Consider the following 72,089-nt stretch of genomic DNA (forward strand, 5'->3'; position numbering starts at 1 on the left):
ATAAAAATCCAGAAGCGCATGCCTTGGTTGAGAGCTTAATCCTTTGCTTGGCTTGTAATGCAAGGATGCAAAATGAAATAATTTTATTCAAAGAGTATATCTGTGCCACACTACTTGATCCACAGTCCAAAAAACCTGTGCCCACTTTCATTTCTTTTTCTAAAGGGGATGTTTCAAAATACAAGAGATGGATAGTTAAGCAAACTGGAGACCTCGAAGAAGAATGACTGGAGATGGGAGTCCCACTCCGCAGTTCTGGGGTTCCCTCTTCAACTTCCAGAGAGGGTAGTCTTTTCACAGAGTAGCCAACGCCATGAACAAGAAGACCTTCAACAACAGCAACAGAAGAATCAGACCCAACCTCTCCATTGGCTTGGTTTTGAGTGGTAGGTCTTAATTACAGTGCAGAGGCACAGGCAAAAGAGGTAGAGCAACTGGCAGCACCAATGACCATTCAGACAATGTTTCAGGAGTAACTGGATGACCCAAAGGAGGTCTATGTGGATGAAAACCCATTGGTGTACTGGTATGGGAAGATGTGCCAATGGGCAAAACTCAGAAGGCTGGTAATAAAGTATCTGGCCTGTCCTGTAACCAGTGTGTCTGCTAAGCATCTGTTCAGTGCAGGTGGCACAGTTGTCACAATGAGAAGGATCAGTCTTTCACCTCAAAGCATGAAGAGGTTGACCAGGATCAAAATTAACTAACATTTCATACCACACTATTACACCGTTCCTGAAACAGCACAGGAGGAGGAAGAGGCTGATTGTCAGAATCAAGTGAGTTAGCTGATCAACTTCTGGGCGAATCACCTGAGTTTGAGGACAAACTTTACTTCCCTGACTGAGTATGCTACTGTCACCATAGAACATTTAAATTATTTATGTTGAACTTCTTTTTTAGCACAAAAAAGTAGCTAGTGGAACACTATTTTTGTCTCTGATTTATGTGCCCGCCATTTTGTAGTGACATGTATGGCCGGATTGGAGTTGGACCAGTGTGCAGTGAAGAAGCCTTCACAATTCCTTCAGGACATTGGAGTCAATACCTGCCTCCCTAATATGCCAATCCTCTTAGCAGGGCAGCCCTAGAAGATCATTGATTTACAGGACTGCTTGCAACAAAGATTCAGTTGTGTACCTTCCACCGTGCTTGGATTGGAAGAGGTAACTGCAACGATTGCACCAATGACTGATGATATATTATTGAGTGATTGTGAGTGATGATTGATATATTTAAAGAGAGTGAGAGAGGGTGTTCGATTAATATCTTAATTGCAATGAACTGCAATGTTTAGTGCCTGATGGATGATGATTTTTCCTGAAGATGAATGGCCCTTTCAAACTTAGCAAAAATGTACGTGCATGGTCCATTCTTTTTTAGTCTGGTTCTTCAGAGGCCAGAACTGTCACTTTAGTCAACAAACACAAATGTATACAAAATACTATAGTTCTGTTACTCTACTTGTTCTTTAACAGCAGTGTACTACAGGTCTATCTCACTCGGGTTGGGACTCGGACAGAGTTACTCAGCTAGAAGAAGGAAGTTATATGATGAAGAGGAATCTGAGGCCGACTACTTAGCTCTGTGAAAAGGAGAGAGGTGTGTTGATTAGAGAAATGCTGCTGAGTGTGTGTGCTGCACTGCTTTCAAACATGAAACTCCTCTTGTTTTTGCCCTGCCTCTGAGTCTTCTTGGTACATTCCTCATAAACCGTACCATCCTTCTGTCCTTCTCCGTGATTCTACAAAACAGTTTCTGTTTGACAATCCACAGGCCTTCTCCTCTCCTTCATGAATGAAAGCTGAGCTCAACACTTCATCTTACCTACCAGACTGGTTCAGACAGACACTCAACATTGACAGACATCCCAGAGGAGAATGCAGATGCCCCACCCAATGTTGCAATACATTATCATTTTTCTTTTAACAATCATATTTTGTAGAACAGGCTGGGTTCAGTTCACTGCTCAATAATCTGATTATGTCCAACCTAGATGACATAACATTTAGATATCTAATATTTTGGGTCTTTGGTGCAGAATTACCATTTGCAATGCATTTAGTTGAAAAGTGTCCTGTTCATTCCTTTGTTTCCTTTCACTACATATTGATGATGATGTGCTGCACACTGCCCTGATTCATTTTGTTCTGGTGTTTTGTTTGTCTTTTTCACACCTTTCCCCAAATCCCCTTTCCCATCTATTCGTCAAACCCCTCACTCTCTTCCCTGCGGTGTGAGATTTTTTTAGGTGTCATTTAACCCCTTCCCCGCCACGGACGTAATGGTTACGTCCATGGCAGCGCCCATGTGGCGCCATGGACGTAACCATTACGTCCTGAATGCTGCCCTCGGGAGAAGCGCTAGCGCTCCTCCCGAGGGCCGCCCCCCCACCCCCCTAGGTCAGGGCTGACAGGGGAATCCCTTCCACTTCAACCCCCGACCCCCCCCACCCCCCCTGTGACGTCAGCGCGCGAGCGCACGCTGACAATCACACAACCTCCCCCATCGCGCTGGAAGCAGAGCTTCCAGCACGATCGAAAGAGAAATGCTCAGCATTTCTCTTTCGATCACGTGGGGGAGGCCCGGAGGGGCTTCAAAGGGAAGGAAATGTATTTCCTTCCCTTTGAAGTCTCTCCGAGGGTTTCAAAAGCCGGATTGCTTGCAATCCGGCTTTTGAAACCCCACTAGACACCAGGGATTTTTTTTTTTTTAGATGTAATTGACAGAAGGGAGCGACCCCTTGGACAAGGGTCGCTCCCAGGGGGTCATTTTTTTTTAAGGCCTTTTCTGCCCCCCCGGGGGCAGATCGGCCTAATAATAGGCCGATCTGCCCCCAGGGGGGGCAGAAACCTCTAGACACCAGGGATACTTTTTATTTTTTATTTTTTTTATTTGTTTTCTTTTGTGTTTTAGGTGTGGGATGCGACCCCTTAGGCAAGGGTCGCTCCCATAGGGGGGAAATTATATTTAGGCCATTTCTGCCTCCTTTGGGGGCAGATTGGCTTATTTTTATGAGGCCAATCTGCCCCCAAGGGGGGCAGAAACCACTAGACACCAGGGAGTTTTTTTTGTTTGTTTGTTTTTCACGTAAGGGGAGCGACCCCTTAGGCAAGGGTCGTTCCCATGGGGGGCAAATTTATTTTAGGCCATTTCTGCCCCCCATGGGGGCAGATCAGCCTATTTTTATTAGGCTGATCTGCCCCCACGGGGGGCAGAAACCACTAGGCACCAGGGATTTTTGCTGTTGTTGTGTTTTACAGATGGGGAGCGTCCCCTTAGGCAAGGGTCGCTCCCCTGGAGGGGCAAATTGTATTTAGGCCATTTCTGCCCGCTTTGGGGGCAGATCGGCCGATTTTAGGTCAATCTGCCCCCAAGGGGGGCAGAAACCACTAGGCACCAGGGATCTTTTTTTTGCGCCGTCACGCAAGGGGAGCGACCTTGTAGGCAAGGGTCGCTCCCCGGGGGGGGGGGTGAGGGGGGCAAATTTATTTTAGGCCATTTCTGCCCCCCCTGGGGGCAGATCGGCCTATTGGTATTAGGCCGATCTGCCCACAGGGGGGGCAGAAACCTCTAGGCGCCTGGGCAAATAGTTTTTTTGTGTTTTTTTTTTTGTTTGTTTGTTTTTTTAGAGATGGGGAGCGACGCATTAGGCAAGGGTCGCTCCCCTGGGGGGCAAATTGTATTTAGACCATTTCTGCCCCCTTTGGGGGCAGATTGGCCGATTGTAGGTCAATCTGCCCCCAATGGGGGCAGAAACCACTAGGCACCAGGGATCTTTTTTTTGTGCCGTCACGCAAGGGGAGCGACCTTGCAGGCAAGGGTCGCTCCCCGGGAGGGGTGGGGGGGCAAATTTATTTTAGGCCATTTCTGCCCCCCTGGGGGCAGATCGGCCTATTGGTATTAGGCCGATCTGCCCCCGGGGGGGGCAGAAACCTTTAGGCGCTAGGGCAAATTTTTTTTTGTGTGGGTTTTGTTTTTGTTTGTTTGTTTTTTTAGAGATGGGGAGCGACGCATTAGGCAAGGGTCGCTCCCCTGGGGGGCAAATTGTATTTAGACCATTTCTGCCCCCTTTGGGGGCAGATTGGCCGATTGTAGGTCAATCTGCCCCCAATGGGGGCAGAAACCACTAGGCACCAGGGATCTTTTTTTTGCGCCGTCACGCAAGGGGAGCGACCTTGCAGGCAAGGGTCGCTCCTCGGGGGGGTGGGGGGGCAAATTTATTTTAGGCCATTTCTGCCCCCCTGGGGGCAGATCGGCCTATTGGTATTAGGCCGATCTGCCCCCGGGGGGGCAGAAACCTTTAGGCGCCAGGGCAAATTTTTTTTTGTGGGGGTTTTGTTTTTGTTTGTTTGTTTTTTTAGAGATGGGGAGCGACGCATTAGGCAAGGGTCGCTCCCCTGGGGGGCAAATTGTATTTAGACCATTTCTGCCCCCCTTGGAGGCAGATTGGCCGATTGTAGGTCAATCTGCCCCCAAGGGGGGCAGAAACCACTAGGCACCAGGGATCTTTTTTTTGCGCCGTCACGCAAGGGGAGCGACCTTGCAGGCAAGGGTCGCTCCCCGGGGGGGTTGGGGGGGCAAATTTATTTTAGGCCATTTCTGCCCCCCCTGGGGGCAGATCGGCCTATTGGTATTAGGCCGATCTGCCCCCGGGGGGGGCAGAAACCTCTAGGCACCAGGGCAAATTGTTTTTTTTGTGGTTTTTTTTTGTTTGTTTGTTTGTTTTTGTAGAGATGGGGAGCGACCCATTAGGCAAGGGTCTCTCCCCTGGGGGGCAAATTGTATTTAGACCATTTCTGCCCCCCTTGGGTGCAGATTGGCCGATTGTAGGTCAATTTGCCCCCAAGGGGGGCAGAAACCACTAGGCACCGGGGATTTTTTTTTTGGCACCAATGTCACGCAAGGGGGGGCGACCCCATAGGCAAGGGTCGCTCCCGGGGGGGCAGGGGGGTTGGGGGTGGGGGACAAATTTATTTTAGGCCATTTCTGCCCCCCCTGGGCCCGGCTGAGCTAGAGGCCAAAATCCACAGGTAGGCACTGTTTTCTATGAAAAAATGTGATGTGTCCACGTTGTGTTTTGGGCCATTTCCTGTTGCGGGCGCTAGGCCTACCCACACCAGTGAGGTATCATTTTTATCGGGAGACTTGGGGGAACGCTAGGTGGAAGGAAATTTGTGGCTCCTCTCAGATTCCAGAACTTTCTGTCACTGAAATGTGAGGAAAACATGTTTTTTTAGCCAAAATTTGAGGTTTGCAAAGGATTCTGGGTAACAGAACCTGGTCAGAGCCCCACAATTCACCCCATCTTGGATTCCCCTGGTTTCTAGTTTTCAAAAATGCGCTGGGTTGCTAGGTTTCCCCAGGTGCCGGCTGAGCTAGAGGCCAAAATCCACAGGTAGGCCCTGTTTTCTATGAAAAAATGTGATGTGTCCAGGTTGTGTTTTGGGCCATTTCCTGTCGCGGGCGCTAGGCCTACCCACACAAGTGAGGTATCATTTTTATCGGGAGACTTGGGGGAACGCTGGGTGGAAGGAAATTTGTGGCTCCTCTTAGATTCCAGAACTTTCTGTCACCGAAATGTGAGGAACATGTGTTTTATTAGCTATATTTTGAGGTTTGCAAAGGATTCTGGGTAACAGAACCTGGTCTGAGCCCCGCAAGTCACCCCTCCTTGGATTCCCCTAGGTCTCTAGTTTTCAGAAATGCACAGGTTTGGTAGGTTTCCCTAGGTGCCGGCTGAGCTAGAGGCCAAACTCTACAGGTAGGCACTTCGCAAAAAACACCTCTGTTTTTTTCCAAAATTTAGGATGTGTCCACATTGCGCTTTGGGGTGTTTCCTGTCGCCGGCACTAGGCCTACCCACACAAGTGAGGTATCATTTTTATCGGGAGACTTGGGGGAACGCTGGGTGGAAGGAAATTTGTAGCTCCTCTCAGATTCCAGAACTTTCTGACACAGAAATGTGAGGAACATGTGTTTTTTTAGCCAAATTTTGAGGTTTGCAAAGGATTCTGGGTAACAGAACCTGGTCCGAGCCCCGCAAGTCACCCCTCCTTGGATTCCCCTAGGTCTCTAGTTTTCAGAAATGCACAGGTTTGGTAGGTTTCCCTAGGTGCCGGCTGAGCTAGAGGCCAAAATCTACAGGTAGGCACTTCGCAAAAAACACCTCTGTTTTTTTCCAAAATTTAGGATGTGTCCACGTTGCGCTTTGGGGTGTTTCCTGTCGCCGGCGCTAGGCCTACCCACGCAAGTGAGGTATCATTTCTATCGGGAGACTTGGGGGAACGCTGGGTGGAAGGAAATTTGTAGCTCCTCTCAGATTCCAGAACTTTCTGCCACAGAAATGTGAGGAACATGTGTTTTTTTAGCCAAATTTTGAGGTTTGCAAAGGATTCTGGGTAACAGAACCTGGTCCGAGCCCCGCAAGTCACCCCTCCTTGGATTCCCCTAGGTCTCTAGTTTTCAGAAATGCACAGGTTTGGTAGGTTTCCCTAGGTGCCGGCTGAGCTAGAGGCCAAAATCTACAGGTAGGCACTTCGCAAAAAACACCTCTGTTTTTTTCCAAAATTTAGGATGTGTCCACGTTGCGCTTTGGGGTGTTTCCTGTCGCCGGCGCTAGGCCTACCCACGCAAGTGAGGTATCATTTTTATCGGGAGACTTGGGGGAACGCTGGGTGGAAGGAAATTTGTAGCTCCTCTCAGATTCCAGAACTTTCTGCCACAGAAATGTGAGGAACATGTGTTTTTTTAGCCAAATTTTGAGGTTTGCAAAGGATTCTGGGTAACAGAACCTGGTCCGAGCCCCGCAAGTCACCCCTCCTTGGATTCCCCTAGGTCTCTAGTTTCAGAAATGCACAGGTTTGGTAGGTTTCCCTAGGTGCCGGCTGAGCTAGAGGCCAAAATCTACAGGTAGGCACTTCGCAAAAAACACCTCTGTTTTTTTCCAAAATTTAGGATGTGTCCACGTTGCGCTTTGGGGTGTTTCCTGTCGCCGGCGCTAGGCCTACCCACACAAGTGAGGTATCATTTTTATCGGGAGACTTGGGGGGACGCTGGGTGGAAGGAAATTTGTAGCTCCTCTCAGATTCCAGAACTTTCTGCCACAGAAATGTGATGAACATGTGTTTTTTTAGCCAAATTTTGAGGTTTGCAAAGGATTCTGGGTAACAGAACCTGGTCCGAGCCCCGCAAGTCACCCCTCCTTGGATTCCCCTAGGTCTCTAGTTTTCAGAAATGCACAGGTTTGGTAGGTTTCCCTAGGTGCCGGCTGAGCTAGAGGCCAAACTCTACAGGTAGGCACTTCGCAAAAAACACCTCTGTTTTTTTCCAAAATTTAGGATGTGTCCACATTGCGCTTTGGGGTGTTTCCTGTCGCCGGCACTAGGCCTACCCACACAAGTGAGGTATCATTTTTATCGGGAGACTTGGGGGAACGCTGGGTGGAAGGAAATTTGTAGCTCCTCTCAGATTCCAGAACTTTCTGACACAGAAATGTGAGGAACATGTGTTTTTTTAGCCAAATTTTGAGGTTTGCAAAGGATTCTGGGTAACAGAACCTGGTCCGAGCCCCGCAAGTCACCCCTCCTTGGATTCCCCTAGGTCTCTAGTTTTCAGAAATGCACAGGTTTGGTAGGTTTCCCTAGGTGCCGGCTGAGCTAGAGGCCAAAATCTACAGGTAGGCACTTCGCAAAAAACACCTCTGTTTTTTTCCAAAATTTAGGATGTGTCCACGTTGCGCTTTGGGGTGTTTCCTGTCGCCGGCGCTAGGCCTACCCACGCAAGTGAGGTATCATTTCTATCGGGAGACTTGGGGGAACGCTGGGTGGAAGGAAATTTGTAGCTCCTCTCAGATTCCAGAACTTTCTGCCACAGAAATGTGAGGAACATGTGTTTTTTTAGCCAAATTTTGAGGTTTGCAAAGGATTCTGGGTAACAGAACCTGGTCCGAGCCCCGCAAGTCACCCCTCCTTGGATTCCCCTAGGTCTCTAGTTTTCAGAAATGCACAGGTTTGGTAGGTTTCCCTAGGTGCCGGCTGAGCTAGAGGCCAAAATCTACAGGTAGGCACTTCGCAAAAAACACCTCTGTTTTTTTCCAAAATTTAGGATGTGTCCACGTTGCGCTTTGGGGTGTTTCCTGTCGCCGGCGCTAGGCCTACCCACGCAAGTGAGGTATCATTTTTATCGGGAGACTTGGGGGAACGCTGGGTGGAAGGAAATTTGTAGCTCCTCTCAGATTCCAGAACTTTCTGCCACAGAAATGTGAGGAACATGTGTTTTTTTAGCCAAATTTTGAGGTTTGCAAAGGATTCTGGGTAACAGAACCTGGTCCGAGCCCCGCAAGTCACCCCTCCTTGGATTCCCCTAGGTCTCTAGTTTCAGAAATGCACAGGTTTGGTAGGTTTCCCTAGGTGCCGGCTGAGCTAGAGGCCAAAATCTACAGGTAGGCACTTCGCAAAAAACACCTCTGTTTTTTTCCAAAATTTAGGATGTGTCCACGTTGCGCTTTGGGGTGTTTCCTGTCGCCGGCGCTAGGCCTACCCACACAAGTGAGGTATCATTTTTATCGGGAGACTTGGGGGGACGCTGGGTGGAAGGAAATTTGTAGCTCCTCTCAGATTCCAGAACTTTCTGCCACAGAAATGTGAGGAACATGTGTTTTTTTAGCCAAATTTTGAGGTTTGCAAAGGATTCTGGGTAACAGAACCTGGTCCGAGCCCCGCAAGTCACCCCTCCTTGGATTCCCCTAGGTCTCTAGTTTTCAGAAATGCACAGGTTTGGTAGGTTTCCCTAGGTGCCGGCTGAGCTAGAGGCCAAAATCTACAGGTAGGCACTTCGCAAAAAACACCTCTGTTTTTTTCCAAAATTTAGGATGTGTCCACGTTGCGCTTTGGGGTGTTTCCTGTCGCCGGCACTAGGCCTACCCACACAAGTGAGGTATCATTTTTATCGGGAGACTTGGGGCAACGCTGGGTGGAAGGAAATTTGTGGCTCCTCTCAGATTCCAGAACTTTCAGACACAGAAATGTGAGGAACATGTGTTTTTTTAGCCAAATTTTGAGGTTTGCAAAGGATTCTGGGTAACAGAACCTGGTCCGAGCCCCGCAAGTCACCCCTCCTTGGATTCCCCTAGGTCTCTAGTTTTCAGAAATGCACAGGTTTGGTAGGTTTCCCTAGGTGCCGGCTGAGCTAGAGGCCAAACTCTACAGGTAGGCACTTCGCAAAAAACACCTCTGTTTTTTTCCAAAATTTAGGATGTGTCCACATTGCGCTTTGGGGTGTTTCCTGTCGCCGGCACTAGGCCTACCCACACAAGTGAGGTATCATTTTTATCGGGAGACTTGGGGGAACGCTGGGTGGAAGGAAATTTGTAGCTCCTCTCAGATTCCAGAACTTTCTGACACAGAAATGTGAGGAACATGTGTTTTTTTAGCCAAATTTTGAGGTTTGCAAAGGATTCTGGGTAACAGAACCTGGTCCGAGCCCCGCAAGTCACCCCTCCTTGGATTCCCCTAGGTCTCTAGTTTTCAGAAATGCACAGGTTTGGTAGGTTTCCCTAGGTGCCGGCTGAGCTAGAGGCCAAAATCTACAGGTAGGCACTTCGCAAAAAACACCTCTGTTTTTTTCCAAAATTTAGGATGTGTCCACGTTGCGCTTTGGGGTGTTTCCTGTCGCCGGCGCTAGGCCTACCCACGCAAGTGAGGTATCATTTCTATCGGGAGACTTGGGGGAACGCTGGGTGGAAGGAAATTTGTAGCTCCTCTCAGATTCCAGAACTTTCTGCCACAGAAATGTGAGGAACATGTGTTTTTTTAGCCAAATTTTGAGGTTTGCAAAGGATTCTGGGTAACAGAACCTGGTCCGAGCCCCGCAAGTCACCCCTCCTTGGATTCCCCTAGGTCTCTAGTTTTCAGAAATGCACAGGTTTGGTAGGTTTCCCTAGGTGCCGGCTGAGCTAGAGGCCAAAATCTACAGGTAGGCACTTCGCAAAAAACACCTCTGTTTTTTTCCAAAATTTAGGATGTGTCCACGTTGCGCTTTGGGGTGTTTCCTGTCGCCGGCGCTAGGCCTACCCACGCAAGTGAGGTATCATTTTTATCGGGAGACTTGGGGGAACGCTGGGTGGAAGGAAATTTGTAGCTCCTCTCAGATTCCAGAACTTTCTGCCACAGAAATGTGAGGAACATGTGTTTTTTTAGCCAAATTTTGAGGTTTGCAAAGGATTCTGGGTAACAGAACCTGGTCCGAGCCCCGCAAGTCACCCCTCCTTGGATTCCCCTAGGTCTCTAGTTTCAGAAATGCACAGGTTTGGTAGGTTTCCCTAGGTGCCGGCTGAGCTAGAGGCCAAAATCTACAGGTAGGCACTTCGCAAAAAACACCTCTGTTTTTTTCCAAAATTTAGGATGTGTCCACGTTGCGCTTTGGGGTGTTTCCTGTCGCCGGCGCTAGGCCTACCCACACAAGTGAGGTATCATTTTTATCGGGAGACTTGGGGGAACGCTGGGTGGAAGGAAATTTGTAGCTCCTCTCAGATTCCAGAACTTTCTGCCACAGAAATGTGAGGAACATGTGTTTTTTTAGCCAAATTTTGAGGTTTGCAAAGGATTCTGGGTAACAGAACCTGGTCCGAGCCCCGCAAGTCACCCCTCCTTGGATTCCCCTAGGTCTCTAGTTTTCAGAAATGCACAGGTTTGGTAGGTTTCCCTAGGTGCCGGCTGAGCTAGAGGCCAAAATCTACAGGTAGGCACTTCGCAAAAAACACCTCTGTTTTTTTCCAAAATTTAGGATGTGTCCACGTTGCGCTTTGGGGTGTTTCCTGTCGCCGGCACTAGGCCTACCCACACAAGTGAGGTATCATTTTTATCGGGAGACTTGGGGCAACGCTGGGTGGAAGGAAATTTGTGGCTCCTCTCAGATTCCAGAACTTTCAGACACAGAAATGTGAGGAACATGTGTTTTTTTAGCCAAATTTTGAGGTTTGCAAAGGATTCTGGGTAACAGAACCTGGTCCGAGCCCCGCAAGTCACCCCTCCTTGGATTCCCCTAGGTCTCTAGTTTTCAGAAATGCACAGGTTTGGTAGGTTTCCCTAGGTGCCGGCTGAGCTAGAGGCCAAAATCTACAGGTAGGCACTTCGCAAAAATCACCTCTGTTGTCTTCCAAAAATTTGGATGTGTCCACGTTGCGCTTTGGGGCGTTTCCTGTTGCGGGCGCTAGGCCTACCCACACAAGTGAGGTATCATTTTTATCGGGAGACTTGGGGGAACGCTGGGTGAAAGGAAATTTGTGGCTCCTCTCAGATTCCAGATCTTTCTGCCACAGAAATGTGAGGAACATGTGTTTTTTTTAGCCAAATTTTGAGGTTTGCAAAGGATTCTGGGTAACAGAACCTGGTCCGAGCTCCGCAAGTCACCCCTCCTTGGATTCCCCTAGGTCTCTAGTTTTCAGAAATGCACAGGTTTGGTAGGTTTCCCTAGGTGCCGGCTGAGCTAGAGGCCAAAATCTACAGGTAGGCACTTCGCAAAAAACACCTCTGTTGTCTTCCAAAAATTTGGATGTGTCCACGTTGCGCTTTGGGGCGTTTCCTGTCGCGGGCGCTAGGCCTACCCACACAAGTGAGGTATCATTTTTATCGGGGGACTTGGGGTAACATAGATTAGCAAAACAAGTGTTATTGCCCCTTGTCTTTCTCTACATTTTTTCCTTCCAAATATAGGAGAGTGTGTAAAAAAGACATCTATTTGAGAAAAGCCCTGTAATTCACATGCTAGTATGGTCAGCCCGGAATTCAGAGATGTGCAAATAACCACTGCTCCTCAACACCTTATCTTGTGCCCTTTTTGGAAATACAAAGGTTTTCTTGATAGCAATTTTTTACTCTTTATATTTCAGCAAATGAATGACTGTATACCCGTTATAGAATGAAAACGCACGTCAGGATGCAGCTCATTTATTGGCTCTGGGTTCCTCGGGTTCTTGATGAACCTACAAGCCCTATATATCCCCGCAACCAGAGGAGTCCAGCAGACATAACGGTATATTGCTTTCGATAATCTGACATTGCAGGGAAAAGTTACAGAGTAAAACGTAGAGAAACATTTATGTTTTTTTCACCTAAATTTCTATATTTTTCTTTTTCAGTTGTTATTTTCTGTAGGAAACCCTTGTAGGATCTACACAAATGACCCCTTGCTGAATTCAGAATTTTGTCTAGGTTTCAGAAATGTTTAGGTTTCTGGGATCCAGCATTGGTTTCATGCCCATTTCTGTCACTGACTGGAAGGAGGCTGAAAGCACAAAAAATTGCAAAAATGGGTTATGTCCCAGAAAAATGCCAAAATTGTGTTAAAAAATTGGGTTTTCTGATTCAAGTCTGCCTGTTCCTGAAAGCTGGGAAGCTGCTGAGTTTAGCACCGCAAACCCTTTGTTGATGCCATTTTCAGGGGAAAAACCACAAGCCTTCTTCTGCAGCCACTTTTTCCAATTTTTTTGAAAAAAACAAAATTTTCCCTGTATTTTGGCCAATTTCTTGGCCTCTTTCAGGGAAACCCACAAAGTCTGGGTACCTCCAGAATCCCTAGGATGTTGGAAAAAAAGGACGCAAATTTGGCTTGGTTAGCTTATGTGGACAAAAAGTTATGCGGGCCTAAGCGCGAACTGCCCCAAATAGGCAAAAAAAGGCCTGGCACAGGAGGGGGAAAAGGCCTGGCAGCGAAGTGGTTAATTTACACCAAATAGATCACACACTTAGTGGGGAGGCTATAGTTAAACGTGTCATCAACTCACTGTGGGATCTCCTATTCCCTGTGCAATAGCCCACACTAGCCACACTTCCCCAACCATGCATAAGAACATCATACCTCAATGTCAACATCATCATATAGGCCTTTGTTATGTGTAAACGCTTCACCATGTCGTCTCCAGAGTACAGACTTTGAGTACACTCCTCCTGACTTGAGGATTTTATAATTCATTAAATTCCATGTTTACCATTGCTCAGAATACAATACTGGTGCTAGTTTTTGATATAATATGTGGTAATCTTTGCTGTAACATCGTCGTAGTTGTCTGTCCTCCATTTTTGTACAGCTATAATATAAATGTGTGTATATATATATATATATATATATATATATATATATATATATATATATATAACCCTTTCTCTCTTTGTTTTTCTTTCAATTTAGTTGCCTGTGCTAGATAATCCTTTTGATTAATCCTACAGTTGGAGATCTCCTAGGTGGGAGTGGAACCTCACTTGTTTGGATGTCTTCTCTCTTAGCACACTGCCACTATGATAAAGGAGGCACCTTGGGAAAGCCACCAGTAAGGTGTTGGAAGATTGACAGAGGGAGCAGACACCAGCCATCACTTAATCTATTCAGGTTAGATAACTATGGGGTGAAGTGAACTAGTTTAGTTAGTATATAGCTAACTTCTACTGCAGGTGAGATAAGTAATTTTTTATTTCTGTTGGCAATTTAGGGAATGGCATCATACCATCCTAATGGTGAATATTATTACAAAGGGAAGTATGACCAACTCCAAATAACTGGCATGCACATTGAGAAGTTGATTAAAAAGAAAGAATGTGTGGAAAGGCATCAGTAAAAAGTTAAAGTAAAGCACAAAAGAATTCTTCAGATGTAAAGTAGATTAGGAACATTTTCCCTGTACTAGAAAAATAAATAACCCCACCTTCTCCACCACAGTGGGCCCACCCCTCTCCCACAACAATGTCTCCCCATTCCCAACCAATGTCCAAAATAAATATAATGTCCAAAAGTCCAAAGAACTAATGTCCTGCCCAAATTCCCATCCTCTCCACACACAATAAAACTCCCTCCCACAATAACAAAAAAAAAAAAAAGGTCTAGAAGTGGGCATTCTCAATGAGGGTCCACATGTCTTGCATCTGGACCTAGAGGGCATGCCATCCCATGGCCCAAGTGCACCAGCTTGTGCAGCACTTGGCGATGGAGTAGCTGGTCTGAAGGGGACACAAATGATGGTAGAGGGAAGGGCAGCTCCAAGCTGCCAGAAGCACTGGCCCTGGCATGGCCTGGAGGCTGGAGGTGCAGACAGTTGGCTGGCAGAACTGGGGCCCGGAGCGGGGATATGTGCCTCCTCATTCACCAGCCATTGGTACTGGGTCTAATAGCCTCCAACCTCTGCTGCCAGAGCCGGGCCACTATCTCCTGCTGGGTCAGTGGTGGTGGTAGACCAGCAGGAGTAGCTATATCAAGAAACAAAACATAAAAAAAGACAGATTGTAAGGAATGATCTGTGCAAATACTTATTTAAAATTATATAGTGGCACAGTATGAGTACATTGCTGGTCACCTAGAGCTATTGGAATTTGTGATATGATTTGGAAAGTGACAGGGACACGACTTTACCAACACATGCCTCACAAAAAAGCACTGAATGGCTGAAAGGAGGCATCATAATCCCAGATGAAAAAAAATAGTGGTTTCTTTTTCTTGTAAAGGATTTCCTAAAAAAGGTAAACCACACAGACACTTTGTGTAGAAAAACGAAAAATAAATGATTAACAAGTAAGGCATCATCCACCATGGAGTACAAGTATTCTATTCTTGTTGTACTAAATGACTGGAGGCGTGCCACCTAGTGCATCTGGTGCAAATTTGCTACTCTCTGCAGTCTGCAGCTGAGGCAGCTGTCATGGACAAAAATTATCTTCGATTGCAATGGCCCTGCTTTTCTCCAAATGCCTTTAAATTCTACCATGACTCCAAAGAGGCAGATGAATAATATGTCACACATGTTCTGCATAACATGGGGATAATATATTACCTGTCTCCAGTAAGCAGACAGTGGGAAAAACGATGCCCTGCAGTATTGGGAAAGAAACAGGATATATAGATTTCATTGGACATGTTCGTCACAGAGTATTCCATCCACAAATCATGTAATCACAGACACTTAATTCTATTTTGCTGCCTAGCTTCAAACCCAAATTAATTAAATCAAACACATTTGCTTGGCAGTAAGGGAGGGAAACTTGACTTAGTCTGCTGCAGCAGGGAAAGGTACATTGTAAAAGCCAGATAGGTACAGTAGATATTTTTCTATAGAATAGTGGGGGGTGTCATTGATGATTTGGCTAAGCTTAGGCCCAGTCTGTCAGTTGAAACTGAAAGTTGATGAATGCCAAAAGGAAAAAATCTGAACAGGCATACATCCATTATGGAAGCCATATGAAACATTTGTCCAGTAATATGTGGCACAGGGCAATAATTTATTTTTCAATGTTTGTGATAGTCTGAGACAGAAATTAGGAATGTAAAAAAGGAGTGTGGTAGTAGGTGGTGACTGAGTGGGCACTGGGAGGGAAGGGAAAGACACCTTCTATTTGTTTCTGTTTGGAATGAATTGAAAACTTTGCAATTGTTGCATTAGCAGAAGCAGATGCACATTGCATCCCCCCTTCAGTTGCTGCTGCATTGTCTGATGCATTGCTGCTGGCCACGGCACTGGTGGACTGTGCAGCAAGAAAAACCATTACACATTTTAGATGCCAGATACCCCTGCCCCTTTTTATTTAAATATAAATGCAATACATGACTACAGTTCAGTTTGTAGTATCTTCTCTCTTATCTAAAATATCACTTTGCGCATTTTGTCGGTTGACAATGCTAGAAAAGCCAGTAGTCAAGCCAGCTATAATGGAGGGGCATAAGATATGATGATGACTGTGAGTTGTTTGAAGTGCAATGAAAGGGCATAACAAATTGGTTAACAAAGCTCAAATAGTTTTGGTCGACAAATGCCATGGAACCCTCCTCATACTACTTTCCTGCCATGCTGTACTGTCATAAAAGCTACTGGAATACTGAATAATACATCCAACACAACATTAGAGGATGGTCACCATAACCATGGCCACTATCTCATCATTTGAGCATGAGCAAGTCTTAAAAAGCCTTCTCAACAAGCAAGCATATAATAACTTGCTTGGGTCTCCAAACTCTGCAATCTTCACAGTAGAATACCTTATTTATTGTGTTAGTCTTATAGAAGCAGTCCATAGGTTATATAACGTATTGGAGAGGAAAAGCCTAATAACCAAGCAGAAGAAAGCTACTGATATAGAAAAAAGGATAATGCAAGGAGGGATAACACCCGCCACAGCATTGGTGGTGGCAGCTTCCTCAGCCCAGCCCTCTGGTGCCCTCTGACAGCTTGGATCCGGTGTGACATGCAGGTGTGGTACTTTGACTGGTGGGGGGCAACAGAGGACATGATCACTTTTTATACGTAAAACGTCCTTTTGTTCCTCTCACAGCCCACTGAGAGGGGGGCAGCCGATTCACATTCTAACTACCTTCAGCTTGGTATTGGCATACAGGTGAATTGGGGCAAATCCCTCCTTCTGCCCATTAAAGGGGATTGGCAGGATAAAACCTGGCACCCGGGAATTCTCACATGTCATCTTAGCTTCCTGTATTTGGGAGTACATGTATTGTGGGTGCCTGAGCTCATGTGGAGCCTCAACCTCCACCCCTTGTTGCATAAGCCCATGGAAGACTTGAATAGATGAAGCAAATTTCCTCTCAACCTCATGGGCAGAACTGCCCTATTTAAGACAATGACACTCCCAAATACTCTATGTGCTACAAAATTTCCCCCTCCAGATTCCGCAAGCCTGGTTTAACACACTAGTGTCTCTGGTCACCCGGGTTCTCTGGGCTAGTAAGCACCACAGGGTTGCTTTTACCAAGTGCATTCGGGCCACCTACGATTGGGGACTGGTCATGGCAGACATCCTAACAGTGAATGAATGGCTGCACAAGGGCTGGAAAGATCAGGTGTTTTGGGGGGAAATAGCACTGATAGGGCTGGACGGCATGACACATATTCTATACTGCCTGCCAATCCCAACACACCTGCCTTAGTTGACAAGGGTGGTCTTTCGGATTTGGAAAGCAGAACAACCCTGGATGAGATGGGACCATAAACTCACCTGGGAGACTCCCCTGTGGGTGGGCAGGTATATGGCTGGAAGGGTGGCAGGGTTCAAGGGGATTCACGGATGGGACGAGTTGTTATATCACAATTGGGGGCTGTGTGGCCAGGGACTGTATTCAATCCTTTCTAGAGATGCAGACCAAGTTCTACATGGTCAAATCCTAATTCTTCCATTACCTAGTGCTCCGGCATGCTCATTTCCACATACTAGGATGCCCCTGAGTACAGCTCTCTGGAGGCTCAGGTGCTGATGGGTCACTTGGGTAAAGAAAGGATCTACCAGATACACTCTCCCACCCAGTTAGATGCTCTGAAGGAGAGATGGGAGGAGTGGGTGGGCCCCCTGGAAGAGGCAGACTGGTGGGATGCCTGTATAGCTTGTCGCACCTTGGCAATCTTGGTATGGCTCTGCTTCATCCAATTCAAATGTCTACATCAAGAATGCCTCACACTTTCATGGTCTGCACGATGGTTCTCACCTTTGATGGAAGGGTTTGAAAGAGCAGCTGGTCTTCTGATGGTTCTGGATATATTAAGATAGGGGCGACCCTTTCTAGTAACCACAATGCTGCTTGACAGAGAAATGCCAAGACAGACCCTACCCTCCAGAAGGAGTCCCAGAGGAAAAAACCCCAAAAATCGGAAAAGCCTCTAAAACAGGAACTCCTGAAACAGAGGAAAAAACAGGAATGAATGCTGGAAAAAAGAAGAAAAATTCACAATCAGAGGAACAGGAACTGAATAACAGACGACGAACAGGAGCGAAGATCACCACCAAGAGAAAGTGTTTGCAATGCAAAGCAGATCAGGACTGAGTGACTTATATACAGGAAGACAGGAAGTGAAAACACAGGAAAAGGAAACAACACCATCATGGATTGGTAGAAGGCCCACAGAAGAGAATGGGAAAAAAAGAAGCAGTGTAAGAGAAAAAGGGCATGCTGGGAAAAAGGAACAGAACAAGACAACATAGATTCCTGCAAGAAGACAGCATGGAGACCAAAAAGAAGAAAAAGACAAGAGCACAGAAAAGACAGAAGAAAAGAAGAAAAAGAAAAAAGGAAGGAGTCCACCACCGACAGGAAAGAAACATATTACAAGGACTGGTAAGAACTACGCGACCGGAAGCAGAAAAAATGCTTTCTGGCACGCATCGCAAAAGCAGGACAAAAAAGCGGAAGACGGCGCTCCAATTATCGGAGGCGCTGTCCGACTGCGGTACTAAACAAAGAAGGCGCGGTTAAGCGGGCGTCTCACACACACCTTATCATCTCTGGAAGATCTGGGTGTGCCCCTTGCCCATGTGCCTAAGCTGCTGAAGCCCAGGGGAGACGTGTATCAGATGGTATTGACCTGCTCAGTCATACAGCACTTTAGGCCGCTCATCTCTCTCCCTTCTGTCTAGGGTGGTGGGACAACAGCTTGATCCTTGCCTTATTAGGCATCCTTGATGATATGGGTGGGCCCCTGAAGGGATGGAACACTGGTGGGATTGGGGACAATGCTGGCCAAGAAGGACATAGACAAACATAGGAGGTCCCTCATTGCACCCTCCCCCCCCACACACACAGCCTGGAGGAAAGACATAGGTTGTTGTGCAAAGCTGGAGGAGACGATTCATGTGGCATGCGGAACCCCTGCTAATATGTGAGAGTTTTGGGGGTCTATTATGGACTAGGAGAGCAGTGTTGACGAGAGTACTAATGACCATGTCAGAAATGCAACTGCGGCTGGGCTGGTGCAGGGAATCTGTTGAGAAGATTCTGTGTTCTCTTGATGAGAGCAATACTTGTGTTAAAAATCAATAAAAATGATTCTTATAAAAAATATCTTTCACTTTTGCAACAAAGCAATAGTGTATTTTTTAAAATAGATGTTATTGATTTTCAAAAACATCACAGCACAAACATCATAGGGTGGTTTGCTCGACCACCCAATAGTGCAACAGCAGTCCATTCATGTAGTATATCAGTATGGTAGAGCCCTGCCCCCATGTCCATGGGCAACACTTGGGTGTCACTAGAGGTACTGCGTTCAACAAACACAATGAAAGGAAGAGGAACAAAGCAAGAAGTTGAACAAAACAAAAACACAAAACAAGAAACAACTTCAAACCAAAAGTGTATTAAACTATTTCACAAGTTACAACCATTCGCAGGGAACCTGAAGCAGACACAATGGATCATTCAAATAAAGACATGACCCACCACCTCTAGTACTCTAAGGATGTGAGGGGCTCCGGTCATATCAGCCTGCACTGATTTATCAGGGATATAGGTAGGCAGCCTAACTGAGCCTGAGGCACTAAAGAAAAAGGGGCATCCCACAAGACCATTCTGTGGAAAATGACCAACTACTAAACACCATAACTATTGTAATGGCATGGTCTTCAGCAGAATATTTACCTTCGATAGGAGAAGTAACAATGAGGGTGGATACTCATCTCCAGCAGTAATGCGAACTTTGCTGGAAAGCAATTTCACTAAACTTATATAGTAGAATTACATATTAGCTTGGGTATAAATATTAAAATCAGGGGAACATCAAAGACCTAGTTATCTTTTGACAAAAGAAGAAGATAATGAGACAGATTTTCCCCTGCCATAAATATGCTTTCCTTTGTTCCGATCCTTAGCAGCAAGGTAAGAGGAATCTTGAAAGTATCCACGCAAGGCCTTGGCTTTATTCTATTTCAGAGTAATATGATAATTATGCTCACTCGGTACAAGATGATCTCTCAACAAGATGAACTATTCATGCAAAAAAATGAAACAGAGATCATTCAGATTAGTTTTTTTGAAGTGTCCACACTACAATCTGATCTATTTTAATACCATGCTTTCGTCCTTTCAACTCTCCAAATTTAAATTCTTTCACCTCTTTAGCCAGTTATCAAGCATGAAAAAGGAGCAGGCTTATATTATTAATTATTATTGCAATCTATTTTAAAGTTGCTTTATAAAATACCACAGGCGTTTAAATGGTTGTCAAAATCATTATTATTTTGTTTAAAGAGGTCTGGATTATAATTGAACACCTTCGATTTATTTTTATTTTTTTCAGGGGGTACTGCAGCATTTAGGGCCGGATGTACTAAAGGATTTAGCATTTCTTAATGGACCAATTCTCAATTTCGGTCCCTTGAGAAATGCTAAATTGCCTTTCCAGACCTACAAAGGCTGATAGGGAACCTCAAAATGCGATTTCTACCTAGTAGAAATCACATTTTCTGATTCTGAAATAGGAAATAGCAAATAGGGATTTCCTATTTGCTTTTTCCAAAACACATGTAGTAAGCATTTCCTAAATGCAAAATAGGCATTTAGAAAATGCTATTACCATTGGCTCAAGTCAATAGTAACCATGTGCAATTTTAAAAAAATCACTCCAAATGTACTTTTTAAAGTGCATTGTAGTGTCCCCATGCCCTTAGGGTATTTGTGCACTTTACAGGTGCTCCACTTTGTTTTGGGGTGCATCAAGGTGGGCCATAGACAGGCACTCTTGATTTAGCATTTTCTAATTTGACATTTGCTATTAGGAGATGGCAAATTTGGAAATGCAAACCTATTTGTACCTCATAGGGACGAATGGTGTAGCATTTCCTAAATAGCTATTTCCTAATTGCGATTCCTAAACTGCAGGAATCACTATTAGATAATCACTACTTTTGTGCCTTCCATTTTGCATTTCCTAAATAGCAATTTCTTAGGATTCACTATTTAGGCAATGCAAAATAGGAATACCCTACATATGGCCCTTAGTGCCCCGCTCGCTGTAAAAATGGGCCAGATGTATAAAGCTTTGTATTTGCGATTTTTTTGTGAGATTCGAAATTAAGAAATCGCAAACAGCGATGCATAAATGTGTCTAAGACACTGTTCATGATTCCTTGTGGGTCGCAAATGGACCTACTCATATTCATGCTGTAGGTTGCAATTTATGACTAATTGGTATTAGCCAAATATCAGAGGGATAGTGGCTTGCTTGGGTCTGCAGACCACAATCTCTTTGATTGCTTTTTAAATAAAAATTATAGCCCTGTTGGTGCTTACAGAGGTCCTTTGAAACCCATGTTATTTTAAAGTATCCAAACAACAACTTTATTCAAGCAATTTTTCTGATGAGTTAAACAAAATATAGTACCCGTTTAGAAGTTATTGCTCACAATATATATTATTTTTTACAAAAGTAGATACACTTATTAACAATCGTTTGCTCCAAATTTGTTCAACAAGTCTGAAAAAAGTGCTAGTGCAAGGTGACTTGTGAAAACAAGACATGACCAACGCCAAAAATTTACAAATTAGGTAAAAAAAAAGTGCAAAAGCTGCCTGCTAGCTGTCTGGCACAACAAATTAAACCCAATTCGTCCAGGGTGACTAGGAAAAGTCCTTAGAGGTCCCAGGGAGGAAAAATGAGAGTATGTATAAACTATTTAAAGAATGTCGATGTTTCGACCAAAAAAGCTGTGTGGTTACTCAAAACCATCAGAAAGGTTCTTCATCAGGATTAGGAGAAAAAGGGGGGACAACCTAAGCAATCAAAGATTAAAAAGGATTAGTAACCGGGTCTGATCTAGTTTGAAAAGAATTGCAAAAGGCGATAAGGAGGCTCACTCTTTGTCATAAATTATGAGAATCTGTATTCCATCTAAGCAGCACTCCTTTAATGATGATGACGATTGTGGCTGGGAAAGCCCTCAAACGATGGAACCAGGGATTATCACTAAACAAAAAAAGATTTTGCTTGATAGTGCTGTTAATGTGAGAGTCAAATAATTGTTAAGAAATTACCAAAGGCAAGAAAACTTACCCAGTAACTCATCTAACAAAGCCCTTCCCCTCACTTTATTAAAATGAGCTAAAGAAAAAAGAGAATATAAACTGAAGTGCATATTTATGGCATCATCAAGAAATTACCCTAAGCGTACAGAAAGAGGATAGAAATTATACACCCACAGCGGCTACAGTATGCAATTTCAAAATAAACCACAATGGAGGCTTCAGTCGACTCACTCGATGGGACCAGCAGCAGAGCACGATTCAGCCATCGCGTAGTGATAAAGCAACCAATGATGCCAGCGAGCACGCTTTACTGACTGTGTCAAAAGCATACTCCCAACATGGCTTTCATTAGAGCCAGCGGTAGAGTGCTTGTGAAGCTTTGCAAATGAAAACAACAAAGCATAGAAACATTAGCTTGCTTAATCTCCACAACGGCTTTCACAGAGCTTGGATGCCTGGATTCACCCTGGGGCTGTCCAGGAGTGGGTGCTTCACAGTGAAAAAAGCCAGGAGGGGTTACACAGCGGTATGCGTACAGTGCCTTGAGACCCTAACAGGTGAGTAGTGCGCTACACAAGTGCAAAGTTTACAAAGTTTACAGTTTATAATTTAAAACTGAATTGCAGATCCCTACCAAAAGTGGCAAGAACTAATATCAGTGTGATCAAGCAAAAAATCTATGAATTTCTGTCAAAATCCTAATCTTGGCAAGACACAAGAGTTGTGTCACTTAAACATTTCTGAGCATTTGATTGGCGACACTTAACTGCCTGCAACTGAAATCCCAACACAACTTGCAAGGCAACGCCTAATCCTAAATTCACGGTAATGACAGGACAGGGGGTATTACTGGTATACGACCTAAGAGCCGTCAATAATAATGGATAGTGCGATCACATTTAGTGAAAAACTGACAACAGACATATGCGTAAAGCAAAAACTAACCTCTATCCTAGAGGCCGTCAATGCATTCGCACAATATCAATAGTGAAGCAATATTCATTAACTCTAATGGCATCTGTTGATGTGACAATGACAATTGAGCCTGACTCCCCATCCAGAAAGCAAATATTAAGAACATTAGTATGGGGAAAACCATGGACAGAGCAACTCCCACATGCGCCCCTGGCGTCCTCTGCAAATAAATCAAAATATACTTCTTGGCAATCCATGGTGACAGAGAAATAACCATGTTATATTATCACTACTCTATTGACACAAAACCTTAGAGCCCATGGATGAAAGTTGTAAAGTTAACAAACACATTAAAACATTGCTATGCTTAGCATATCATCTCAAACTATGTCATTATGTGAGAAGTCAAGGAAATATGGGACAATAAAAGTGGTAATAAGGGGGAGTCAAATGAGTAGAGCACAAAACCAGAATATTACTCAACCATTATTTAGCATTGCAGCCTGCCTAGAAGGTTCTTCAAATTCACTGAGCCCTGTAGAGACAGTGTACATGAGGTGTATCCACTTGCATTCAGGCTTGTTAAGTATGTTTATATCTACACCTCTAGAGTTAACAGTCACTTTCTCTGTCACTAACCATTTCGGCTGCATGCTGGGTGGTTAGCTGCAGTGAAATGTTCCACAAGTGGGGCTCCCTGTTCTTTACATCATATTTGACTACAATGTTGCAGTATTCTAGCTTTTACTTTCTGATATGTTTGTCCCTTATGGGCTTTTCATGATTTAAATGGTGTCTGCACTGTTACAGTTAGTGTGGCTGGTCAAGGTAAACCTATGGTCCTTGTGTGTAAAGTCCTTCAATGTAATGGTGAGGGCACGCTCTTTACATCTCCCACAGTGTTCAACAATGGGATGAAGGGCCAGATGTACGACCATTTGTTATAGCGACTATCAATTTGCAAACGTTTTTGATTCGCAAATTGCAAGTCGCAATACCAAATGTACAACACTGTTGGCGATTTGCGTAGGTTCACAAAGGGACATGTCTCATCAATATTATGAGGCAGGTCCAATTGGCGACCCACTGTGTATGGCTACAATCACAGGGGTGATGGCCTGCTGGGGTCAGCAGACCACCATGTCTGTGATTGCTTTTTAAATAAAGTAATTATTTTTTTGGTAATGCTGCCTGTTTTCCTTAAATTAAAACATGATGCAATACAAAAACAAAAACTGAAAAGTTTTCTTTTCATTTTTTAAGAGTAGGCAGTGGTCCGTGGGACCACTGTCTGCTCTTAAAAAATGTTTGCACCCCCACTCACAAACGGTAAGGGGTCCCTGGGGAAATCCTTCCTGTTTGCGAATGGTTACCACAAACTTGAAGTTGGGGGTAATTGAGATTGTTTCGCGAATGCATTCACAGTCGCAAAGCAATCATACATATCACTGCGACTCGCTATTAGGAAGGGAAGTTCCTAGCATACCCCTTCCTAATGGAGACTGAGGGCCAGATGTAGGAAGCCGTTTGCATGGTGCAAACTGCGAAAATCGCAGTTTGCGCCATGCAAACAGCCTTATGCGATGCTCATTCACAATTTGCGAGTCGGTACCGACTCGCAAATTGTCAATGTGACTCGCAAATTGTGAATGCGACTCGCAAATTGTGAATGCGACTCGCAAATAGGAAGGGGTGTTCCCTTCCTATTTGCGACTCGCATCGCAATGCAGAATTGCTTTGTGACGGCAAAGCAATTCGCAGTTACCACCAGTGTCACACTGGTGGTAACTCATTCGCAAAAGGGAAGGGGTCCCCATGGGAACCCTTCCCCTTTGTGAATGTGGGCAAAAAGGTTTTTTCAGAGCAGGCAGTGGTCCAATGGACCACTGCCTACACTGAAAAAACGAAACCAAATGGTTTCGGTATTTTTTTTATTTTGCAACTCGTTTTCCTTTAAGGAAAACGGGCTGCAAAATAAAAATAAAAAACTGCTTTATTTAAAAAGCAGTCACAGACATGGAGGTCTGCTGACTTCAGCAGGCCACCATCCCTGTGAGTGCAGGGACTCGCTATGGGGTCGCAAAATGCGACCCACCTCCTTTGCGACCCCATAGCGACTGCAGTCGGTGTCTGAGACACCGTACTGCATCAGATTATGCGAATCGGAAATTGCGAGTCGCACCGACTCGCAATTTCCGATTCGCAAAATCGGACTTTGCTACATGTAGCCCAATATTCTTGTCATTCTTTGCGCTAAACATGATGTAGGGCTTTTCTATAGCAAAATGTGCCTGTTTTATTCTGTCACTCTACACAGGGTGGGGTATAATTAAAGACCTGCAAATAGTTTTCTTTTATCTTTTGCACTAAACAAAATGGAGTGGTATGACAAAGCAAAATGTGCCAGGTTTCTGTAGCTTCTTTAAAGGGTAGAGGAGCACAGAGAGTAATTATTCTTGTTACTAGTGGAATAACAAGAGCCACCCGCAGCCCCTGAGGTGCAGAGAGCCCCGAGCTCGAGGGGGCCCTCTAGGCACTGTGCATAGGCCCCTGGCCTGAGAGAGCCTGACTGGGTCCAGCACGTGGGGGTGGGGCCAGCTTTATGTTGATGTGACAGGTGCACTGAGGTGGTCATTCTAACCCTGGCAGTCGGTGTTAAAGTGGCGGGCAAACCGCAAACAGGCTGGCGGAAAAAAAAATGGAATTCCGACCCTGGCGGAAACCGCCAACAGCGACCGCCACATCAACACACCGCCCGCCACGGCGGTACAAACAAACAGCGCGGCGGTCACCGCCAACAGACAGGCGGGAGACAATGTACCGCCCACTGTATCACAACCTACCAATCCACCACCTTTTCCGGGGCGGTAGCCCCGCCGATAAAAACACGGCAGAAACAGCCATTTCGAAGGGAAAACGCTCACCTCCATACAGCCCACGAGGAATCAGGACAGCATGGAACCCGAACTCCACATACTCCCAGCGATAGTGTTCCTGCTCCTCTACCAGGAGCAATAACGCCGGCGCAGAAGACAACGGTGAGTACTGCACCTACGACACAGGGGACGGGGGAGGGGAAATTATTACGGGTACACACATACGCGACACACCCACCCTCACCCTCACCCACTACAACACACACATCAATGCATAGCAACACATCAGAGTGACACCCCCTAAACCCCCTGGAAGAATGCAACTACAAAAGGAAATGATTCTAAACATTGGAATATATTGTATTACTGGCAAAAAAATATATATACACATCAAAAACTCTTATATACATAAATGTACAAGTCCAAGCATTGTAGCAGGCATTGTTCGTGGACCACTGGGCCCAAATCACATGGGCAAAGCCCACACAGGATACCTGACTCCAACGGAGAGAACACTGCAGGGGCATCAGATAGCAAAACTGCAGGCACCTCAGGGGGAAGGGAAGGGGGGGCACCTCAGCCAGATGAGTGCACAACGCCAGATCCACGAGGGGCCTCCATACCCACTGTTCAATCCTGGGGAGTGCAAAGCCACAGTCTCACAAGTCCAGACAGTGGGTGGGCTGCCCACTGTTACATCCTGGGAAGTGCAAAGCCACAGTCTCACAAGTCCAGACAATGGGTGGGCTGCCCACTGTTACATCCTGGGGAGTGCAAAGCCACAGTCTCACAAGTCCAGACAGTGGGTGGGCTGCCCACTGTTACATCCTGGGGAGTGCAAAGCCACAGTCTCACAAGTGGATAACAGTCTCCACTGGTTCTGGAGGGGGCCTGGTGCCCAGAGTGCTTCGTGCAGCCCTGCCCGACACAGATGCGGCCCAGCCCCTTCCGCTCATGGGCCAGCGGTACTTGAGATGAAGGGCCCAGTGTAGCGGTGCTTGAGACGGCGGTGCCCAGTTCAGCGGTGCTTGAGATGAAGGGCCCAGTGCAGCGGTGCTTGAGACGGCGGTGCCCAGTGCAGCGGTGCTTGAGACCGCGGTGCCCAGTGCAGCGGTGCTTGAGACGGCGGTGCCCAGTTCAGCGGTGCTTGAGATGAAGGGCCCAGTTCAGCGGTGCTTGAGATGAAGGGCCCAGTGCAGCGGTACTTGAGACGGCAGTGCCCAGTGCAGCGGTACTTGAGACAGCGGTGCCCAGTGCAGCGGTGCTTGAGACGGCGGTGCCCAGTTCAGCGGTGCTTGAGATGAAGGGCCCAGTGCAGCGGTGCTTGAGACGGAGGTGCCCAGTGCAGCGGTGCTTGAGACGGCGGTGCCCAGTTCAGCGGTGCTTGAGATGAAGGGCCCAGTTCAGCGGTGCTTGAGATGAAAGGCCCAGTGCAGCGGTACTTGAGACGGCGGTGCCCAGTGCAGCGGTACTTGAGACGGCGGTGCCCAGTGCAGCGGTGCTTGAGACGGCGGTGCCCACTTCAGCGGTGCTTGAGACGGCGGTGCCCAGTTCAGCAGTGCTTGAGATGAAGGTCCCAGTGCAGCGGTGCTTGAGACGGCGGTGCCCATTGCAGCGGTGCTTGAGACGGCGGTGCCCAGTGCAGCGGTGCTTGAGACGGCGGTTCCCAGTTCAGCGGTGCTTGAGAGGAAGGGCCCAGTTCAGCGGTGCTTGAGATGAAGGGCCCAGTGCAGTGGTGCTTGAGACGGCGGTGCTCAGTGCAGCGGTGCTTGAGACGGCGGTGCCCAGTTCAGCGGTACTTGAGATGAAGGGCCCAGTGCAGCGGTACTTGAGACAGCGGTGCCCAGTTCAGCGGTGCTTGAGATGAAGGGCCCAGTGCAACGGTGATTGAGACGGCGGTGCCCAGTGCAGCAGTGCTTGAGACGGCGGTGCCCAGTGCAGCGGTGCTTGAGACGGCGGTGCCCAGTTCAGCAGTGCTTGAGATGAAGGTCCCAGTGCAGCGGTGCTTGAGACGGCGGTGCCCATTGCAGCGGTGCTTGAGACGGCGGTGCCCAGTGCAGCGGTGCTTGAGACGGCGGTTCCCAGTTCAGCGGTGCTTGAGAGGAAGGGCCCAGTTCAGCGGTGCTTGAGATGAAGGGCCCAGTGCAGTGGTGCTTGAGACGGCGGTGCCCAGTGCAGCGGTGCTTGAGACGGCGGTGCCCAGTTCAGCGGTACTTGAGATGAAGGGCCCAGTGCAGCGGTACTTGAGACAGCGGTGCCCAGTTCAGCGGTGCTTGAGATGAAGGGCCCAATGCAGCGGATCCGGCCATGGCGGTGAGGTCATTTGCCACCTGTCCTGTGGCTGGCGGGGCCCTCCTGCCCATCTGTCCTACGGCTGGCGGGGCCCTCCTGGGCAGCTGTGCCGGGCCTGTTGGTGGCCTCCTGCCCACCTGGGATGGGGCTGGCGGGGCCCTCCTGGACAGCTGGGCTGATGGCGATGTTGTCGGGCATGCTGCCCTTCCCAACCTTACCTGATCGCCTGTGGCCCTTCCCCACCTTGGGCGGTGTGCCAGCTGTCTCCACACTTCCTGCCGGAGCCATGGTAGGGGTTTTAGTCCCTGGTGTTTTCACCCTCTCGCGCCGGCCACTGCCTATCTTGGGATGTTTCTCCGGGGGTGGGCTGCCCGTGCCTTGGCTTCGTACCGAACTGGCTGCCCTGGAGGGTGGGGCACTCAACAGTCCATGGCAGACTGTGATGACAGGGGCCGGTTTTGTCGTGGCTGAGGTGCTGAATGTAGTCCTATGACATGGACGGGGTGGGGGAGTTGGGGGAAAGAGGTTGAGTTTGGACAGGAAAAGCTTTTTAGGAGCAGTGGGACGGGTAGGTGTAGTGGGTATGGGAGTGGAGGAAGAGGTTGTGGTTGTAGGAGTTGTAAGTTTGGTGTCTTTGGGTGCAGGTGCTTGGGCTGGAGGCTGTCGTGAGGTGGATGGCTGTTGGGTGGGTGGCTGCCTGCGTTTGTGTATCTTGGAAGAGGGGGTCACAGACACACTGGGAAAGGACACAGGGGACGTGTAAATGGCAGTGGGGGTGGTGACTGCACGTGTGCGGGGGGTTTTGGTGTGTGTGCTGCTGAGGGACGTAGTGGCTGAAGATGTTGTACATGCAGGTGTGAGTGGAGACGTGACAGGGAGGGAGGAGGGAGACGAGGAGGAGTGAGACACAGTGGAGGCAGTGGGTGTTGGTATGTCTGTATGTGGATGTTGCTTGGGTGAATGCTTGTGTGATGTGTGGTGCTTATGTTTGCCTGAGCTTCCCTTGGGTGTTGAGGTGTGTGCAGGCTGGTCTGATGGTGTCCCTGGGATAGGCAAAGGTACAGGTGATAGGGTATGGGTGGAGGAAGTAGGAGGGGGGAGGCTAGAGACAGGGACAATGGCTGCCATCAGTGCTGAGGCCAGAGTCTGGAACGATCGCTGAAGGGCAGCCTGACCAGAATGAATGCCCTCCAGGTATGCATTACTCTGGTGCACCTCCCTTTCTACACCCTGGATGGCATTCAAAATGGTAGACTGCCCAACAGTGAGCGTCCTCAGGAGGTCAATGACCTCCTCACTGAGGACAGCAGGGGTGACTGGGGCAGGGCCTGAGGTGCCTGGGGTGAAGGAGATGCCCACCTTCCTGGGTGAGCGGGCACAGGGCAAACGCTAAGGGGCTGCAGGGAGGGCAGTGCTGATGCAGTGGGTGGCTGCTGTACCTGTTGTTGCTGGGGCACAGATGTTGCCGCCACCACAAGGGAGCTCCCTTCAGAGGACGAGTCGGTGTCACTGATGTCTGCCCGAGTCCCCGCTGTGGAGCTCCCCTCTGTCCCACTGGTGAATTCGGAGTCCGTTGCATGGCCCTCCATGGCCATGTGGGATGCTGCTCCCTCGTGCTCCGATGCCACTTCTCCTCCGCCTGATGATGCTAATGCACACATGAACAGGAAGACCACAAAAAAGGGGGGGGGGGAGAAAATAAAGACATGTTTAGTGCATGCATTGGCGACACCGTTGGCGGACAGGACAGACACAGAAGCCCCCTGCACTACGCCGCGCACTTGGGGTTGACTATTTAATCCGTGGGACATGGCCTACAAGCCTATGGACGACATCTGCACACATAGATGACACAGGGCCATGAATAGCTGTACTAGGCGCCCTACAGAGGTGGGGGCGGGACACAGGGCCATTCCTTACGGATGGGCCTAGCCTACAGAAATCGCCCTGGCCTAGGGATACCCACAGCCCTCCTCCCGAACCCAGACACTTCCGCTGCGCGCAAAGTCAACAGAATGAGAGTGTACTCACCCCCTTGTGTCTGCTGTGATGTCCTCACGCACCCATCCAAATCGGGGTAGGCCACCGCCAGGATCCGGGACATCAGGGGGGTCAAAGTCCGACTGGCACCCCTCCCACGTTGGGAGGCTATCCCCAGCTGAGCCTCCGCCGTCTTCCTGCTCCAGCGGCGGATGTCCTCCCATCTCTTCCGGCAGTGGGTGCCCCGTCTGTGGTGGACCCCCAGGGTCCAGACGTCCTTGGCGATGGCACGCCAAATATCGATCTTCTGGTGGGCGCTGACCTATGTGAAATGTACAGGGGGAGAAAAATAGTCATCACCTTCTGCATATTCAATGTGAGTGGCCCCCCATCCCTACCCTTGCCATGTGGCACATGCTCTCACCGTCGTTTGATGCATGCCTCAATCGCTCCCCTCCCCACCATCTTTCATCCACCCCACTCAACACAGGCATTGCCCATAACGCATGCTCCCTCAGTACTAACCTGTTGGTCTGGAGGACCGTAGAGTAGCGCGTACTGGGGGAGGACCCCATCCACAAGTTTCTCCAACTCCTGAGCAGTGAAGGCAGGGGCCCTTTCCCCAGTCGCATGAGCCATTGTCTCTTCCAGACCGAGGTAACAGCAGCACTTGCAGTGTAGGTCCTCTCCTGTCGAAGATCAGGTATCGAGTGATTAAGCAGATAGAAAATGGCGCACATGGTCATTGGCTCATGAGACCCATAGGGTTCAATGTTAACCAATGCTGCTTTGCGCCGCGGTCTTCGACCGCCTACCGCCACGGTGTGCCACGCCAGCGCATTTACCTCACATACCATTGTCGCACTTCACAGGTCAGGCAGCCGCCATTTCAGGGGCCCACATGGCTTACCTTTTACTGCGTCACACATACCTAGGCCTTGCATCAACATTCATACAAAGCATTCAATGGAGTGAGAATCGTGTTATGTGCAAGCTGTGGTTACGTACCTGTGGGTTGATTGACTCTGTGCTCGCTGTTGTCCTTCATAGGCACCGTCCGCTGGGACATGCGAGGAGATGGCGGAATCTTCCTGTGTACAGACCGCTGGTGGACCTGTCGACAATGGAGGAAAGACATGTCATACTGACATACAGGCTTGACCGAGCCACTATTCATGAACTGTGTGCCCAGCTGGAGCCAGACCTGATGTCACCAATCCGCCAACCCACAGGGATCCCCCCTCTAGTGCAGGTGCTGTCAGTGCTCCATTTCCTTGCAAGTGGGTCATTTCAAACAACAGTGGCCATAGCATCAGGGATGTCCCAGCCTATGTTTTCCAAGGTGTTGTCCAGAGTGTTGTCTGCCCTGCTGAAACACATGCGCAGCTACATCGTTTTCCCTGAGGTGGGGGATTTGCCTACAGTGAAGGGTGATTTCTATGCCCTTGGACATATCCCCAACATCATAGGTGCCATTGATGGGACCCATGTGGCTTTTGTTCCCCCCCACAGGAGTGAACAGGTGTACAGAAACAGGAAGAGTTATTATTCGATGAATGTGCAGATAGTATGTTTGGCAGACCAGTACATCTCCCATGTTAATGCCAAGTTCCCTGGCTCAGTGCATGACGCGCACATCATGCAGAATAGCAGCATCCCTTACGTGATGGGTCAACTCCAGAGGCAACGTGTGTGGCTAATTGGTGACTCTGGTTACCCCAACCTGTCATGGCTACTGACCCCAGTGAGGAATCCCAGGACCAGGGCAGAGGAACGCTACAATGAGGCCCATGGGAGAACTAGGAGGGTGATCGAGCGGACCTTCGGGCTCCTGAAGGCCAGGTTCAGGTGCCTCCATATAACAGGTGGATCCCTATTCTACTCACCAAAGAAGGTGTGTCAGATCATCGTGGCCTGCTGTATGCTTCACAACCTGGCTTTGCGACGACAGGTGCCTTTTCTGCAGGAGGATGGTCCAGATGGTGGTGTTGTAGTAGCTGTGGAGCCTGTGGAGAGTGAAGACGAGGAAGCCGAAGAAGACGACATAGACAACAGGAACACAGTAATACAGCAGTATTTCCAATGACACACAGGTAAGAATACACACCGGCATATTACATATACTTAAACACTACTACCTCTCTACTGTCTGTCCTTTTCCCCCAGTGTATGGTAACTGAGTTGTGACTTTCCCTTCCGATTTCAGAGATGTGGGCCCCACTGCGTGACATCTGCTTTGTTTCCCGATGAACTACAGCTGTGTGACATTGGTATGTTGGCATCACAATGTAAATAAGCATTTTGGCACGTTATTGTCTAATACATTTGTTCAAAATCACAGCCAGACTCCTGATTGTTTTGTGCAATAACTGTGTTTATTACAGTGCTCTATATTGGTGGGTGGTTGCAAGTCGGTGAGGGGTGATGGTGGAGGATTGTCCATGGCAGAGTCCAGACTATTTGTATCACAGGTGCTTTGTCCAAATGCCTGTGGAAAGTGGAGCAGGGGCAGTTTAAGGATGGACAGGGTAACAATATGGGACATTGGGATGACAATCAGGGAGGTATCCTTTCCTGGCGGGGGTCTTGGCATCTTACTCTGTCTTCTTCCTGGATCTCAGGGCCTGCTTGCGGGGTGGTTATCCTTCTGCAGGGGGTGGGGTGCTGGAGGCCTGTTGGTCCTGTGGCGGGGCCTCCTGTCCACTAGCGCCGGCAGAGGTGATAGGCAGTTCCTGGTCCATGCTAGTGTCAGGGGCCCTTTGTGGTGCCACAGTGTCCTGCAATGTGGTGACTACCAGATTCAGAGCACCTACAATGGTGCCCAGGGCGGAACTGATGGTTCGTAGTTCCTCCCTGAACCCCAAATACTGTTCCTCCTGCAGGAGCTGGATCTCCTGAAACCTGGCCAGTACCGTCGCCATCGTCTCCTGGGAATGATGGTAGGCTCCCATGATGGAGGAGAGGGTCTCGTCTCGTGGAGAGTGGGTTCCCTGGGCCTGTCCCCCCACTGTCGCACTGCAGCCCTCCCAGTTCCCCTGTTTCCCTGGGCCTCTGTCCCCTGGAGTGTGTGCCCACTACCACTGCCCCCATGTCCCTGTTGTTGTTGGGGTGGTGGGTTAACCTGGGTGCCCTGTAGTGGTGGACACACCGCTGATTGACGTGTCCTGGGGACCAAGGTATGGGCCCGCTGGGTGGGTGCTGTGCTGGTGTTCCCAGAGGGGGGAAGGTCTGCTGCGGCCTGTGGCTGTCTGAGGGGAACCGACAGTCCCGAGGTCCCCGATGGGCCGGGCTGGTCATCTAGATCCAGGTCGACAGAGGTGCTGTCATCCCCGTGGGCCTCTTCTGGGGGTGGAGTGGACATTTGTGGACCCTCCTGCGCGGTGACGTGGCGTTCGGGTCCTGCAGGGGTATAAAGGGATGGTTATTGCATCTGTGTGTGCCATAGCGTGCAATGGGTGGGTGCCCATGTACCCCAGTACTTGCATTCCTGTGTGGGGGCTTTTGTGACAGTGTTTTGGGGGGGGGATGGGGATGTGCAGTGGGCATGCTTTGGTGATGGGTGTCCATGCTTTGTGGTCGCATGCAGGGCTTGGGGTTGGGATGGGTGGGTTGTGATGGTGAGACATTTGCAAGGAGTAGGTGTGATGGGGGTGAGGGTGTGGGTGGGGGTATGAGTTGGCATGCTGGTGGGGTGGGGGGATGAAGTAGTGAAGATGAGACTTACCAGAGTCCATTCCTCCAGATACTCCCGCGAGGCCCTCAGGATGCAGGATCGGCAAGACCTGCTCCTCCCATGTTGTAAATTCTGGGGGAGGAGGTCGTGGACCGCCGCCAGTCCGCTGAACCGCGATGTTGTGCCTGGATACCATTGAAGGCACCTTCCCCGTAGGTCGTTCCACCGCTTCCTGATGTCGTCCCTATTTCTTGGGTGCTGTCCCACAGCGTTGACCCTGTCGACTATTCTGCTCCATAGCTCCATCTTCCTGGCAATGGAGGTGTGCTGCACCTGTGTTCCGAAGAGCTGTGGCTCTACCCGTACGATTTCCTCCACCATGACCCTGAGTTCATCCTCAGAAAACCTGGGGTGTCTTTGCGGTGCCATGGGGTGGTGTGGGTGATGTGTGGGGTGGATTGTGTGGTGCTAAGTGTGGTGATGTGTATTGGTGTGTTGTGTGAAGTGCGTGGTAATATTGCTGGGTGAATGTAATATGCGCGTCTGGGTGCTCGGATATCTATTTCTCTGTGCGTGGTACCGATTCTCTAGGAGTGGAGGTTTGTGGGTGATGTGGGTGTGTGTTTTATATTTAATTGGGTGTGTGGGTGTGGTGTGTGTATGTGTCTCAGATGTGTGTATTTTGAATTGTCAAATGTGGCTGTGTTTAGTAAGAGCGTGTGTATTTTGAGCGTGGCGGTGTGTACCGCCAATGGAATACCGCGGTTGAAAGACCGCCGCGTGGATTCGTGTGTCGTGATAGTGTGGGCGTATTTCTGTTGGCGTGACTGTGGAGGTTTGGTCATCGCCAGTTTCTCGCTGACCTTTGGTGTGGCGGACTTTTGTGGATGTCTGTATTTTGGTGGTTTGCCTGTTGTGGGTCAGAATGACCGTGGCGGTTTACCGCGGCCGCGGCGGGATGTTGGCGGTCTTCTGACAGCGGTCAGCGGCTTTTACCGCCAAGGTTGTAATGACCCCCTGAGTTTGGTGTTGGTGTTGCTTATACATCCAGCAGTTCTCAGGAAACAATAAAAATGTCAAGATAATTCTGGTGATTATTGTTACTGCTGGTGAGAGATCCGAATTTTGTCTAGTGGCAGTTTATACTCATCATAAAGTACCGCAGATGGATAGTGAGTAAACTATGAGTACCGCTTCTAAAAAGAAGAAGAAAAATGTATGTCAGAGAGGGGCTATGGAGAGGGGAGGGGCACTGTTGGAGAGTAGTAGGAAAGGAATTCAGAGAGAAGGAGGTCATGGGTTGGGGGACACAAAAGACTCTTGCCCCAGGAACCACCAGCACTAAGACCAGCCCTGTGTGGATGGCCCCCTTCGTGAATTTTGCAGGGGGGGCCCGCTCAAGTTTTGTTGTGCTACTGCTTGTTACCATCCTGCTGGTCAAAGAATTTCAAATGATGGTCACTGTAAAAGCATCATCAAAAGCATCATTAATAGCTATCAGCACTAATCACTCATTCAATCCTGGGTTTTGATGGGACTCATCGTCCTGTTAAACTATTCATGCATAGGTCTGAGAAACTTAAGAACTCTGTCATTATTAATATTTTGATTGTTTATAAACAATTATACATATATAGGGGATCAATTATAGAGGATCCATGTCATTATGCAGACCCACAGATGTGCTGACTGACTTCACTATCTTTTCTGTTTGACCAGACCACTAAGACTATGGGCCATATGTACAAAAAAATAGGAATTGCAATTTCCTAATTGCGATTTTTACTAAATTACAGTTAGGAAATTTAAATTCCTGTTATAAGAAAACTTAAAAACTATGGTTACAGATTTCCAATGGGGTTGCAAATAGACCTATCTCATGGTTAATAATGAGGTAGGTCGCATTTGTAACCCATTAGGAATTGCGGCAATCCGATGGATGGTAACCTGCTGTGGTCAGCAGACCAACATGTTGTCCATGGCTGCTTTTTAATAAAGCAATCTTTTTTTAAAATACAGCCCATTTAACTTAAAGGAAAATAGGATGTGTTTCTAAAAATAACAAGCAACATTTATCTTTGATTTTTTAAGAATTGCAGTGAGCCCTTCGACCACTGGCTACTCTTAAAAATATGTCTTTAAACAATCACAAAGGGGAAGGGGTCCCTTGGGGACCCCTTCCCCTTTGTAGATGGTTTCCACCACCCTTTACGTGGCGGTAACAAATGAATATTTTGCAACTGTGATGCAGGTGCAAATCATTCAGACATAGCACTGCAGTTTGGTATTTGGGAGAGGCACCCTAAACATGCCCCTTACAAATACTGAATCGCTAAGCACAAATTACAATTCAGTAGCATGTTGCCAAGTCACAATTTGTGTTTTGTGCATATGAACAAGCATTTTTGTTGTCAGTAATAACTCGATTCTGCAAATCGGACCGTTTCCAACCACAAAAATGCTTTCGTATTCACATAGCCTTATATCTTTCAATTCTAACAGACAAAATTTCTCCATAATTCCATCCCTATTGATATCAAGAGTGATACCTTATTGGTGGACACAGTTGTGTATTATTAGACTGTTTTGTTATTGTATCTGTAAACTCATTTTAAAATGCACATGAGAAGTGGCTATATGAATAGGATAGGTCAGTGAAAAGGCAAATTTGTGGTTAAATTTTGAAAGAGACACAGGTATCATACAATAACTTATTTTCCAGTGTCACTATGTCCCTCTCCTCTGTGACAAACAACACCCTGTAAACACAGGACCAGCAGGCCATGTTTTACTCTTACCAATCAAGAGAATTAAATATTTTACATTCAATTGGTGGGTTTATAGCCGCCAGATTTTTCATTGTACCAACAACTGCAGTAATATTTGTGTGTTAATGCCTTAATAATTATCTCAGTGCAAAACCTGACAACTCTTATTGTTGTTATTTCCACAAGGAGCAGCTCTTGTGGAGGAGTGCTTAGTATGGCACCTTATTTGTAAAACTGGGATTTACTGCTGAATTAGCTTCTTGATGCTGACCTAGATGGTCTTTATTACTTATCTCAATGGAGGTCATTTTATTGACCTTGGAAGGATGAAAGGGTGAGTGGACACCCCGTGATTCAAACATGTAACATTTATGATAAACATAACCCCTGTACAGAATGTATTAATTCATTTGGGCCAAGAAATTCGAAACATACTCCTTGCTGATAAATCAAAATGAGGGGTCCACCATTTTCTGGCTAACTGAAGAGTGTTCTTCTTAGTCTCTAGAGTCATGTAGAGATTGGTTGATTACATGTTTGCAATCCCTGCAGCTTCCCACTCCATTTAAAGGCTAGGGAACTTCAGGGTATTCGCCAGAAGAGCCTCAACTGGCCCAACCAAAGAACACGTGACCTGGTAGCCTGTATCCGACTGGGTCATCAAGTTACAGTTAAAGTCATTCCACATTGTTTAGAGCTGGCCTACAGTCACTGCATAATTTTGCCAGGAGTCACAATACAAAGCATAGATGCACAGTGATCCTGAAAAACAGGATGAAATCTCACTACACATCAGGGCCATTGACATTTTTGTTTTCAGAGTTTGTCTCAGCAAAACAAAAACATAATGCTGACTAGGTGAAACAAATCTCACTCAGAAATCATTTATGCTTTCAATACGCCACACCACTGGGTGCAATGAAGATGTAGAGAGCACCTCCAGGCAAGCAGTATCTCTAAATATGAAGAGCAGCCCTCTGCCTGTGAAACAGAGCCAGGCTAGTGGGCCATATGACAATATCTAAATTCCCTCCTAAATTTCCAGATCCAGAGAATAAAGCCTCTCATTATAATTGTGATTTTGATGTGGGGGTAAAAGCTTTCTGCTCAGGACTTATAGGCCCTCTTGAAACCCAGGTCATTCCTAACCCACCCAGTTGGACAACGTTCAATGTACACCAGTTTCACCAATGTCGGGCCACTGGGAGCAAAGAGATTTAGTCCATCCCTTTTTTCTCCATTTACAGTTGCGCAGGTCTGTCTACTGAACTACCTAACTCAAGGCCTTGCAACATTTACTAATCAATGTCATGGTTAGAAATGAGGCAATATCAGCATTCAACCCCATCATGGATGTGATGAACATAAGAAGTCCACAACACCTTCATTTATGACTTATTTCCAAATGAGATGAACTTAGATGGAATCTAAATGCATTTTTTACATAGTGGTTATTATGTAGATAAAAAGAAAGAACTGACAGCCAAATGGATCACGATAGTTGTTACAACAAAATGGTTGCAATTTGCAACCAGTCTTTTTGTGATCAATATATAATTATGAGAAGTGACCTATGTACTATTAGGCCTGCTTTTAAAAAATTGGATTCTGGAAGAATCACAGTCTAATCTACATGTTGAACCCTAGCTAAATAGGCCTCAAATTGCAACTCACTCCAATTGACCACAATCACATGGGAAGGGTGAGCACGCAACCACCCCAGTGATTGCTTTCAATAAATGAAAATGTTTTTACCACAGCCAGATTTTCTTAAACAAAAAAGGGTTGCTTTAAAAAAGGTTTTAATTTTTCAAAAGTTTCATTGGGAGTTAGCAGTGGCTCCCTGGGCTATCATCTACTCCATCTGAAATGTACACCTCAATTTAAAATGGGGAAGGGGTACAAAGGGGACCCCATCTTTTTTGTGAATGAGTTATCACCATTAAGTAGGAGTCATATATATAAGTATAGTTTGGAACCTGAATTCTGGTACTGGCTCTCAATTTCAAATGGACATCCCTAGCATGACCCTTTCAAATTGCTATTCAGTAACTAACTCTAATCTTACTTTAGGAGTCTGTAAAGTTTTACTGCCTCCAAACATAGATTTTGTGCCTGAAAAATAGGCAGGACTGGAGTGTTACACCCACAAAATATTTTTAGTACATTTAGATCTAACTTGCTACTATATAATTATACATGATATTGATATTTAGAGGAAAGCAGAGTAGATGAGGAGCACCACTCATTTTTTTTAAACGTATTATTGCAGATTTAAACTGTTATGCTGAATTTGTTGTTTTGTAAAATCTGTTGCATAGTCACTTACACTTTACAGTTGTTCCTGGCTAGACACCCACTTTGCAAGCTAACATTCTAGCTTTCTAGCAACTAACGGGACTAAGGACCACTGGACAACAATCTAAATCAGAGGGCTGCATGTTCACATTCAAAGGTATGAAAATTTAAGGGAAGGCAGATTAGATGCTGAGTACTGCTGTGTTTCTTTAAACCTGTTTTTTGATCTTGTTAATTCAAATTTAAATTGTTTTCCTGAATTTGTTGTTTTATGAAATCTGTTGCCATTTACAATTTATACTTATTCCTGGTTAGACTAACATTTTGTTAGTTAGCAGTCTGTGCTCCAGTGGCTAATGGGAGAGCCGCAAGTGGGCACTGTAAGTCAAGGAGCTGCCGCTGGTGAGCCAAAGGCAACCCTATCCGGACCCACCGTGCCTAGCAGGGACTAGGGAAGGGCCACTTTGATGGAAATTTGGTGTATTCATAACCCCAACTCTTTATTTTCAGAAGAAAGCTCAACCATACCAACTGCTCTAGCTTCTAGCTTTAGAAGAAAATGGTATCCTAAACCAGCAACAACAAAAAAATAGTTTAAGACTGATGGCATTGTGGATTAATGGTAAACCATATCCAGATTTAGGCCTAGAATCAATTGTACTAGCATACCCTATTATGCGGCCTGTAATAGGGCATAAGACAGAAATTCACAGTATTCTACAATCGTGAACTGTATTTACTACTACTCATGGAAACCTGCTTGACCAAGGATCCTACTCCAGATTTATGAGAAACCCTGAGAGAAAATGTTATTTGTTAAGCACAAATAGGATCAACACAAAAAGGATGGGGGAGTAGTAGTCAAAACCCCACAAATACAGATTGCCCCCATTAACAATGATGACCTGCTTGCTTTTTGCATAGATCTTAGCAAAAGCTGTTAATACTTACTTGCCGCCTTCCACATTATATGACTGCCTTTCCTGAAGAGTTTTTTTTTTAGATCCTATGTTTATTATTAACTGATCACTCATAAATCACATTGATTAGCAATTTCAATTAATGGGTAGAGGACTTAAACACTGCTTCTGAAGACTCTGAATTTGTAGGATGTATATCTTCATTACATTTTCAACAACACATTTCAGATTCAACATATGAAGAGGGCCACAAACTTTGGAACTGTTGTAGACTCACAAATCAGAAATTTTTGACCTAAACATACAGCCTGGCATTTGGTCAGAGCCCCACTTGCTTCCATTTAAAATATTGATCAAAGGGATCAAGAAATCTCATAAGAGGTAATTAAACATTATTTGCATGTGGCCCAATTTAGAGCAAATGACAGTCACCCTTGAGGAAACCATACCTGTTATGAACGAAGAGACAGAGTCAGCCACTCGAGGTTACACACAATGGCTAACACAAACCTATGATTTGCATACCTCTCGATTTAAAAATCAGATTACGTCATGGGCAAAACCTATGTCTTGGATTTCCCAAAATGTTTTCCCAAGATGCTAAGCTGTCTGAGACGCCTGGAGATGCACTGGCACAGAGCACATAAAAAAGGAAGCCAAGCTAAGTTGAAGAAAGGACCTGCAGATTATAAAACTTTACTAACATGTGAAAAATACATTTACTATACTGCTAAAAATAATAAGTCCATTCAATATCCTTAAAGAACGCACATTACCTGAAAGACTATCTTCAAAACTTAAAACCACCAGGAGTTATGTAGTAACTTTGGACCTGATTTTGATCTTGCCGCAGAAGTTACTGTGTCACAACGGTGAAGAATCTCCCCTCCACTGAAATTAAATCCCAAAGGACACAGTGGGATTTATATTTCGGTTGATGGGATATCTGTCACCGTTGTGATAGAGTAATCTCTCCGCCAAACTCTAAATCAGGTCCTTAATACATTTCCTTGTTGAAAAAATACTACTTATAAAAAACAGCATTAATGCTATCAAAATGGTTCCGAAGAGATATAAAACTGCCCCCATAGCATTTCAAAATATTGATTAGAAATTATTGCTAGAACTTATGGTTAAGGTAAGATCAGGTTCTCCTCTTAGCCATTCCTCCCAAAAATAGTGAACAGCTTCGCTTCAGTTATTAGAAAGCCTCTACTTGGACTATTTAATAAATACAGTATAGCCCTATACTGCTGCTCCCTCTCTAGGAGAAACATGTAGACGCACATGTGGTGAAAACTTCTGTGAACATCTGCAAGTGTCCAATTTTCTACGTTCTTTGCAGGCAGGCTTCTGTCCCTTGCACAGCACAGCAACAGTCATCTTGTCAGTAGTTGATGACTTAAGATAGGATATCAACCCTAGTGTAGCCCTGCACTTGCTCAATTTCTCTGCCTCCTTTGACATGGATGACCATGGGATTTTAATCACCCATGTATAGAAGGCTGGATCTCAGAGGTCCACCCTGAGCAGGTTCAAATTCTTTCTATATGGACAATTTCAAGTGGTCTACCTAGCTAGTTACATGTAAAAATCTGCTGGCTTGGAATGTGGGGTTCCCTAATGAAAACTCAATCACTCACCTGCTGCACATATATGCCAAGCACTAATACAAGATGTTGCATCCAGGGGATACAGGTTAACTATGCTCACAGTTCTTACTTCAGTTCTTACTTCATCTAGGTGGAACATCTACATGTCAACTGGAATTGCAAGACACAATGCGCTTTATAGTAAGCTAAACAAATTGTGATCAGTTAAAACTCAACATGGATAGAACTCAATTTTTTTTAAAAAATAAAAACATGTCTTTCTGGAACCATTATTTCTCACCTCCAGAAATGGGACCAGCACCTTTATCCAAAGTAAAGGCAAAAAGCGCGGGAGTTCTGGTAGACTCCAACAATGCCTTAAACCACAACTAGGCATGGTAGTATCTAAATGTATATTTCTTATGAAAATACTTTTGAAAACACTACCTATTTTCTCTCTAGAAGCACGCCAAATCATTATAACTGAAGTTATATTTCTAGAATAATTTATTCCAATGCTGTCTTCCAAAGGCTGCCTGAGAATGATCTCTACAGGTTTCATACAAAATGAAGAAACAAAATTTATTTTTCAACTCTCAAGACATATTAATGCAACCCCATGAATGCACAATTTACATTGGCGCCCACTGACTCAGTGCATTCATTTTAAAATTCTTTGCCTTACTTTTAAAAGAGTAAATAACCCTCTCCCTCATTTCCTGGCTAACAATAAAAAGAAATACACCATCACAAAATTTGAGATCAGCTCATTCTAAACTCTTGTTCATGCATAGATACCGAAAGAGTAGTGAGAAGGACGCAACTTTGTGGTGAAGGCCATGGCAGCCTGGCATTCACTTCCAGATTACATTCACCATGAATCAGACCTACGATCTTTTTGGCTTTTCAAACAAGAATTTCCATTCTAATCAGCTTTTGTAATAATATTGCTAGACCCAACATCCTTGTTGTGTTATTCCCCCATATGTTTTTCTTTATTCCTCTTGCTTGCTGAATTCATTTTTGTTTAGGAATATGTTTGCTAACCAGTGCTAAAGTACTTGTGCTCTTTCCACAAACGTAGTAAAATTGGCTCACACCAATTTGGCACATTTAGGGGCATATTTATACACTGCTTGCACCGAATGTGCATCAAAAATTTTTACGCACATTTGGCGCAAACCCTGCCCCATATTTATACTTTGACGCGGACGTCAAAATTCAACCATGTGCGTCATTTTTTGGAAGGGGGAACCTGCCTTGCGTTAATGATATGCAAGGTAGGCGTTCCCTTCCAAAAAATGACTTTAAGGCCTGTGCGCCTTATTTATACTCTGGCGTCATTTTGACACGGAGAAGGGGGTGGGCCTTAAAATATGGCGCACAGCCTGATGAGCGACGTTTTTTAACGCCTGGGTCAGGGCAGGCGTTAAGAGACCTGTGGCCTCGGAAGGAGCCCAGAGGTGCCCTCCCCTGCCCCCAGGGACACCCCTGCCACCCTTGCCCACCCCAGGAGGACACTCAAGGATGGAAGGACCCATCCCAGGGAAGTAAAGGTAAGTTCTGGTAAGTATTTTTTTCTGGTTTTTTTAAGTGGCATGGAGGGCCTGATTTGGGCCCCCCTACATGTCAATATGCCCAATGGCCATGCCCTGGGCATGGCCATTGGGCAAGGGGGCATGACTCCTGTCTTTGCTAAGACAGGAGTCTTGTCAATGGGTTTTGTGCGTAAAAATGGCGCAAGTCTGGTTTGAGGCCTGATTTTTGCCTCAGACCTGACTTGCACCATTTTTGACGCACAACCTCCATTTTCCCATACGCCGGCGCTGCCTGGTGTGAGTCATTTTCTTTTTACGCATACCAGTCCACAGCGCCGGCTAACGTCATTCCATAAATAAGACGCCCGCATGGCGCGTTGGAATGGCGTTAGCCAGCGGTAAAATTTTTGAGGCACAACTGCGTTGGTGCAGTTGTGCATCAAAAAGTATAAATATGGCCCTTAATTTACTTATAAGTCCCTGGTACATGATACTACATGTACACAGGGCCTGTAAATAAAATGTTCCTAGTGGGCCTGCAGCACTCATTGTGCCACCCACTGACGAAGCCTTTTAAAACATGTTTCAGGTCTGCCGCTGCAGCCTGTTGTACAGTTTTTTAAACTGCTATTTTGATCTGTCAAATTGAACCTTCCCTTTTAATACATATAAGTCATCCCTAGGATAGGTCCTAAAGGCTCACAAGGTGCCTTGAATTTAAAGGTTCATAGGACAGGGTGCCTTGTATTTAAAAGGACAGGTGGGTTTGTGTTACAAGTCCTGGTTGTGAAAAAACTCCTAACATTGTTTTTCACTGCTTTAAGCCTAATTTCTTCCATTGACTAACATTGGGTTACCCTATCACATTTAATAAGTGGTACCATTTGATTAGGAACATATAGAATCATGCTCTTTAGACTCAAATGAATTGCAATTTTAAATCCTATTTAAAGGTAAAGTCAGATTTCAAGTCACAATTCTGTAATTGCCACTTTTAGAAATCTGGCATTTTTTGTTCTAACCATTTTTGCATTCTGACAGTGTCTGGGTCACATGACTGTGAATGGCTCTTCTGTTGGGGTTTGTGCATTTCTTCCAGACAGTGAGTCAAAGAGGACTGCTTGGATGGTTGGGGCCGAGCTGTTCCCCGTCTCACCTACATATCAAAGTCATTTGTCACCCCAGACTTATTAGAGCCTTGCCATTGGATGAGAACAACTTTCCAGCATTCAATATGTGGGTATCCCCCTACTTCAAATACAGGCACCAGGAATAAATGTTGGATTTTTGGAGCCACCCTTCAGTACAGAACTGAGCCTGTGGACATTACAGAAGAATAGATGCCTTGTTCCAAAGAAGACTGCCCTGCTACTTGATGCCTGCCTTGTCCCCCAGAGGACTGCTGTGCTTCTACCAGAGTCTCGCCTTGTCCCTCAGATGACTGCTCTGCTGCTTGAGGCTATCCTGCTCTCTGAAATGAAAGTCTAGACATGCTTCCTACAGCTCAGTCTAGCCTGTGTGACTCTATGGGTCTACTAGCTGACCTCTGGTTTGGAGCTACAGGGACACAACAAGCTATAGTGGCCTCCCTGCAACTGCCTAGCTGACCGGCTACATTGCACCCACTTTGGCCTGCTATTGTAACTGCCTGAGACTCTGCTAGAGTGAGTCCTTGATTCTCAAGAGGTGCCTCCCTAAGCCCTGGTCCCTTGCCTGGCATAAGAGGTCTCTCCTTTACAAGACAAAGGAGAAATCCTGAAATGCTGGGCTCTTTGGGACTGTGAACAGCCCAGCCGTGCCAAGACTCTGCTGACTGCAATGACCTCCAGTGCAAAGCTCCAGTGAATCCAAGTCCTTGTTCCACACTGTACACCAGCAATGATCTACACATTAGATGTGAACTTCATGCTACAGAAACGACAGCCGAAGGTGGCTGCCAAGCCGAAGCTCCAGCAGTGATCGTCAGCAAGGCTCAACTGGATCTTCATGCCACAGCAAAGACTATCAGTGAAGCCAGGCCGCTCTTTGTGCTACAGCGATGAGAGTCCGTAAGGTTCTCCATGCTCCTTGCAGCCTCCTCCACTGCAAAGGCAATTATTTAAGAGGGGCTAACCTGGTCCCTGTATCTAGCCCATGCTGCATTGCAGTCAGCCTGCACTTGTGACTTTCTCGCAGTCTAGTATGACCACATGACTGCGAGTGGAGCTTTGTGATTTTAGGTGCTATACTTACCTAAACGCTTGAAATTCAATATCTCGGGTTCTACTGATTGGATTTTTGTAATTTTGGTATCATTTAATTTATTCAAATTTACCTTTTTGTTTTAAAATAGTTTGGGAATTTCTTTCTGTTGGGTTTTCACTTTATTACTGTTTGTGTGCTGCAAAAATACTTTACACATTGCCTCGGAGTTAAGCCTGGCTACTTTTGTGCCAAGCTATCAGAAGGTAAATTTAGTGACTTTTGTGGTTCAACCAGACAAAGATTGTGGTTGTTGCCTGGATGGGGCTTCTACCCATGTCAACCTCAGTTAAATTTGTTACAAATATATTTCATCTGGTACTAATCAGTGACAAAAAACCTAGGATGTATGTGCACTCAAACAATAAATTTAATATAATAACATAAAACAGTGACTCATCAGATTAAAAAAAAACTAGCTCTATGGTTAAGATCATAGCACAGGCAGAGAGAGGAAAATATTGATTTTTCGTTTGACTCTCAGATAATTTTCGCTGGATGCACTGGAGGCAAAAATGTCTTACTGGGAAGCGGCTAATATTTCAAGTAATGCATGAAACTTCCCAGGACCCTCAAGGAATATACATTTTGTCATATGCAATTGAGGTACTCAGCTACTGGAAAAAGAGTTAAAAGTGAGAGACCTGACAGTTAATACAATTTTAGAAAAAGAATGGAAGAAAGCCTGGCAAAACTAAGTAAGGCTAAGGCTAAAGCTATGACGTCAGTATTCTATTATAATAATGGGAAAATCACATAAACAGATTCCAATTAAGGCTTCTATATATTCAAATTAACAGGCAATGTTTTAAGATTTTAGTCAATTGAAAGACACTGTTTATGATGATTATATATAATCTCTTTCCTTTTCAATATCTGTATGCTTCCTGCTTTTGTGGCTGCAATTATAAAGAATGAACATTAGAAAGGTCAAGTTAATGTTTACACAAAAACAAAGGCCCTGATTTAAGAGAAGTGGCTTTGTACCCAGTGCAGCCCCTCTAAGCGCCCTCCCAACACCACCATGTGTGCGCTGTATTTGAGATACGGTACACCATGGCGGTAGTTAGGGGAACAAGCCTCAAACTTTATGATGGTAGTTCAGGTCTTTGCAGGATTAGCGTAAAAAATGTTGACGCTAATCCTGGAAAGCCCATTAAGGCCCATTGAAAACAATAGCATGCCTTCTATTAATACCTGCTCTGAGCAAATGTTAAAAGTGCTGAAATAAATGATGCAAATAAATCTTTAATACTTCTTTGCGCCATTCCCCTCCCCAATGGGGCATATTGTAGCATAAAGGCTTACAAAGTGGCACAATCAATTTGGTGCAGCGGTTTTGGCCTCATTGGGCCACATTAGCATAAAAAAAGATGATATTAGAAGAAATATTTTTCTGCGTTCATCCTATGTATCACATCATCGTTATAATAAAGGTAAATCTGAAGCTTGGCATTAGACCTTTTGTTTACCAGTAGTCAGTTCCACCTCTCCTCTCTTTAGATCCTGGGAAGGCTTCTTGGCTGGGTGTAAACAGCTTGGTGATCCATCTAGGTACGTGGACACAGAAACAATGATAGATACTTCTGAGTAGTTTCGCTTGCCGGAATGAAGCTTTTTAAATACTTTCCCACTTAGGAACAAAAAAGTCTCTGCTGGTGGCTAAATAATAGTCCTTTAAAAGTTTATATGCTAACACATGTTACCACCTTTCATCCTTTTCAGGAATCAGTGCTTGACGAAGCCAATAGATCTCTGCACCCAGCATAATGGTGTGGGGGAGGCAAACATAAGTTTACAAGTAATTCTATTTCTTGATCAGTATGACCAATGTGGCCACACAAGGAATACTCCAGTCTAGAATAAAGTCCAAGGGCTTTTTATTACAAGCTGAGACTCAATGTCATGTAGACAATGAGTAAAACAAAGTTGTAAAGATATATAATAACCAATGGCGGACCAAGGCAATGAAACAGTTTCAGGCAAACTAACATTAATAAAACTAAACACTCAGCAAAAACAATGCAGAACATCAGAAGAATTACCTAATGTACAGAAAACAAACATTGTTCAGATCTAATAAGCATTTAGGCACTTCAAAAGTAATATAAGATTTAGCAAGCTAGGGCAAGGGAAACTCTACAAGTAAGGCAATTTGAATTTAACATGTGCTGGGCAGAACATATGTGGGCAAATAGACAGTTTTTCTCTGTTTTCTCTCTTTTCTGCAGAATCTGAATATATCGCCGCCAGAACCTTCAAAGGATGGAGACACAATACAGTAAGTGGGTTGTTCTTATTTACAATACACAAACCATCACCATCTCACTCTAAGGCAGGGGTCTTCAAACTGATGGGCGGGCCCCCTAGGGGGGCCTCAAGTGATCCCAGAGGAGGACGCCAGGCTGCGGCTAAAAGAAGCATTATGCAAATAACAGTACTTTGTTTTAAGCAGAAAAACATTTATTGCATTTTTAAATCCTTGGCACTGGAGAGGAAGAAAGGGAAGGATGACCAGAAAGGGTGTACAAAGAAAAAAATGACAGTAGAAGGAAGAGCAAGGAGAATAAAATAAATATATATATATAGCTAATCAAATGCCCAATAGTGATCTAACGTTTAGGCTTCAACACCAAGACATATGTTCTCGATTTAGCTATGGACCCAGAGTTCTCCCCATATCCGTGCAAGAAAAAGGGGGGGGTGGAAAACAACAACTTTGTGGGTAGCAGGCCCCTTGCCACTCACTGCAGTTGCCACAACTCTCCTTGAGTTGTGGCAGGCTTTGGCGCGTTATCCTGCGCCATTCGGCTCCACCACTCCTCTGACCAATTCTCCTCTTTGTCAACTGGGCGGCTTCTTCTACCTCCTCATGAATGCATCTGCTTTTCGTCTCAGGATGGATGTTGGCCCCATCTTCTGGCTCCATCAGTGGAGCTCTTTTGTGTAGTTTCTCACCTCCTGGCCTCCATGAGTATTTTCCCCATCAATCAATGATGGCACACATTCTGGTTCTCCTTGTCCTTTCTTCTCATGACCTTTGCTATAATCTCTTTCCTCCAATGGGAGTTCACTTCCTGTGGGTGTGTTCCAGGTCGACTTCCCTGATAGCGAAAGTCCTTTGTTAGTTTTGTTGTATCCTTGTGAGTCTCCTCCCTGACATTTGTTTGACTGGTTATACTCTTTTTCAGAGGTGTGCTCTGGCAGACGATGAGTGGACATCTAGTGGCGGTTTCCATGGAGGTCTCAGGAAAGGAGGGAACTGGGGAGGGGGTCTCTTCACATTGACCTAGGACAAAAAAGGGCAAAAAGGTAAAATGAAAAAGAAAGACGTCAGCATTTCAGAAGCTTGGTCAGATGCTTCTGCTCTAGGTGAGGGGAAATCTTTAAATTTCAGTGAGGTATTTCAAAGGGGCAAAGGCAGAAATGGCAATACCTCTCAGACGCCAAAGAGTTCAGCATGCAATGAAGAAGAGGGCTAAAAGGGTTCAGCAGAATCTGATTCTGACCAAAGTCCAGCTGAGGAACGGTATATTAAAGTTCATAGGGAAAGGTGATTTGCCAATCTATCATTCCGCATACTGTTTATGATGCAACACCCACTAGTAATCAATTGTGACACAAACTGCACCATTGGTGAGGATTCTCAGGATTTTCATGAGAACAGTGTACATCTGTACTCTTCCACGTGAATTGTAACATTTATATATGTTGCCAATCCCACAGTCCTGAAAGTACTGCACTCAAGGACAACTTTCCAGGCTCAGTAGGAGTAGAACAATAGGCATCTGTTACCAAGCTAGCGTTCTCCTGAGAACGAAATGGAAAGAAAAACTAGATTACTAAACATATTCTGCACTACCACGAATACTGGGCTTTGCAGGCCTCACTTAGGCTAATGCAGATATATTAAAACAGCACATTAAATCATGCAAATTAAACACATTTTAACACTCAGACTATAAGCTCAACAGTAATAAGCTTCTATTAGCATACATGGTACAGTACTTTTAAAGCAAAATAACTCTGCCAATACATTTCTGTGAATATGCACACTACTACATTTTCTCCCACTTTGCATACAAGTTTAAAACATATCCCATAAGATATCTAATATTGTGTTATTGCAGACTGTTAGCTTTCACTCTAAAATATAACAGCATAACAAATTCATGCATCAAATCTAATTGCTCTACCACATGGATTTCATTTTTTGGTCTAGAGTGCATGCGCACTGATACGGAAACTTAGTGCATCACTGTACCTAATCTATTAGAACTGCATAAACTTAAAGTGGCATTAGGAACAATACTTACATTTCTGCTACATGAGCCCCCCTTCTGATGGCAAATAAAGCCATCACACAGAACTCCATATTCTCATATCCACTGAGACAGCTAAAAATGTCAGATGTTATTCCAGTCAAGGTCTTCCGGACTCTTCTAACTGCTTGATTTTACTAAAATATATGCTCCTCCTAGTCTCTATCTGAATCTCCTCCTGTCTCCTCTTTCTTTTAGCTTTCATCTCCTTCGGCTTCTTGAACAATCTGTAAGAACCAACTGTAACTAGGGTACACAAGACTAGTATCAATATGGGTCTCAAAATGGTTCCAACAGCTCATTTCCCTAGACTTCCAAACAAATTTCCAATCACTGAAAATCCATTATCTATTTCTTCCCATGCACCTGTCGCTTCTAACTCCTTCAGGTCTTGTTTCAAGTTGGTCATATTCAAAAATACTTTCTCAGCTTCTTACTATTGTCATGAATATACATGCAAAAATGGTGGGCCTGCACTATTTTGCAAACTCCACGCTCCTTTGTGAGAAGTGTATCTAATGCAAGCCGATTTTGTCAACCATTGATCTTACAGCAACCGTTGCTGTGTCAACTAACAAGAATGCACCTGCTGTGTGTGTAGACAACGTATCTACTATTGGTGACAACTTCCTTATCTTGAGATCATTCATGATAACACCTACTCGTGGAATTATGGCACCACAAATATCTTCTACAATTTCTGAAGCACTAGTACCTCTCTAGCTCTCATACCAGATTGGATCCTTTAAATGGTCCATATGATAAATCTTTGAAAAAACTACTCCAATATAACATGTTCCATAGCAGACTTTTTGCAGCTTGTAACAGGTGATTGTTGCAAGGTTGGCTATTAGGAGTGGTAATTAGGGACCTACCACTAGTAATAACTCCACAATCACAATGTAAGGTTCAGTCAAGGTCTCAACAAATTAATCCCTTCTTCAAACCCTGGTAGCTGCCAACAAGCAGGCAGGCTTAACTTAGGAGTCAGGTGTGTAAAGCATTTAAATAAGTAAGACACAACACACAATAAAACTGCAATACTGATTTATAAAAATAGGAAACATTTATATCTTTAAAATGACAACAAAACAAATAAAATCCAATGTAGTGAACCAGAGATATCAACTTGTGAAAAATAAATACAAAAATGTGCTTTCTAGTTCCTAAAATCCAATAGCGTTAACTGGGGCCACATTTGTCTAGGACCAAGTCACGAATTGAGGCTGACTGCGATGGAGCCCTGCTTGGATACACTGAGCGGCCTCAGTTAAAGTTCAACCTTTGACTTAATTGTTTTTATGGAGCTTTTTCTCTCATTGTTGGGAGAGGCTCCTCGTCAGACGTCATCGGCTTGACACAGCGCTGGCTCTCGGTTATCTCCTGTAAGTCTCACCAACAGGGAAATTCTCCGGAACCTTACTTAGCCAAAATTCAGGCTGGGTGAGGTTCGACATTGGCAGCTTGAATCTCGAGCAGGGCTTGTTGACAAGTCACCTTATGGATATTTTTTTTAAAGTTCTCCAATCTTCTTCAAACCTCTGGCTCTCCTTCAAGAAGCCCTCCTTTGGGTCTCCAGGGGTCCACAATACCAATCAAAGGGTCCAGAAGCTCTGAGATGGTTCTTGAGGTGTTGGGACTATGTTTCCCAGAATGCACCTGACAAATCCTCCAAAGTATAGCTGAAGGTGGTCAGCTGGGTCCTCATTGGTGGGGATGTTGCAGGTGAAGCTCTTTTACCTTGTTGCTGTCAGAGAGGAGTCCAGTTCTTCTCTCTCTTGAAGCCAGACAAAGGGGGTCATTACAACATTGGCGGTAAAAGCCGCTTACCGCCGTGCAGAAGACCGCCAATACACCGCCGCGGCCGCGGAATTCCACCACAGCTATTATGACACACATCTCGGAACCCGCCGAAATTCAGACACCCACACAAGTCCGCCACACCAAAGGTCAGTGTAAAACTGGCGAAAACAAAACCTCCACCGTCACGCCAACAGAAACACGCCCATGTTATTACGACCCACGAAATCAACGCGGCGGTCTTTCAACCGCGGTATTCCATTGGCGGTACACACCGCCGTGCTCAAAATACATACACATTTCCAAAACACCGCCACATTGGACAATTCCAAATACACACACCTGATACACATACAAACAACACTCCCAAACACCCAACACAATATAAAACACACACCCACATCACCCACAAACCCCTACGACCACAAGTCACGACCGAAGGCTAGAGAGACAGAGAGCACAGCAACAGAGAACCCCACCACACAGAGGCACACAACACCATCACCCATACAACATTTCACGCACAATACACCACACACCACTACACATTACCACACACATCAACACTGACACCACCCCACACATCACCCAAACCACCCCATGTCACGCCAAAGACACCCCCGGTTTTCCGAGGAGGAGCTCCGGGTCATGGTGGAGGAAATTCTACATGTAGAGCCACAGCCATTTGGCTCACAGGTGCAGCACACATCCATAGCCAGGAAGATGGAGCTATGGCGCAGAATAGTCGACAGGGTCAACGCAGTGGGACAGCACCCAAGAAATCGGGAGGACATCAGGAAGAGGTGGAACGACCTACGGGGGAAGGTGCATTCAGTGGTCTCCAGGCACAATATTGCGGTTCAGCGGACTGGCGGCGGACCCCCACCTCCTTCCCCACAACTAACAACATGGGAGGAGCAAGTCTTGACCATCATGCATCCATAGGGCCTCGGAGGAGTCGGTGGAGGAATGGACACTGGTAAGTCAAATCTTAACTATCATATCCCCCACCCTACCTGCATGCCATCACACACCCCCACCCTCAACTCCTCCCCTATCACTCCAACTCCTCACTAATGTACTAATAACACAAACCACACATCCCAACACCAAGCCCTGCATGACACAACTAAGCATGGTTACCCCTCACCAAAGCATGCTCACTGCACATACCCATAACAACCCCCTAACCATCATCACACAAACCCACACACAGGAATGCTTGCACTGGGGTACACAAACACCCACCCATTGCACAACATTACACACACACATACAATAATCATGCTCTTATATCCCTGCAGGACCACTAAGGAACGTCACCACACAGGAGGGTCCAGACATCTCCACTCCACCAACAGAAGGGGCCCACAGTAACGACAGCAGCTCTGCCCTACTGGATCCTGATGACCAGCCCGGACCATCGTGGGCCTTGGGACAGTCGGTTCCCCTTGCACAGGCACAGCCCAACAACGACCTTCCACCCTCTGGTAACACCAGCACAGCACCCACCCAGCAGGCCCATACCTCCATACCCAGGACACGTCAATCAGCGGTGTGTCCACCACTACAGGGAACCCAGGATAACCCACCACCCCAACAACAACAGGGACCTGGGGGCAGTGGTAGTGGGCACACGGTCCAGGGGACGGAGGCAAAGGAACACAGGGGAACTGGGAGGGCTGCTGTGCGACAGGGGGCGGACAGGCCTAGGGAACCCACTCTCCACGAGGCCCTCACCTCCATCATGGGAGCATACCACCACTCCCAGGAGACGATGGCGACGGTCCTGGACAAGTTTCAGGAGACCCAGCGCCTGCAGGTGGAACAGTATTTGGGGTTCAGGGAGGAGGTCAGGACCACCAGCTCCGCCCTGGGCACCATCGTAGGGGTGCTGAAGGACATACAAAAAACCATGATGGACACCGTGGCACTCCAAAGGGCCCCTGAAACTAGCATGGACGATGAACTGCCCACCACCTCCGCCGGTGCTAGTGGACAGGACGCCCCGCCACAGGACCACAACACCAGCACCCCACCCCCTGCAGATGGAGAACCACCATGCAAGAGATCCCTGAGAACCAGGAACAGGACAGAGCAAGATGGCAAGACCCCTGCCAGGAAATTAGACCACCCTGATTGTCCTCCCACTGTCCCACTTTGTTACCCTGTCCATACTTAAACTGCCCCAGCTCCGCTTCCTATGCCCATATGGGCAGTGCACCTGTGTGACCAATTGACTGGACTCTGCCATGGACATTCCTCCACCGTCCACTATCACCATTTTACAACCCCCTCCATTTTCGAGCACTTAAATAAACACCCTTGAACCACAAAACAATCTGGAATCAGTCTGTGATTTGGTTAATTTGTATTATCAATGACAGTGTCAAAATGCATTCCCAATTGTAAAGCCAACATACCTATGTCACACATCACAAGTCCTTGAAGGATGCAAACAGATGACACACGTTGGTAACCACACCTGTGAAACCGTAATGGAAAGGTACAACTCAGTGACCAAATACTGCTATTAAGTAACAGACAGGATAGAGGTAGATGTGTGAAAGTGAATGTAATGTGAAAACAAGTTTTTCTCACCTGTGTGTCACTGGAAATATTGCTGTATGACTGACTCCCTGTTGTCTATGTCTTCTTCCTCAGCTTCCTCCTCATCACTGTCCACAGGCTCCACAGCTGCCACAACACCGCCATCTGGACCATCCTCCTGCAGAAAAGGCACCTGGCGTCGCAAAGCAAGATTGTGAAGCATCGAGCAGGCGATGATGATCTGGCACACCTTCTTTGGTGAGTAGAATAGGGAACCACCTGTCATATGGAGGCACCTGAACCTGGCCTTCAGGAGGCCGAAGGTGCGTTCAATCACCCTCCTAGTCCACCCATGGGCCACATTGTACCGTTCCTCTGCCCTGGTCCTTGGATTCCTCACTGGGGTCAATAGCCAGGAAAGGTTGGGGTAACCAGAGTCCCCTTATAGCCACACACGGTGCCTCTGGAGTTGACCCATCATATAAGGGATGCTGCTATTCCGCAGGATGTAGGCGTCATGCACTGAGCCAGGGAACATAGCATTTACCTGCAAGATGTACTGGTCTGCCAAACATACCATCTGTACATTCATCGAATGATAACTCTTCCGGTTCCTGTACACCTGTTCACTCCTGTGGGGGGGGACCAGAGCTACATGGGTCCCATCAATAGCACCTATGATGTTGGGGATATGTCCAAGGGCATAGAAGTCACCTTTCACTGTAGCCAAATCCTCCACCTCAGGGAAAACGATGTATCTCCTTACGTGTTTCAGTAGGGCAGACAACACTCTGGACAACACGTTGGAAAACATAGGCTGGGACAGCCCTGATGCCATGGCCACTGTTGTTTGTAAAGACCCACTAGCAAGGAAATGGAGCACTGACAGCACCTGCACGTCAGGGGGGATTCCAGTGGGATGGCGGATTGGTGACATCAGGTCTGGCTCCAAATGGGTACATAGTTCCTGGATAGTGGCACAGTCAAACCTGTAGGTGATGATTAAATGTCGCTCCACCATTGTCAACAGGTCCACCAGCGGTCGGTACACCGGAGGATTCCGCCATCTTCTCAAATGTCCCAGCTGACGGTGCCTAGGAAGAACAGCATCGACCACAGAGCCAACAAATTTCCAGGTATGTACCCACAGATACACAGAACACGACACCAAACACAAAACTCTTCCTGTATGTGTGTTGAGTGTAGGCCTAGCTATGTGTGACACAGTAGTAAAAGAAGCCACGTGGGCCCCGGAAATGGCGGCTGCCTGACCTCTAAAGTGGGACAATGGGAATGTGAGGTAACTGCGCTGGCGTTGTACCCCGTCGCGGTAGGCGGTCGTAGACCGCGGCGAATGCTGCATTGGCTCACATTGGACCCTATGGGTCCCAGGAGCCAATGACGAAGTGCGCCGGCGGTGATGATACGCACTGCCACGGACATAACCGCCGCGGACGTGACTGCCATTTTCTATCTGTTCAATCACTCGATACCTGATCTTTGACAGGAGAGGACCTACACTGCAAGTGCTGCTGTGACCTCGGTCTGGAAGAGACAATGGCTGCTGCGTCTGGGGAAAGGGCCCCTGCCTTCACTGCTCAGGAGTTGGAGAAGCTAGTAGACGGGGCCCTCCCCCAGTACACGATACTCTACGGTCCTCCAGACCAACAGTGAATGCATGTGCCACATGGCAAGGGTAGGGATGGGGGCCAATCACATCAATGGTGCAGTTGGTAATGACTTCTCTTCTTCCCCTGTGCATGTCATGTAGGTCAGCGCCCACCAGAAGAAGGACATTTGGCGTGCCATCGCCAAGGAAGTCCGGACCCTGGGGGTCCACCAGAGACGGGGCACCCACTGCCGGAAAAGATGGACATTTGCCGCTGGAGCAAGAAGACGGCGGAGGCTCAACTGGGGATGGCCTCCCAACGTGGGAGGGGTGCCCGTCACACCATGACCCCCCTGATGTTCCAGATCCTGGCGGTGGCCTACCCTGAGTTGGATGGGCGCTTGAGGGCATCACAGCAGACACAAGGGGGTGAGTACACTCTCATTCTGGGGACTTGGCGCGCAGTTGAGGGTTCTGGGTGGAGGGGAGGGCTGTGGGTGTACCTAGGCCAGGCAGAAATACGTAGGCTAGGCCCCTCCGTAATGCAGGGCATGTGCCACTCCACCCCACCTCAGTAGTGGGCCGAGTACAGGTATAGATGCCCCTGTGGCATCCATGTGTGCAGATGTCCACCATAGACATGTAGGCCATATCCCAGCAATTGCATCTGTAGAGGCCAAGAGCACGGCGTAGTGCAGGGGGCTGCTGTGTCTGTATTGTCCGCCAACTGTAGCGGTAAGCCATGCACTCAACCTGTCTTTCTTCTGTCATCCCCTCCCCCTTTTTCTGCTCTCCCTGTTCTTTTGTGCATCAGCATCATCAGGCGGAGGTACAGTGGCACCGGGGCACGAGGGAGCTGCATCCCACATGGCCATGGAGGGCTACACCACGGACTCAGAATGCACCAGTGGGACGGAGGGCGAGGGGAGCTACAAGTCAGTCACCGGATCACCAACCAGCAACACCGACTCGTCCGCCGATGGGAGCTCCCTTGTGGTGGCAGCACCATCTGTGCCCCACACTTCTACAGGTACAGCCGCCACCTCCCCTACCAGCACCGCCCTCCCAGCAGCCCCTCAGCGTTCGCCCCATGCCTGCCCACCCAGGAGGGTGGGCATCACCTTCGCCCCAGGCACCTCAGGCCCTGCCCCCGTCACCCCTGCTGCCCTCAGTGAGAAGGCCATTGACCTCCTCAGGTCACTCACTGTTGGGCAGTCTACCATTGTGAATGCCATCCAGGGTGTAGAAAGGGAGTTGCAACACACTAATGCATTCCTGGAGGGCATTAATTCTGGTCAGGCTGCCCATCATCGAACCCTGCAATCTCTGGCCTTGTCCCTGTCTCTAGCCTCCCCCTTCCAACTTCCTCCACCCAGACCCAATCCCCTGTACCCCAGCCTGTCCCAAGCACACCATCAGACAAGCATGCATACACCTCAACACCCAAAAGTAGCTCAGGCAAACATAGGCCCCACACAACCCACAGGCACTCACACAATCATCACCCACATGCAGACACAGCAACATCCACTGCCTCCACTGTGTCCCCCTCCTCGTTGTCTCCCTCCTCCCTCCCAGTATCGTCTACACTCTCACTTGCATGCACTACGTCTACAGGCACTAGGACTCGCACCAGAACACCCAGCACCACACCTCGCTCACCTGCACTCACCACCCCCACTCCCATTTACACGTCCTTTGTGTCCTCTCCCAGTGTGTCTGTGACGCCCCCTCCCAAAGTACACAAACGCGGGCACCCACACACCCAACATCCATCCACCTCACGACAGCCTCCAATACCTGCATCTGCACCCAAAGCACCTAAAGTGACACCTCCTACAACCGCCTCCTCTTCCTCCACTCCCAGACCCCCTCCAGCTACCCATCCCAGTGTTCGTCAGAAACTGTCCCTCTGCAACGTTGACCTCTTTGCCCTCACCCCCACCCCTCCAATTCATCAGTCCCATAGTAGCACCTCAGCCAAAAAGACTCCAGTACCAGTGGTGCGTGTTACAGGTGTGTGGAGTGCACCGGCCACCAGGGCAGGCAGCGTGACACGGAGCCAAAGGCACTGCCAGTCCACCCCCTGTAAAGCATCTCAAGTTGGCAAGTGGCCGACGGGACCGGGTGAAGACTCCTGGAGGCAAAACTACTCACATGGGTCCCAGGGGGATTGCAGAGTCAGCTATGACTCCTCCAAAGGCGGTGAAGTGCCAGAAGAAGTCTGCACAGCCTCGTGAGAGCAGCGGAGAAGGGCGGCATCCTTCCCAGCAGCCGGGACGCCACCGCCAGCACCGTCGTCCCTGGCCTGAGACCACCGCCAGAGTCAGTGCCCAGGAGGGCCCAAGTATCGTCACTGGTCAGGAGACCACCGCCGGAGTCAGTGCCCAGGAGGGCCCAAGTATCGTCACTGGTCAGGAGACCACCGCCAGAGTCAGTGCCCAGGAGGGCCCAAGTATTGTCACTGGTCAGGAGACCACCACCAGAGTCAGTGCCCAGGAGGGCCCAAGTATCGTCAGTGGTCAGGAAACCACTGCCAGAGTCAGTGCCCAGGAGGGCCCCGGCTACCACAGCCCGCTGGGCAATGAGGGACCATCTTGCCACACACCAATGCACAGGTCAGAGACCACCATGGCAAAGCACCGCTGAACAGGGCAAGCACCGCTGAACAGGCCAGAGACCGCCATGGCAAAGCACCGCTGAACAGGGCAAGCACCGCTGAACAGGCCCGAGACCGCCATGGCAAAGCACCGCTGAACAGGGCAAGCACCGCTGAACAGGCCAGAGACCGCCATGGCAAAGCACCGCTGAACAGGGCAAGCACCGCTGAACAGGGCAAGCACCACTGAACAGCCCAGAGACCGCCATGGCAAAGCACTGCTGAACAGGGCAAGCACAGCTGAACAGGGCAGAGTACCGCTGCAGAAGGAAAAGACCGCCACATCAAGCATCGTTATCCCATGTACAGCTGGGACAGTGACGGGACAGGAACTGTCACGGGGAGCCTAATCCAGTCTAGGCACCATTCCCCCTCCAGAACCAGTGGAGAGATCCATCCACTACCTCTGTCCTTCACAGGATTAAGCACTCTGGGCACCAGTCCCCCTCCAGAACCAGTGGAGGCTGTTATCCACTTGAGAGACTGTGGCTTTGCACTCCCCAGGATATGGCAGTTGGCAACCCACCCACTGTAGAGACTTGAGAGACTGTGGCTTTGCACTCCCCAGGATATGGCAGTGGGCAACCCACCCACTGTAGAGACTTGAGAGACTGTGGCTTTGCACTCCCCAGGATATGGCAGTGGGCAACCCACCCACTGTAGAGACTTGAGAGACTGGCTTTGCACTCCCCAGGATTAAACAGTGGGCAACCCACCCACTGTAGAGACTTGAGAGACTGTGGCTTTGCACTCCCAGGATTGAACAGTGGGCAACCCACCCACTGTAGAGACTTGAGAGACTGTGGCTTTGCACTCCCCAGGATATGGCAGTGGGCAACCCACCCACTGTAGAGACTTGAGAGACTGTGGCTTTTCACTCCCCAGGATTGAACAGTGGGCAACCCACCCACTGTAGAGACTTGAGAGACTGTGGCTTTGCACTCCCCAGGATTGAACAGTGGGCAACCCACCCACTGTAGAGACTTGAGAGACTGTGGCTTTGCACTCCCCAGGATATGGCACTGGGCAACCCACCCACTGTAGAGACTTGAGAGACTGTCACTTTGCACTCCCCAGGATATCTCAATGGGCATGGAGCCCCGTCGCGGATCTGGCGTGGTGCTGTAATCCGGCTGAGGTGCCCCCCCTTCCCTTCCCCCTGAGGTGCCTGTTGTATTTCTCTCTGATGCCCCGGCAGTGTTCTCTCCGTTTGTGGACAGGTATCTTGTGTGGGCCTCGCCCATGCATTTTTGGCCCTGTGGTGCACGGACATTGAGATGTGCATATCTGCACTACTTCTCGTAATGTATATACTTTTGAATGAGTTTATATATATCTGTATATATTTGAAACATGTATTTTGATACATTACAATGTTTGAACTGATTTTGTTTTGTATTTGCATTCTTCCGGGGGGGGTTGTAGGTTGTTACAGTGATGTTTGGAAATGCTTTGGTGTGTGTGTTGTAATGTGCAAGGGTGGGGGTGGGGGTGTTGCGTGTGTGTCCCCCTGACTTTTGCCTCCCCCTCCCCTATGTCGTAGGTGCAGTACTCACCGTTGTCTTCGCCGCCGCCGGCGCTGGTGTTCATAGATGAGTAGGAAGACTAGGGCAGGTAGGATTTGTAATTCCGGCTCCATGGTGGCCTCCTTCCTCGTGGGATGTGTTAAGGTGAGCGTTTTCCCTTTGCAAAAGCTGTTTCCGCCGTGTTTTTATCCACAGTGAAACCGCCCTGGAAAAGGTGGCTGATTGGCTGGTTGTGATATGGTGGGCGGTACATTGTCTTCCGCCTGTCTGTTGGCGGTGACCGCCGCCTTGCTTGTCTATACCGCCATGGCGGGTGGAGTGTTAAAGTGGCTGTCTTTGTTGGCGGTTTCCGCCACTGTCATAATTCCCTTTTTTTGTCCGCCACCCTGTTTGCAGTATTACCGCACCTTTAACACCGTCCGCCAGGGTTGTAATGACCCCCAAAATCCTTAGAGCTGTAGGTCTTCAATTTGCAGCATGTGCAGTTACGCAGAGTGCAGGCCTTTGGAGTGCAGACCAGGGTCCCAGCAGGGCAGTCCTTATTCTCCTTGTAGCTCTGGCAGCGTTCTGAGTTGTTGGACAACTTTCCCATATTTATCCAGTTTTTCTGGGCTGGCAAGCAAAGGGGACACCGCTGACCATGAAGTGAAGGGTGCCACACTCTGGGGTGAACACTTCCTGTGAAGTGTGGCAAACGTCAATCCTAGGAAGCGCTATTTTTTCAAAACCTAATATGGAGAAAATCTCTCCTTGAGGTCAGGATTTGGCTAAGCCATCCGATTGGTATGGCTTATTTGCCTAAACACTCACTTTCAATCCCTTCAGCTAATCTCATTACTGGTGCTCCCATCTTGATGGGGTGACAGGAAGAGGGTGTTAGCCTGTGTCCTGTCCTAAGTCTCATTTTCCTTTTGAAGACCAGTTTGGCTACCTAGCTCCCTTCCTGTCTGTTGCTCTGCAGCTTCCACATCTCCACCCTCCAGATGCCCCACTGTCTCAATGCAAGCCACTTCACACCTCACTAAGGCAGCTTGGCTCAGCCTAGCAGAGGCTGGCCAATCAGGAACAAACAGCTGGATTTTTGCTTACAGAAAAGAAAGTTCTATTACTTCTATTCCGTGTAGCTATAATAAATCTAACAGTGAAAAATATATATTTTAACTATCATTTTATTTTGAGTCTAAGAATGGAAATTGTAGTCCATTTCTAGCAAAAGTTATACTTTAATAAAGTTTACAAAAGTTAGCCTGTGGAGCTACTGTACTACAATGGGAAAAAATGAAATTGGCAGCTTTTCCCTCACCATGGCATATAAAACATATTTTTCATGTCCCTACTTTCAGTTACACTGCACCCTACGCCTGGGGCACTTAGAGGAGACTTTAAGGGTGACGTGTAAAAATAAGCTATTTTGAGACTTTGGAAGTACCTTTAAAACTGCACATAATTTACTTTTAAAAGCAGGGCTGGCTTCAAAATGGTACCACAGCAGTGTACCACAGCAGTGCACACCTAAGTGCATTAAATCCACTGGGCCTATAACCCTACATGCCTTATTATGTACTAGGGACTTTTAGGTAGGTTGTCATGCCAATTACAATTGCGCCTAATTTGCATATGCTTTTAATCAGAGCACAAGCCCAGGTTCTGGTTCGCAGAGCCCGGGGCACCTTCAAAGTCAGAAAACAGTATCTCGGGATCAAAATAGGGGCAAAAGTGGGGGGACACTGCAAAAAGACCTGAATTCTCACAGTGTTCTTTCCACAAATGAAATAAACATCTGGTATGGTGAGGTCTTTCCCATTTAACATAAATGTTCAAATACCTTTAAACAAAAACACATGTCTATGTTCACTTGTACCTACAAAATTTGTGGCAGTCGTTGATCTGGGTCTATTTACACACAATTCCCCTACTTGTTGTCAATCTAAAGCAAGGGTTCCTTGATTTCCTGCTAATGAATGTGCTAATTTTTTTCCCAACTTTATAACAATATTCCTTTTTTCTACCTCAGCTTTCATTTCTCTTCTTCTCCCTTCGATTTCTCCAATAAACTATTTCTCTATTTGCGTAAGAATATAGGTAAAATTATTCTCATGAGCAGAGGCTGTACCAAAAGTCAGTGTAGGTTCAAAGAAACCTCCCACTGTGTCAATATTTTTTGCTTAAGCATTGCTGCTTAAATGTTTCACGATCAGGACATTTGAAAACACAAGATCATTGCTGGAATAATAATATTGGTAATATTTCTATTTATACAAATATCTAAATAAACTACAGGAAATTCTATAGGTTAAGGCGAGATTATGATAGGTTATCCCCTCACTCACTGATAAAGACAATTTTGTGCACACATAACACTCTTTAACCTCCATGGTATCTAAGTATTCATGTGACAACTTATAATATAACTTTGCTGATAAATCACCTACAGTACCATCTGAGTGTAAATATTTCTCCTCCTTCCATAAAGGATTTTGATCAGCGATGGGGCACTCAGCCTTCTCTAAATCATTTGGTATTGACAGACTCAATCCAATGAGCAATTGAATGAACATAATAATTGTCACAACTACTAAGCCTAAACATATGTATTTACACTTACTACGTCTATTTCTGTTCAACTCCATGAGTTCTCTAAATTCAGATCAAAAATCCCAATTCAAAATTTTTTTAAAAAATGTAAGCAGCTCCAATGTAGCATTGTCTCTTTTAGTCCTTTTTATTTTGAAAAAAACAAATTTTAAAATTACTTTCTTTTTCAAATAGTTCAACTTATTCACAAAGTTTTGCTTCATCTTCTACAAAATTTGTCAAATGTTTCTGTAATAAAATTCAAAAAGCTTTTAATTAAATTTAGCTGTCAAATAATCACTTCCAAAACATAATGGTCAGTATTACAAGTGTGGTGGTCTTCAGCAGTAGCAGTACGACCGCTGCCAAAGTGGTGGTCGGACCGCCATATCACGCCAGCACCGCCAGGTTGCCGGGGATTAAGAGTATCTTATCCTCCAGCTTTTACAGGTTCTACCGCCATATAAATGCAGGTGGAGACGGGGTACTATGGGTCCCACGGCAGCCTTGTCGTGCTTTTCACTGCCTGAATTACAGGCAGTGAAAAACGCGATAGATGCTGTCACACCCGATGCACCGCAACATTGCCGCCAGCGTTGGGCCAGCGGGAGTAAGCACTGTTTTTGCTCGCTGGCCCAGCAGGAAACTCATGATAGGGCCAGCTGGTGGAAAACTAAAGGGGCAGTTTTCTGGCCCAAAGAGTTTGGCGGGCGGATTGTGCCACCCACCAAACTCATAATGAGGGCCAGAGTCTTGGTTTATCATGCAGCAATGAGATTTCAAAGTTTAATTCCACTGCAATCTCAAACTCAAGAATATTGAACTGGATTGGATTTGGTGAAGCAAAAGGTTGCAAATTCCTTCTCCCAGCCATTGGCAGCAAATAATGTCCATTCAGGTGCTGAATATTTTTGGCTATATACTTTCCTTCTCTTTGACCTCCGATTCACTAGATCCTCAGCATCACTGTCACTTTGACTTGACGCTTCAGTCTTCTTAGTAATCAGTGTGGGCACTTGTACGGCTGGCATTGTTGTTCACTTGGCTAATTGTCTGCTGGTACAGCTCGTTTATCTACAGCAAATGGTCCTTTAGCAGCATCCAGGCTCACATAAGTCAACTGATTCTGTCTCAACACTTCTGTGCCAACCACTGATATTGACTCGCTCAGACCCTCATTAGACTGCAGTTGTGCTTTAGCAGCCACTTGTCCAGTCCCAACAGCTTGTCAAACCTGATCCCTCTTGCTCACTGTAACCAACCCTTCTGGAACCAGTGCTGCATCATCCAAGGGACCTGGAACTTTGTGAGTGTGACTAGCTTGTAACCAGTTAGGGAGACCAGCAGACTTCACAGCTGCTGTAGTGACCAGTGCCACCTGGTAAGCGGCCTTCCAACGCTGTTCCTTATATGCTTTTTCAACATGATCCAATTGTCTGCACATAGATCATGCAAGAGTTCTTGCTGACGCTGTACCGTAGCTTCCCCATCCTGATGGGACACAGAACGAACCACGTCAGCCAGTCCTATGCAATAATCCAACACCACGTCATCTGTAATGTTCACAAGCGTTTTGCAGGCACAGATGACATTCTCATGGCTCTCCCCATTGTGACCTCATGGGGTGACAAGCCAGTCTTTCTGTTGGGAGTACTACTCATACTCATCAAGACAAGAGGCAATGCGTCTGGCCATTTGAAAGTGGTGGATGTGCACACTTTTGCCATTCTAGATTTCAGAGTGCCATTGACTTGTTCCACCAACCCTTAAGCCTCAGGTCTGTCACGGCATTGTAGCCTTTGCTCAACTTGTAATGTCGTACATAACAACTTCAGGTCCTCATTGTTGAAGTGTCCCATGGTCTGACTCTAGAGCTGTCGGGAAGCCACAGTTAGGAATTTGTTCCCCATGTGACAGCTTCGTTATTGTGAGACTGTCATTTCTTCTGGTCAGCTAAGGTACATCCAAAGTCCTCAGCTACCTTATTTTTGCATATAAGTCACCCCTAAGATATGTCCTAGGTACCACCATGGTTGGGTGCAGTGTAACTATAAGCAGATACTTTATAAAAAGATGTTTTATAAGGCCTGGTGAAGAAAGATAGCCAAATTAATATGGTGAATGGGCTCCATAGACTAACATGAAGAGACTTTATTTTAAAATAATAAAGTCTTAATTTCCATAGGAAGGAGCGAAATATAGCAAGTTTTATATCAAATTAAAAGTTATAATAAATCCAAAAGCTTGCCACTGTTGAATGTAATATAACTGGACACAGAGAGAGTTTTAGAACTCGTGCTAAAAGTTACCAGCTTCAGCTCTGTAGTTGCCTTCTCTGATTGGTCAGTCTCTAGCAGCCTGAGCCAGGCTGACTTGATGAGGTGTGAAATGGCCTGGGTATCTGGTGGAAGAAGATCTGCCTCAGCAGATGGTAGAACAGGAGGGGAGGAGAGCAGCCAAACTGGACTTCAAAGGAGGGGAGGACATGTGGGACAGCACCTGGACCTCCCCCAATTCCTGCAGTCTCAGATAACCAGGTGCCCCCTGATTAGATTAAGAGAGGGCTGAAAAGGGAAGTGTTAAGGGAAACTGATCTAGACCAGTGGGTGGCATTAAAAGTGCTGTAAAAATGGTGCAAAGAAATCTCATAGATGCCATTTTTCTTAAGTGGACCGACCCGACGTCGAGAGTCAAGCCAGCCAACTTCGACCTCAACCCACCCAGACTTGCAGGTATGTCCCCCTGAAAAGCTCCAGAGCCCCAGACTTCCAGAATTTGACCAGGGGCTCGTGAAAAGGCAATCTGATGATGTTGCATTAAAATCGTCTTGCTGAGGAGGGTAATCCAACGTTGGTGAAGAAAAGCTCCAGAAATGTTCCTAAATCTAATGGTAAAAGGTTGACTGAGGACTCCCACATAGTATTTCATACGAGGGCTCCAGTGTGGTCAACCTCAACTTTCGACTTTGTCCCGGTAGGAGGAAATCTTCCTGCAAAAGTGTCTAAGTCCGAACGTGGAAACTTGACGCCAGCCCCGTGCCCTGCATCTGAAGACTTCTCCAGTGAGGCCGGCCTCCACTAGTAACTTTGTCCCAGTAGGAGAGAAATCTTCAATTAACTTTTAAAGTGTGGAGGTAAAACTTTAACCAAGGTCTCCTGCTTAGTGTAGTCGAGCAGGGCTCCTTTGAGGTTTGCCTCAAATTTTGACTTTGACCCGGTCAAGTGCGACCAGATGTCCCAGATGGTGCTTTTGCTTTCTAGGCGCTAGAAAACATTAAGGGGCTGATTATGAGTTTGGCTGATGGAAACAAGGGTACTGGTGACCTCCCTGCTGTCACTATTACAACTTTCCCACTGGGCTGACTGTCAGAAACCGAAGCTTCCGCTGGTCAGCCTAGTGAGAAAGGTGCGGCAGCATTGTTGCCGGCTCATAATATAGCCGTCGGCAATGCTGCTGCATGCAAGGGGCCCCAGCACCCTTTAAATTCACACTGTCTCTACAGCAGACAGTGCATTTTGAGGGTGTTGAGCAGGAGAACCCCTGCACTGCCCAGGCAGAGGCCATGGACATTGGAGGGGTCCCCTTGTGGCCCGCAGCACTTGTTCTCCCCAGCCTTTTCATGATGGTCAGACCGCTATGAAAAAGCTGGTGGAGAACAAGGTTTTAATCAGTGGGGCAGCGCTGAGTTCAGCGCCACCCTGGCAGATTACAACCAGCAACACCGTCAGCCTGCTGGGATCACTGAACCAGGTGAGGACAGCAGTAGGTTGGCAGGTCTGCCCATCAATCTCGTAATGTGGCAGTCAGACCGCCACAGATGCAGCGGTCTTACCGCCACCGCAAGACTGACAGTCTTCAGACGTCCAGCCTTGTAATAAGGCGCTTAATCTTTAAGGATTCATATATCTATGTCCATATATTGGGTTTTTGTTGTTATGGTGACATTTTACAGATAAAAACATAATCTATTTTCATAAATTGGTGTTGGATTTTCATTATGTTTTACTTCTTCACTGTTTTTTTGATATTAAATCCTTTGCACACTTGTCTTCTAAGCTAAGCCTAACTGCTTGTGGCCAAGCTACCAGGGGTTCAACAAGGATTAATTTACTGAGACCTTGACTGGACGTAGTGGGTGTTTGTGGCCTATTGCTGAGTGTAGGTACCTACCTGCCCTTACTAATAATCCACTTTCCAACAAGCATCTCTTTAGATAGATGTTAGCGCAGAAAGGATGACCTTCTCATGACAGGTCAAATGTGTACTGGTGAGATGCTGTGTGTTTGTTAATGTTAATAATATTTGCACATAGTTGGGCACAAAAACATTCAGAGGGTGACCCATAACATTGCCTTTGCACTGTTCAAAGCTGACAGTCATGACTGCAACTGCCTTTAAACAAGCAGGCAGTACAGAAGCCACAGGATCAGGTGTGACAGAAAAATGAGCCACAGGCTTGTTTGCATTTCCATGCAACTTAGTCAAAACTGAGAGAGCACATCCCTCCTTTTCACAATAATATAAAGAAAAACATTTGTTATAATCAGGCACTCCCAAAGCTGGGGCACGACAAAGGCTTTATCTAAACTCTGTGAAAGTACTATGCACTTGTCATCCAATGGTACCAGATTAGACACATCTTTTTGTGTTAGCCTCTGTAAAGGCTTGGCCAAAAGGGCAAAGTTAAGTGACTGCAGATTCTTTTCCAGGATCTGGTTGAAAATGGATGAACTCTTGGTGTAACCTTGTGGAACTCGAAACCATGCCAAAACACGACTGCCAGCACGAAATACAGAGAGAAGCTAGCTCTTCTCATGCAATGGTATGGAGAAAAATGCTTCGCAAAGGTCAATCACAGTGAACCATTGTGCTTCATAGGGTATTTCAAATAAAATCACTGCTGAATTTGGTACAAAGGGACAACATGGAAAACTATTTCATGAACTTTTCTCAAATCCTGGACTATGCAGTACCTCTCATTGGGCTTCTACAGTCCTAGAATGGGAGAGTTACATGGACTTCCCAGTATCACCTTCAGGATAAACTGTACAATTAAACAGTTTATCAAGGGTGTTATTCCAGAAATTGATTCAGGTCTCATATTACCTGGAGGAACTTTTGGATGCACTGCATTTGGCTTAACCTTTATTTTTGCATGCTTAACTCCTCTAATGAGTCTTATCTCTTTTGCTGAAAAATCCCAAACTTCAGGCATTGCTGTATCTCTTAAATCTTTTAGCAAACCATTACATATCAGCATTGGGTACAATGTGACAATCGGGTATTGCTTCACAATGTTTCAGGGCGCATCTTCATCATTTGTCTGTATTGCAATTCCTTGAGGTGTACAGGTTATGGAACAATTTAGTCTACAGAGTAGATCGCATCCAAGCAAGCTGACAGGACTTGAATCGCACACCACAAATTGATGCTCACCCTCAAATAAACCTATTGTTACAGAGATAGATACTGTCACAGGGTTGGTCAACTTTTTATTTGTGACTAATTTTTTCTGAATCCTTTTTCCCGAAAGAGGTAAATTCAGTACTTCTGCTGTTCTGACAGTGAAGCTTGTAGCCCCAGTGTCAATTAGAAATAACACATGGTGACCCACTTCATCAACATTTACATAAAGACCATGCTGATCTACTTTTAAGGATTCACCTAGAATGCAATCCATATCACCTGAGCTATCCACTTGAATACTTTTTCAAAATTCCCCATCATTCAGATCCATTAAGGGAAACTGTGATGCTAACTGGTTCATCTCTGCATTCACAATCTGGTTTAAATTCTTTTGAGAAACAATTTCTTGTTGTTGAGTCAACAGGCTTGTGGTATCTGCATCTGCTGTCCTTCGGGTACATTTACATTCTGCACTCAAGGTCTTTGAACTCTCTGAACTTAAACCTGATTACTATCTTGTACTTGAACAGTTCCATTATTCAGTATTTGATTATTCACATTGTTAAGGGGACACTCTTCTAACCAATGGGCCAGACTTCTGCATGCTTGACACAGATTAGTCCTCTTCAAAGTCTGGATGTCAACCACAACACCTGTCTGATCTACTTGAACACTACGTCCTCTACCTCTAGGCTGGACAACATTATCTTCCTGCTGTTGTACCTTTTGAATAGCATGAGTGTCCACCACCATCTGAGGGCTCTGACTAGCTTTCTGTGCAGCTTTCAATTGCACGACCATTACTTTGTCTTTCAATTTCTTCTGCTTCAATTTCAATTAACCGCTACATTACTTTGCCTAATGCAGGTTTTCATCAGTCAGCTTGTTCCGCCAACAAATCAAATGCTGCTGAATCATCTCACATATGTGGTTTCAAGCCTTAATATGAACACAAAATTACCCATATCCTTGGCGTCTATTGTTTCCATACCATTAAAAAAGTTTAAAAGCTTTCAAGTATCTCTCATAATAGGCATGACTCAACTCCTTAACCTCCAGTGTCCTCATATCAATCCTCTGCCAATCTACGTCATTTGGAGACACGTTGTTTTTCAAGAACTCAATTACCTAGTAATACTTTACTGGGTCTTGTAGGGGCTCACTCTCTGGCCAATCAACAATGACTTTACATTCAGTACACAAGTCACTCAGAACAACAATGCCAAACAAGGTATTCAAATCTTTCCACATGCATTTTGAAGATTCACTAACCTTTCTGTCTGCTTGTACCATTCCACTGGTTTCTCTCTCAATCTCCGCAAATCATTTGTGAATTAATAAATATCACTCCTACACCACGGGACATAAACATCCTCCACCCATATCTCTCTCATAGGAAGCATTTTTACATTGACTTCAGCTCGATTTTCTCCTGCCGGAGGCAGCTCTGGTTTACTTTCTTCTGATCTCCTTTCTTCGCTCATCTATGTTTCCACTTATCTATCACTCCCTATTTCCTGATGTACATAATCAATTCCTTAATGTGCAATTTGTTTTCCAGGGAATCTCACGGTAGCTATATCTTTTATGCTGAACTCCAATACGTCACTTCTTTTTAAGGTCTTTAATTTCTCTAAATCCACATCATACTTCCTGGCCACTTCAGCTAACCTTTCATAAGCTTGTCTTGCACATTGGGTGACATCTTTGCACATGAACCTCAGTTTGTCTTTGGTGTATATCTCTATTTGGGCTGTATCTAAAGTTCCTAATATCATTTCTTTCATTTCCAGTTTCAGTCCAGACACATTCAAAAACCTATCTCTCTCTTCTGTTCTCATATTGCAGTATGTTACATAGATCACACATTCAGGACTCACATTATTTAGCCAATCATTTAGCCCTTGTGCAGTGTAACCTCACAAAATCATTGAACTGTTCTGTAGCATTTCTGCTCTTGAAGGATCTACAATCTGCTGAGTCAGGATGTCTATAACAGACATATTCTCTGATATAGTAAAAGGTATTCGTCCTTGTGGGGTACTATAATTTGGGTTTTGCTCTAGTCTGAGCACAAAATAAGGTGAGAATCTCTGAGGAAACCTTGCATCTGAAGTAAATCCTGTCTGACTTGTCATGGGTGGTTGGATCTGCAATTTGCGAGGGGGTTAACGGTCTCAGAAGAGAACCCGTTCTCTCTATCTCTGAATATACCGATCTCTTCTCACCATATGGGGACATTCCAACAGGTGTAGTAGAAACTGTCAGACATTTAATAAATGTGCATTGCTTCCCACATTCCTGGAGCATACAAAGGAACAACTGGGCCTATAGTTACAGTTACAGGAACTGCTAATGCATCCAAACCAATATGAGTTGTCTGATTCTGAAGATTTGTCATTCCCACACTCTGTCCTGACAAGAAGGTACTGAACCTTTATCCTGTTTGAGTCAGCAAAACATTTGGTATTGCCTGACTTGCATAAAACATTGGCACATGTTGGTTTGGAAAACAAATTGGAACTGGTGGGTTAACATAAGGTGACATCACTGTTTGGTTCATATTAGAATTCTGTACAATCTGATTCAATTAGGACTCAGTACAGGCTGAACTGTGTTATAGCTCTGAACTGTCTGATTCCCTTCAGGAATTTGTGTCACTAAATTCGCAGGTGTACCTGGTAATATCTGATCATGGTTTGTGCAACTGGAGCTGTAGGCACATTCAGGATTACATTTTGTGCAGCATCACTACTTGCTCCAACCTCAACAGTAAGGTACGGAAGCAGACAATGCATCAATATCTGATTAATAAATTCATCATGAGAATCACTCTTGTATGTCACTGTCTTTTTATCTTCAGTGTCTGTCATCTACTCTGAGTTCCCTGTCTTTTTCTTAGTCTCAGGTTTAGTACTTACCCTATCTTCACAAGAAATAGCTGGATACAATCTAGTCCCTTCAATGATTTCTGCTCTTCAAGCTTTCTGTTCCTCATTCCATCTTGCCTCAGCAATTGTCTTTCTTGCTTTCTGCATTCATTTGTCATATTTTCTGTTGTGCTGTGTGTTCCTAAATCTTAAGTGCTTCAAATTGTTCAGGTCTTGGAGGTGGTTTTATCTCATAAAGCATGCGCCTCAGATTTTCTAGAATTCTTATATTAAAGGTTATAGAAATGCTAAAGCACCTTCTTTCTCAGTAATTTTGCACAACTATTCATGCCACACACATGCATGAAGATATTTTTTGGATGCTACATAATGATCTGGAGTACCTTCGGGCTGGGGTCAATATACCCTCTCTCAATGGAATAAATACATCCCCCTTCATTGTACATTTCAGTGTTTTAAAAAAACGTAATTTTCAATCAAATTAAAAAAATTCTGATATATTTTTCAGGAAATAACTTCAATCCCACAATCCTTTTCTCTCAATGTGCTCAGCCAATGGCAGTGCAGCACTGTCCACCAATACCAGTGTAACTTCACAGCAACTGACCTATACAAGCCCAACACATAATGATGTTGAAACTCCCTTCTTTCTGCAACACATTCACTTCACAATTGTCTCACACAATTGCTCATACACACTTAATGCAAAAATATTGCAAGCAATACCAATAACCTGTCTGCATATTACAGGGTAGGGGATCAAACACTTCAAAGCAGCCAAAGTTATACTTTCTGACTATAGCTTTTACAATTACACAATGAATGAGACTCAATCTTCAAGTTTCACTCCGGTTGATACAGATCCTCCATGTGCACTCAGGAGTCAATAAACACCAAACACACCCACACTCATTCAAGGAAAACTATTGGTACTCTCAATTGCACCTCACGAGCAATATCCACTGCAGGCAACAAGTAACCTAGTGTCTTCAAAACTTGTGTGTTATCCCGTGACCTTATGTCACAATGCACCAGTGAACAACAACAACAGACAACATTTTTTAGCAATAAGTGCCACAACCACACAAGTACGATGACACCACAAAGCACTTCACAACGTGAAACAACCTTAACAACTACGTTTGAATTACTACTTGCTTTAACAACGAATCTTGAAGAACTACAGGGTCTTAACAACGAAGTTTTGAACAACTACTGGTTTAACAACGATTTTACCTTAACAACTAATGCCAGAACAACAAATTTTAAAGTAAGTGAATTATTTTTTGATGAATTTTAAGGTGAGTTTTGTGTTTTGTTTTTTATTTGTTTAGGGTTTAATTATTATATGTTTAGTTTTTTAAAGTATATTGTGTGGATTAAGTAATGGATTCTATGGGTTGTGGGTGTTATGGGTGGGGTATTGTATTAATACTCAGGTATTATTTTAAGTACTTGTGTTTTTTTATATGGTGTAATTTATGTTGTGGGTTTAGGGGCGGGATATATGGGATGTAGGGGTTATGGGTGGGGAAGTGTATTAATACTCAGGTATTAATTTAAGTACTTGTGTTTTTTTATATGTTGTAATTTATATTGTTGGTTTAGGGGCGGGATATATGGGATGTAGGGGTTATGGGTGGGAAAGTGTTTTAATAATCAGGTATTAATTTAAGTAATTGTGTTTTTTTATATGTTGTAATTTAAGTTGTTGGTTTAGGGGCAGGATATATGGGATGTAGGGGTTATGGGTGGGGAAGTGTATTAATAGTCAGATATTATTTTAAGTAATTGTGTTTTTTTATATGTTGTAATTTATGTTGTAGGTTTAGGGGCGGGATATGTGGGATGTAGGGGATATGGGTGGGGAAGTGTATTA

The sequence above is a fragment of the Pleurodeles waltl genome, chromosome 9, assembly GCF_031143425.1.
Source record: "Pleurodeles waltl isolate 20211129_DDA chromosome 9, aPleWal1.hap1.20221129, whole genome shotgun sequence".
NCBI lineage: Eukaryota > Metazoa > Chordata > Amphibia > Caudata > Salamandridae > Pleurodeles > Pleurodeles waltl.